The 72,089-nt window shown below is 42.4% G+C and overlaps 4 protein-coding genes across 4 annotated transcripts; 2 read left to right on the plus strand and 2 right to left on the minus strand.

Moving 5' to 3' along the window:
* Nucleotides 1–28,386: 28,386 nt before the first annotated feature.
* LOC122051820 (probable protein phosphatase 2C 2) lies at nucleotides 28,387–31,320 on the plus strand. The gene is made up of 4 exons (XM_042613119.1): nucleotides 28,387–28,841; nucleotides 29,922–30,107; nucleotides 30,185–30,420; nucleotides 30,517–31,320. Exons 1-4 carry the CDS (start codon nucleotides 28,623–28,625, stop codon nucleotides 31,100–31,102), a joined length of 1,227 nt encoding a protein of 408 aa, XP_042469053.1. The 5' UTR covers nucleotides 28,387–28,622; the 3' UTR covers nucleotides 31,103–31,320.
* A 5,653-nt stretch (nucleotides 31,321–36,973) lies between these two features.
* LOC122051822 (ubiquitin-40S ribosomal protein S27a-like) lies at nucleotides 36,974–37,764 on the minus strand. The gene has a single exon (XM_042613122.1). It carries the CDS (start codon nucleotides 37,577–37,579, stop codon nucleotides 37,106–37,108), a length of 474 nt encoding a protein of 157 aa, XP_042469056.1. The 5' UTR covers nucleotides 37,580–37,764; the 3' UTR covers nucleotides 36,974–37,105.
* A 252-nt stretch (nucleotides 37,765–38,016) lies between these two features.
* On the minus strand, nucleotides 38,017–40,165 carry LOC122051821 (putative L-cysteine desulfhydrase 1). Its single transcript, XM_042613120.1, has 2 exons — nucleotides 38,443–40,165; nucleotides 38,017–38,181 (listed from the first exon to the last, which is right to left on the minus strand). Exons 1-2 carry the CDS (start codon nucleotides 39,834–39,836, stop codon nucleotides 38,172–38,174), a joined length of 1,404 nt encoding a protein of 467 aa, XP_042469054.1. The 5' UTR covers nucleotides 39,837–40,165; the 3' UTR covers nucleotides 38,017–38,171.
* Nucleotides 40,166–67,550: 27,385 nt separating this feature from the next.
* LOC122051823 (putative pentatricopeptide repeat-containing protein At5g52630) lies at nucleotides 67,551–70,141 on the plus strand. Its single transcript, XM_042613123.1, has one exon. The coding sequence runs from the start codon at nucleotides 67,564–67,566 to the stop codon at nucleotides 69,685–69,687; it is 2,124 nt and encodes a 707-aa protein (XP_042469057.1). The 5' UTR covers nucleotides 67,551–67,563; the 3' UTR covers nucleotides 69,688–70,141.
* Nucleotides 70,142–72,089: the final 1,948 nt, after the last annotated feature.

Genomic DNA, 72,089 nt, shown 5'->3' on the forward strand with positions numbered 1-72,089 from the left:
CTGGTGAGGAGCCAAGCAATTGGAAAGTCCAAGTGTGATCTTAGCAAACGTTGTAAGTCCAAGCATGTGGTCTTGGCAAGGTAAGTCCTAGTGTGACTTGGCAAGGAGAACTTGACAACTAGGATGAGGCCGAATGAAGCTCTTGAATGCAAGGCGTGAAGGATGGAGAGATATCCGAGGGACGTAAGGCTGATGGAGGATGCTAGAAGGCTAGTTCGAGGTTGGTCGGGTGTGGCCAAATGCTCGGCATGGAGACCCAATAAGTCACGGTTGACCAGGAGTTGGGTTGGAGATTTTGGACTTGAGTTTGAGTCAAGTTCAGGCTGGTCAATCGATCAGGCGATCGATTGAACAGGGTCCAATCGATCGGTCGATCGATTGGACTGTGCTGCGAGTGTGGGATGGCCCCAATCGATCGGTCGATCGATTGAGAGCATTATTTGCAAGCATAGAGGCCTTCCCAATCGATCGGGTGATCGATTGGGAGCTGCCAGTCGATCGGTCGATCGATTGGGCAGCAGAAGCTCTCGTGCGGACGCGAGAGCACAGAAAGCTCTAAAGCGATCGGTCGATCGATTCAGGCAGTCCCAATCGATCGGTCGATCGATTAGGAAGTGACCATTGCGCAGATTGTAGGCGATGGATGGCTGGGATTGCTGAGTGCTGACGTGGCAATTAATTGGGGATGGATTGGATCGATTGGGAGCACTGTTTAAAGCCTTGGTAGAGTGTTTTCTCCGCAGTTCTTTGCGAGCTTTCTCCTGCGATTTGTGTGCTATTCACCGGCAATTTTCTTTGAGTTTCTCTGCCAGTTCTTGAAGACTCTTGGGGTACATTCCCAAGGTTCAAGAGGCAACAACAAGCAACAAGTAAGCAAGAAGAGAGTGTTTCTATTTGTATTTGTATTTCTTCTTCTTATGTGAGTTGTTTGTGTGTGTGTGAGTTTGTACAAGGCTTTTCCGCCTTCGGCTGTGACCGAGAAGGAGGGTTTTCATAGTGGAGATAGCGTCGAGTGTGGATCCTTGGATTAGTCATCTCTTCTTGAGATGGATACCAAGTAAATTCATGTGTTAGCGTTGTGTGTGTGTTTGTATTTTACTTTCCGCTGCATATCAAGACGAAGCAAGCATAAGCGCACGACAAGATGCTATTCACCCCCCCTTTAGCGGGCACAACGTTCCCAACAATTGGTATCAGAGTGAGGTCGCTGTTCTACGGACTAACCGCCAAGAGAGCAAGAAGTTAGAGGAAGAAGAAGATGGAGAGTGAAGGACCTCTCGGATGGGACATCCGGATTCCACCTCGATACGACAAAGAGGACTTCAATTTTTGGAGGAACCGATTGGATACTTGGTTCCAAATGGATTGGAACCAATGGGTGGTCTTGAAGGACCCATTTGAAGCTCCAATGGACAAGAAGGGGAAGCGCCTCTGACCTCGACGTTAGACCGAGGAACAATGGGAACAAGCGGAGGCCGATAAGGAGGTAACTAAAATTTTACTAAATTTATTACCTTCTAATATCATTGTGAGTGTAGGTGAATACACAAGTGCAAGAGATCTTTGGGAAAAGATCATTGCTTATCATGAGACCCCTACACAACTCCAAGGAGTGGAGGAGCCCAAGGAGAAGGACTCATTGATCCAAGAAGAGAAGGACCAATCGGATGTTGACACGAGTGCAACATTCGAGGAAGAAAAAGAAGAGGAGAAGAAGGAAGATGAGGAGAGATCATCCACATCTTCAAGAGAGGAAGAGGTGGAAGCTTCCACATCCTCACGAATTGAAGAGGTGGAAGCACTCACACCCTCAAGAGGAGAAGAAGATGATGATGATGCTACCTCCACAATTCAAGCTACATCAAATGGAGAATCGAGCATCATCCCTACAAGCAAAGGTATAGAAACTTCAATTGCAAATAACAAAAATCATATCATTTGCTTTGAGTGTAGGGAGCATGGGCACTACAAGAGCAAGTGTCCCAAGTTGGCTAAGAAGAAGGGTCAAATGACACTAAAGGCTAAGGAGAAGCCTAAGGTGGTTGATCCCATGGAACGCAAAAGCAAGGAGCACATTGTGTGCTTCCTATGCAATCAAAGAGGACATTATAGAAGTCAATGTCCTAAAGGGAAGAAGACAACCAAAGTCAAAGGAGGAAGTACAAGTCAAGAGGAAGCTTTTAAGAGCAAACCCAAGGTAACCTTTAATAGTGCAATTCCTTTTAGTCATGATAAAACACATGTTACAAATAATTCTTATCATTTTAATGCAAATTATCATGAAAATAGAAAGTATGATAGTATTAAGGGAAAATACATTTCTCCTCATGCTAGAACTACCACACCTAAGGTTAGGAAGGTAGATAACAAGTTAGGCAATAACTCTAAGGACTATAGATATATGCCTAGATATAGAAATGCTCATAGGGGTCAAGAAAAATCCAAATATATGGATTTAATAACGGAGAATCAAGTCTTGAGGTCAAAACTTGATAATTTAGAAAGAACCCTAGCAAGAATGGAAAACATGCTTAGGGGTCAAAATGAGTATAACCTAGGAAAAACTAAACAAGAGCCATCCAATGGCTATAGAGGTTTGGGATACAAACCTAAAGTCAAGAAGGATGTGACTTCCTATCATAGGATTTCATATAGCTATGAAACCAAACCTAGGTCTAGTAGGCAGGCTAAAAATACTAGGGAAGTCATCCCTATGAGTACTTTTGTGAAGACCAAGGTGACTAAGGATCCAAAAAGGCCAAATAAAGTCACAAAGAATGTTACAAGGGAAGTTATCCCTAGGAGTGACCTAGTAGAAGTGACTAAGGTTTCTAGGAAGCCAAGAAAGGTCCTTAGGAAAGTATCTAGGGAAGTCATCCCTAGTGAGTACCTAGAGCATCAAGGAGCACCAATAGGTTTTGGGTTCCTAGGAGCATATTCTCTACACCCTAGATGGGTTTAGAGGATGTCAACTCAAATTGGAAGGGTAGTTAACCCAACTTTGATGAAGTTGACACTCAAAGAGCATTTTCAAGGTTATTATTAAACTTTGAAAATGAAGTGAATTACCATTTACTCTTAGAAAAAGTAACATGTGTCAAAACCTAAGAAAATTGGATTTAATTTAACTTGGCACAATTGGGAAAACATAAGAAATACCAAATTGGGGTTTGGTATTTTCTTAGGGTAATTAAAGGAAAATCTAGGTCCTAATGTAAGATGTTTACTCTTTGGAAGAGTAAAATGTGTCAAACTTTGAGGATTTGAATCTAATTTAAATTGACACATTTAGAAAAAGATAAGAAATGTCAAGTTGGGGTTTTGGCAATTTCTTAGAAGGTTAAAGATGAATCTAAGCCTTAATTTGATTTCATTTACTCCTTGGAAGAGTAAGTTGTGCCAAAATTTGAGGAATCACACTTAATGTAAGTTAGTACACTTGGAAAAGGGATACGAAATGGCTAGTTGAGATTTTAGTATGCTCTTAAGGAACTAAGAGAAAATATAAATCTTAAGTCTCAACGTTTAATCCTTAAGAGAAGTAATTTGTGTCAAACAAAAAAAAAATTTGAGGATTGAATTCTTAATCTTAATTGGCACAAATAGAAAAAGGTAAAAGAAATGTCAAGTTGGATTTTGGCATTTTTTTTTCAAGAGATAAGCAATCTAGGCTTAATTTTAAGGGTTTAGCTAAGGTTTAAGGATACTTAGATAGATTATCTAGGTATATTTTATTTATACTAAAATGCCATGATTTTTTGTTCATTATATGTCATGACATCATGTGTTGCATTCATCTTTATTATGAAAAATATAAAAATACTATGTCATGTCATATATACATCATATAGTTATAGGAAATTTTCTTTTGAAACTTATTTCTTTTTGATGTATGTCATTGATCATCATGCATTATGTCAGTTTTCTTGTAATTAAAGACAAAAGGCATTTATCATAAATGGTAAATATCCCAATTAGTGGGATTATACCAAATGACATTAGGTGAATGGTCATAAGTCTTATAATACCTAGATAGATATGCATGATCTCTTAGTTTAGGGTAAAACTAAATATACATCTCATAAAGAACTATAAGGTGACTTGTATGTGTTTTAATACACGTTAGATACAAGTGAGATGTTAGGATGATGAACAAAACTCAAGATGTTGATTTAGTGCATCTTGTTGAGTTTTAGGTTCATCAAAACACATAGTTATGTGTCTTCTAATCATTGGGAAAGCTAATATACAAGTCATGTGCATTGAGCCCAAAGAACATGGCTAGATATTGGTTTTAAAAATGATTTTAAAATGCTTTTTGAAAACCTTGGTAAAGACTATCTTGTGATAGTAATTATCATTGAAAAGTTAGACACAAACTAGGAGAAAATATTGAAGTTTTCAAGGGTTTTCAAAGTTGTGTCAATCTTTGAAAATAGGAAGTATTTTCATAGAAAACTATTTTTCCTTGATAAAGTATACCCTAAATAATGACAACATGAGTTTTCATGATTTCTAAATTTTTGTAGAATTTTTGGGGAGTTTCTGAATTTCGCTGAAATTGGATTTCAGAGAAATCAGAAACCCAATCTAGCAGTCGATCGATTGGATTGGATTCAATCGATCAGCCGATCAATTGGGAAGCCAATTCCTGCGAACAGAAGGGTATTGAATTGATCAGCCGATCAATTGACCCAGTCTGGATCGATCAGTCGATCGATCCAGAGGGAATTTCTGCGAGCAGTAGCTTGTGGAATCGATCAATGGATCGATTGAAATGATTTCAATCGATTGAGTCCCAACTTAAATCGATTGGGAAGTCTGGTTTTGGCTGGAAAAGCCTGATTTCAGCACTTCAAGTCACTTCAAGTTCCGTTAACCACTCCAAACCCCTTAGAATACATTTGTATACATTTAGGAGAAGTTTTTCATGATGAAAACAAGCATGGTTTGGTTAATATAGACTTAGGTGAAATTTAGGTTGAGGTTTAGTTTTATTATTGAATTTTGAACCTCAAAACTTTGAATTTTGATTTTTCTACTTATTTAGGAACCCCAAGTCATTGTTGGTGCAATGATAGAAGTTTGACTATGTTTTTAGGGGGAGTTACTCTTTGAAAACATAAAAATCTTTTCAAAGACCTTGGAAGGGGGTTAAACCTTCGTGATGAAGTAATACTCAGGGTCGAGTATTGGGGAACAATGGAAGATTGGTTATCTTCATTGCTAGGATGATAAATGCTCTCAGATGAGCATTGTGGAGTAGATTACTGCTCAAAGGGGAGCATTGGGTTAATGAAGGGGATCGGACCTTCATTGGTAAAGTGAAAAATGCTCTTTGATGAGCATTGTGGAGTAGATTACTGCTCAAGGGGGAGCATTGGATTAATGAAGGGGATCGGACCTTCATTGGTAAAGTGAAAAATGCTCTTGGATGAGCATTGAGAAGAAGATTACTGCTCAAGGGGGAGCATTGAATCCAATGAATAGGAGTTTCATTGGGAAGTTGATGCATGCTCTAGGATGAGTATTGTGAAGTGAAGTAGAGCTCAAGGGGGAGGTTTGGAGACAATGGAGGCTATGAGATCTTCATTGTGGGATTGTTAACAACATATGAGGTTGTAAACAACGTAGAGGTAACTCTTATGGAGAAGAGATTGTTTTCAGTTTTTGATGTGTGACAAAGGGGGAGAATGGAAGGTTAAGTTAGGCCTTCATCCCAAGAAGGGGGAGTTTGTCCTCTAGGAAAGGGAGAGAATGAAGGAAACCTTCATTCATGCTTTGTCATGAAAGGGTTAAGGCTATGGGATTTAGCCTTGGTATAAAGAAAATGTTAAGACTATGGGATTTAGCCTTAGAGTAAAGAAGAGGTTAAGGCTATGGGATTTAGCCTTGGTGTAAAGAAAAGGTAAGGCTATGAGATTTAGCCTTGTGATAAAGAAGAGGTTAAGGCTATGGGATTTAGCCTTAGTGTAAAGAAGAAGTTAAGGTTATGAGATTTAGCTTAACTTAGTGGTATTATCAAATATCAAAAAGGGAGAGATTATTGGGGCAATTTCCTTAGGTCATGTTTGACCAGTTTGACTAAACTTGAGTTGAGTCAAGCTTGAGTCGGGATTTGAGTTTTGATGTTTGACAATATAAGGAGATTAACAATGTATGGAGATTTCTAAGGCAATCATCCAGTTGTGGAGATGGTCAAAGGGTTGACCAGGTTGATAAGAAGACAAGTCAAATAGGTCAGGGATGACAGGAGACTTGACTAGGTAAGTCCTAACTGGAGGTTAGGCGTCTGGAAGTCCTAACTGGAAGTTAGGTAGTGGTGAAGTCCTAACTGGAGTTTAGGCAGTGATGGAAAGTCCTAACTGGATGTTAGGCATATGGAAAGTCCAAGTGTGATCTTGGCAAAGGAGGAAGTCCTGGTGAGGAGTCAGGCAATAGGAAAGTCCAAGTGTGATCTTGGCAAAGGAGAAAGTCCTGGTGATGAGCCAGACATTTGGAAAGTCCAAGTGTGATCTTGGCAAACGTTGTAAGTCCAAACATGTGGTCTTGGCAAGGTAAGTCCTAGTGTGACTTGGCAAGGAGAAGTTAACAACTAGGATGAGGTCGAAAGAAGCTCTTGAAGGCAAGGCGTGAAGGATGGGGAGATATCCGAGGGACGCAAGGCTGATGGAGGATGCTAGAAGGCTAGTTCGAGGTTGGTCAGGTGTGGCTAAATGCTAGACATGGAGACCCAACAGGTCACGGTTGACCAGGAGTTGGGTTGGATATTTTGGACTTGAATTTGAGTCAAGTCCAGGTTGGTCAATCGATCGGGCGATCGATTGAACAGGGTCCAATCGATCGGTCGATCGTTTGGACTGTACTACGAGTGTGGGATGACCCCAATCGATCGGCCGATCAATTGGGAGCATTATTCGCGAGCACAGAGGCCTTCCCAATCGATCAGGTGATCGATTGGGAGCAGCCAATCGATCGGTCGATCGATTGGGCAACAAAAGCTCTCGCGCGGACGCGAGAGCACAAAAAGGCTCTGAATCGATCGGTCGATCGATTCAGGCAGTCCCAATCGATCAGTCGATCGATTAGGAAGTGACCGTTGCGCAGGTTGTAGGCGATAGATGGTTGGGATTGCTGGGTGCTGACATGGCAATCGATTGGGGATGGATTGGATCGATTAGGAGCACTGTTTAAAGACTTGGCGGAGCGTTTTCTCCGCAGTTCTTTGTGGGCTTTCTCCTGCGATTTGTGTGTGATTCACCGGCGATTTTCTCCAAGCTTCTCTGCCAGTTCTTGAAGGCTCTTGGGGTACATTCCCAAGGTTCAAGAGGCAACAACAAGCAATAAGTAAGCAAGAAGAGAGTGTTTCTATTTGTATTTGTATTTGTATTTGTATTTCTTCTTCTTGTGTGAGTTGTTTGTGTGTGTGAGAGTTTGTACAAGGCTTCTCCGCCTTCGGCTATGATCGAGAAGGAGGGTTTTCATAGTGGAGATTGTTGGGATCTTGTGCCCGCTAGAGGGGGTGAATAGCGTTTCGTCGCGCTTGCTCATTCTTGCTTCGTCTTGATAATGTGCAGGGGAATACAAAGACAAAACACTCACAATGTTAACACCTAGGGTTTACTTGGTATCCACCTCAAGATGAGGTGACTAATCCAAAGATCCACACGACACACCTATCTCCACTATGAAAACCTCCTTCTCGGTCGCAGCCGGAGGCGGAGAAGCCTCGTACAACACTTACACACAACACAACACAAATACAACAAGAAGAAACAAAAATACAACTCAATACACTCTTCTTCTTGTTTACTTGTTGCTTGTCGTGGCCTCTTGAACCTTGGGGATGCACCCCAAGAGCCTTCAAGCACAGCGGAGAATCTCGGAGAAGATCGCAGTAAGCTCGCGCAAGAAAGTTCACAAAGAAATGCAGAGAAAATGCTCTGCAACGGCTATATACAGTGCCTCCAATCGATCCAAAACAGCTCTAAACGATTGCCACGTCAGCTCCACACAATCCCAGTCGTCCATCGCCTGTAACCTGTGCAACGGTCGAATTCCCAATCGATCGACAGATCGATTGGGACCATCTGAATCGATCGGCAGATCGATTCAGACCCATTCTGTGCTCTCTGGAAATGGCTGGATCGATCGACCAATCGATCCAGCTGTTCTCGTGACTCCTCGCACCAGAACTCCAGGTCCCAATCGATCCACCGATCGATTGGTAGCTCCAATCGATCCACCGATCGATTGGAATGGCTTCTGTGCTCGCGAGTAATGCTCCCAATCGATCGGTCGATCGATTGGGGTCATCCCACACTCGCAGCACAGTCCAATCGATCGACCGATCGATTGGACACTAGTTCAATCGATCGACCGATCGATTGGACACTGGTTCAAATGATCGACCGATCAATTAAACACCCTGAACTTGCCTCAACCTCAAGTTCAAAGTCCCAAACCCAACTCTCGGTCAACCATGACCTATTTGGTATCCATGCCTAGCATTTGGCCAACACTCGACAAACCTCAAACTAGCCTTCTAGCCTCCTCCATCAGCCTTACACCCCTCAAATATTTCCCCATCCTTCACACCTTGCCTTCTGGAGCTTCCATCGGCCTCATCCTAGTTGTCGGGTTCTCCTCGCCAAGTCACACTAGGACTTACCTTGCCAAGACCATATGCTTGGACTTACAACCTGTGCCAAGATCACACTTGGACTTCTTAATTGCCTGGCTCCTCACCAAGACTTTCTCCCTTGCCAAGATCACACTTGGACTTTCCAAATGCCTGGCTCCTCACCAGGTCTTTCTCCCTTGCCAAGATCACACTTGGACTTCCAGTTGCCTGACTCCTCACCAGGACTTTCCGTTTGCCTAACTATACTAGGGCTTTCCAATTGCATGATCTCACTTATCAGGACTTTCACCACTAAGTCTGGTCAACACTTACCTATTTGGATTTTCACTCTTGCCAACCTTCCTATTGGACTTACCTTTGCCTGATCTCCAATTAGGACTTTCCCAGTCAAGTCTCCTGTCAACCTTGACCTACTTGACTTCTCTCTTGTCTAACCTCCAATTAGGACTTTCCCATTGCCTAAACTCCAATTAGGACTTACCCAGTCAAGTCTCCGGTCAACACTGACCCACTTGACTTGTCTTTTCATCAACCTGGTCAATCCCTTGATCATCTCCACACTCGGACGATTGCTTCAGCAATCTCCATACATTGTCAAATATTAAAACTTAATTCCCGACTCAAGCTTGGCTCAACTCAAGCTTAGTCAAACTGGTCAAACATGACCTAGGGAAATTACCCCAATAATCTTCCCCTTTTTGATGTTTGACAATTCCTTTAAGTTAGGTTAAATCTCATAGCCTTAATCTCTTCTTTATACCAAAACTAAATCTCATAGCCTTAATCTCTCATGACAAAGTATGAATGAAGGTTTCCTTCATTCTCTCCCTTTCCTAGAGGGTAAACTCCCTCTACTTGGGGTGAAGGCCTAACTTAACCTTCCATTCTCCCCCTTTGTCACACATCAAATTAGAAAACAAACTCTTCTCCATAAGAGTTAACTCTTCATGGTTTACAACCTCATATGCTGTTAACAACCCCACAATGAAGATCTCATATTCTTTATTGTCTCCAAAGCTCCCCTTTAAGCTCTACTTCACTTCACAATGCTCATCCTAGAGCATACATCAACTTCCCAATGAACCTCTCATTCATTGTATTCAATGCTCCTCCTTGAGCAGTAATCTCCTTTTCAATGCTCATCCATGAGCATGTTTCACTTTACCAATGAAGGTCTGATCCTCTTCAATGAACCCAATGCTCCCCCTTGAGCAAACATCTACTCCAAAATGCTCATCCAAGAGCATTTAACATCCTAGCAATGAAGATAACCAACATTCCATTGTTCTCCAATACTCAACCCTGAGTATTAATTCATCACGAAGGTTTAACCTACCTTCCAAGGTCTTTGAAAATATTTTTATGTTTTCAAAGAGTAACTCCCCCTAAAAACATGGTCAAACTTCTATCATTGCACCAACAATGACTTGGGGTTCCTAAATAATTAGGAAACTAAAATTCGAAGTTTTGAGGTTCAAAATTCAATAATGAAACTAATCTCAACCTAAACTTCACCTAAGTCGACATTAACCAAATCATGCTTGTTTTCATCATGAAAACTCCCCCTAAGTATATACAAATGTATTCCAAAGGGTTAGGAATGGTTAATGACCTTTGAAAATCAAAACTTAAAGTTTTAAGGTTCCAAAATTCAAAATTAAACCTAAACCTTATCCTAAATTCACTTTGGTATTTTTTAACCAATCCATACCTGTTTTCACATGAAAACTCCCCCTAAATGTATACAAATATATTCCAAGGGGTTTGAAATAGTTATTGGGATTCGAAGTGACTTGAAGTGCTGAAATCAGGCTTTTCAGGCAAAATCAGACTCCCCAATCGATTGAAGTTGGGACTCAATCGATTGAACTCACTCCAATCTATCCATTGATCAATTCCACGCACTTCTGTGCGCAGAAATTCCCTTTGAATCGATCGACTAATCGATCCAATCATGGGTCAATCGATCGCCTGATTGATTCAACACCCTTCTGTTCACGGGAATTAGCTTCCCAATCGATCGATTGAATCCAATCCAATCGATCAGCTGATCGATTGAATCCAATCCAATCGATCAGCTGATCGATTGGGTTTCTGATTTCTTGAAATTCAATTTCAGCGAACTTCAGAAACTCCCTAAAAATTCTATAAAAATCTAAAAATCATGAAAATTCATGTAGACACTACTTAGGGTATATACTATCAAGGAAAAATAGTTTTCTACTAAAATACTTTTTATTTTCAAAGATTGACACAAATTTGAAAACTTGTAAAAACTTTAGTGTTTTCTTCAAGTTTGTGTCTAGCTATTCAATGATGATCACTATCAAAAGATAGTCTTCACCAAGGTTTTCCAAAAGAATTTTAAAAGATTTTCAAAACTAATATCCAACCATATTCTTTGGGCTCAATACACATGACTTGTACATCAGCTTTCCCAATGATTGGAAGACACATAACTATGTGTTTTTATGAACCTAAAACTCAACAAGATGCACTAAATCAATATCTTGAGTTTTGTTCACCATCCTAACATCTCACTTGTATCTAATGTGTACTAAAACACATACAAGTCACCTTATGATTTTTTGTGAGATGTATATTTGGTTTTGCCCTAAACTAAGGGATCATGCATATCTATCTAGGCATTAAGAGACTTATAATCATCCACCTAGGATGTCATTTGGTATAATCTCACTAATTGAGATATTTACCATTCATGATAAATGCCTTTTGTCCTTAATCACAAGGAAATTGACATAATGCATGATGATCAATGGCATATATCAAAATAAACAATTCTCAAAAGAAAAGCATGCTATAGCTACATGATGTATGTATGACATGACATGGTATTTTTGTTTTATGTTTTTTTATAATAGAAATGAATGCAAAAATAAATATGATGTCATGACATATAATAAGCAATCAATCATGGAATTTTAACATAAATAAAATATACCTAGATAATCTATCTAAGTATCCTTAAACCTTAGCTAAAATCTTAAAATTAAGCCTAGATTGCTTATCTCTTGAAGAAATGTCAAAACCCAACTTGGCATTTCTTTTACCCCCCCCCCCCCCCCTTTTATTTATGCCAATTGAAATTAAGAATTCAATCTTCAAATATTTGTTTGGCACATATTACTCTCTTTAAGGATCAAACATTTAGATTGAGACTTAATTTTGCTCTTAATCCCTTAAGAACATACTAATATCTCAGCTAGACATTTCGTATCCTTCCTCCAAGTGTGCCAACTTACCTTTGATGTGATTCCTCAAGGTTTAGCATACCTTACTCTTCCAAAAAGTAATTAGTTTGATTAAGGTTTAAATTTTCCCTTAACCCCTCAATAGAATACCAAATTCCCAACTTGGTATTTCTTTTTGCAGTTGTGCCAATTTAAATTTAAGTCCGATTCCTCAAGACTTGGCACATTTTAGTCCTCCAAAGAGTAAATGCAATCAAACATTAAAACTTAGATTCTCCTTTAATTACCTTAAGAAAATACCAAAACTCCAATTTGGTATTTCTTATATTTTTCCAATTGTACCAAGTTAAACTAAATCCAATTTTCTTAGGTTTTGGTACATGTTACTCTTTCCAAGGGTAACAATTTGGATTAAGGTTTACATTTCCCTTAATTCCATAAGAAAATGCCGAATTCCCAATTTGGCATTTCTTTTGCTTCTCTCAAGTGTATCAATTTAAAATTAGATTCAGCTCCTCAAATTGTGACACATTTTACTCTTTCAAAGAGTAACACTATGATCTTTTTCATTTTCAAAGGTTAACAATAACCTTGAAAATGCTCTCAAGTGTCAACTTTAACAAGGTTGGGTTAACTACCCTTCTAATTAGAGTTGACACTCTCTAAACTCATCTAGGGTATAGAGAATATGCTCCTAGGAACCCAAAACCTATTGGTGCTCCTTGGATGCTCTAGGTACTCACTAGAGATAACTTCCCTAGATACCTTCCTAAGGACCTTTCTAGGCTTCTTAGAAGCCTTGGTCACTTCTACTAGGTCATTCCTAGGGCTAACTTCCCGTGTAACCTTCTTTGTGACTTTATTTGGCCTTTTTGAGTCTTAGTCACCTTGGTCTTGACAAAAGTACTCTTAGGGATGACTTCCCTAGTATTTTTGACTTGACCCCTAGACCTAGGTTTGGTTTCATAGCTATATGAAACCCTATGATAGGAAGTCACATCCTTCTTGACTTTAGGTTTGTATCCCAAACCTCTATAGCCATTGGATGGCTCTTGTCTAACTTTTCCTAGGTTATGCTCATTTTGACCCCTAAGCATGTTTTCCATTCTAGCTAGGGTTCTTTCTAAGTTATCAAGTCTTGACCTCAAGACTTGATTTTCCATCATTAAATTCATAGACTTAGATTTTTCTTGACTCCTATGAGCATTTCTATTCTTAGGGTTGTATTTAAAATTTCTAGAGTTATATTCTAAATGATTTTCTACCTTCCTAACCTTAGGTGTGGTAGATCTAGCATGAGGAGGTATATATTTTGCATTAATTCTATCATGCTTCCTATTGTCATAACAATTAGCATTAAAAAGATGAGAGTTATTTCTAACATGCATTTTATCATAACTAGGAGGAATTGCACTCTTAAAGGTTACCTTGGGTTTGCTCTTCAAAACTCCCCCTAGACTTGTGCTTCCTCCTTTAACTTTGGTTGGCTTCTTCCCGTTAGGACATTGAATTTGGTAATGTCCTTTTTGATTGCATGAAAAGCATACAATATGCTCCTTGCTCTTGTGTTCTGTGGGACCAACCACTTTAGGCTTCTCCTTAGCCTTGATTGCCAGTTGGCCCTTCTTCTTGGTCAATTTTGGACACTTGCTCTTATAGTGTCCATGTTCCCTACATTCAAAGCAAATGATATGATTTTTATTATTCACTATTGAATTCTTTATACCTTTGCTTGTAGGGTTGATGCTTGATTCTCCATTTGATGTAGCTTGAGTTGTGGAGGTAGCATCATCTTCTAATTCTTCTTCTCTACTTGAAGGTGTGGGTGCTTCCACCTCTTCAACTCTTGAGGTCGTGGATGCTTCCACCTCTTCCTCTCTTGAAGATGTAGAGGATCTCTCATCTTCTTGCTTCTCCTCCTCTTCTTTCTCTTCCTCGAATGTTGCACTTGTGTCAACATTCAATTTGTCTTCCTCTTCTTGGACCAATAAGCCCATATTCTTGGGCTCCTCCACTTCTTAGAGTTGTGTAGGGTTCTCATGATGGGCAATGATCTTTTTCCAAATATCACTTGCACTTGTATATTCACCTACACTCACAATGACATTAGAGGGTAATAAATTTAACAATATATTTGTTACCTTCTTATTCGCCTCCGCTTGCTCCCGTTGTTCCTCGGCCAATGTCGAGGTCGGAGGTGCTTCCCCTTTTTGTCTAGACCACCCATTGGTTCCAATTCATTTGGAACCAAGCCTCTAACCTTGTCCTCCAAAAATTAAAGTCCTCTTTGTCGTATGGAGGTGGAATTCGGATATCCCATCCGAGTGGTCCGTCAAGCTCCATCTTCTTCTTCCTCTAGCTTCTTGCTCTCTTGCGATTAGTCCGTAGAAGAGCGGCCTCGCTCTGATACCAATTGTTGGGACCTTGTACCCGCTATAGGGGGGATGAATAGCATTTCGTCGCGCTTGCTCGTTCTTGCTTCGTCTTGATAATGTGCAGCGGAATACAAAGACAAAATAAAACAAAACACTCACAACGCTAACACCTAGGGTTTACTTGTTATCCACCTCAAGATGAGGTGACTAATCCAAGGATCCACATGACACGCCTATCTCCACTATGAAAACCTCCTTCTCGGTCACAGCCGAAGGCGAAGAAGCCTCGTACAATACTCACACACAACATAACACAAATACAACAAGAAGAAACAAAAATACAACTCAATACATTTTTCTTCTTGCTTACTTGTTGCTTGTTGTGGCCTCTTGAACCTTGGGGATGCACCCCAAGAGCCTTCAAGAACTGGCGGAGAAGATCGCTGCAGTAAGCTCACGCAAGAAAGTTCGCAAAGAACTGCAGAGAAAATGCTCCGCAATGGCTATATACAGTGCCTCCAATCGATCCAAAACAGCTCCAATCGATTTCCACGTCAGCTCCCCGCACAATCCCAGCCGTCCATCGCCTGCAACCTGTGCAAAGGTCGAATTCCCAATCGATCGACCGATCGATTGGGACTATCTGAATTGATCGGCCGATCGATTCAGACCCATTCTGTGCTCTCTGGAAATGGCTGGATCGATCGACCGATCAATCCAGTTGTTCTCGTGACTCCTCGCACGAGAACTCTAGGTCCCAATCGATCTACCGATCGATTGGTAGCTCCAATCGATCCACCGATCGATTGGAATGACTTCTGTGCTCGCGAGTAATGCTCCCAATCGATCAGCCGATCGATTGGGGCCATCCCACACTCGCAGCACAATCTAATCGATCGACCGATTGATTGGACACTGGTTCAATCGATCGACCGATCGATTGGACACTGGTTCAATCGATCGACCGATCGATTGGACACTGGTTCAATTGATCGACCGATCAATTGAGCACCCTGAACTTTCCTCAACCTCAAGTTCAAAGTCTCAAACCCAACTCCCGGTCAACCATGACCTGTTGGGTATCCATGCCTAGCATTTGGCCAACACTCGACCAACCTCTAACTAGCCTTCTAGCCTCCTCCATCAGCCTTACGTCCCTCGGATATTTCCCCATCCTTCACACCTTGTCTTCTGGAGCTTCCATCGGCCTCATCCTAGTTGTCGGGTTCTCCTCGCCAAGTCACACTATGACTTACCTTGCCAAGACCATATGCTTGGACTTATAACCTGTGACAAGATCACACTTGGATTTCTCAATTGCCTGGCTCCTCACCAGGACTTTCTCCCTTGCCAAGATCACACTTGGACTTTCTAAATGCATGGCTCCTCACCAGGTCTTTCTCCCTTGCCAATATCACACTTAGACTTCCAGTTGCCTGGCTCCTCACCAGGACTTTCCCTTTGCCTAGCTATACTAGGACTTTCCAATTGCCTGATCTCACTTATCAGGACTTTCACCACCAAGTCTGGTCAACACTGACCTACTTGGATTTTCACTCTTGCCAACCTTTCTGTTGGATTTACCTTTGTCTGATCTCCAATTAAGACTTTCCCAGTCAAGTCTCCTGTCAACCTTGACCTACTTGACTTTTCTCTTGCCTAACCTCCAGTTAGGACTTTCCCATTGCCTAAATTCTAGTTAGGACTTACCCAGTCAAGTCTCCGGTCAACACTGACCCACTTGACTTGTCTTTTCATCAACCTGGTCAATCCCTTGACCATCTCCACACTCTGACAATTGCTCCAGCAATCTCCATACATTGTCAAACATCAAAACTTAATTCCCGACTCAAGCTTGGCTCAACTCAAGCTTAGTCAAACTGATCAAACATGACCTAGGGAAATTGCCCCAACAGAGATAGCGTCAAGTGTGGATCCTTGGATTAGTCACCTCTTCTTGAGGTGGATACCAAGTAAATCCGTGTGTTAGCGTTGTGTGTGTTTGTATTTTACTTTCCGCTGCATATCAAGATGAAGCAAGCACAAGCGCGCGACGAGACGCTATTCACCCCCTCCCCCCTTTAGTGGGCATAACGGTCCCAACAATTTTAAGAAATGTTCTATTTTTAGAAAATTCTCTAATTTGTTAGATAATACCAAATATAGAAATATTCTGAATTTTTTTTAAACAAATCAGATTTGAGATATTCTAAATTAAATTATAGAATTAATATTTTTTAGAATTTTCATATTTAATAAAATATTCCATTTTTGAAAATTTCCTAAATTGTTAAGAAATATCAAATTTGGACTGATTTAAAAAATATAAAAAATATAGATTTTAGGTATTCTAAATTAAATAATAAAATTAATATTTTCTATAATTTTCAGATTTATTAAAATATTTTATGTTTAGAAAGTTTCCTAAATTGTGAGGAAATACTAAATTTGGAAAGATTTAAAAAATCACAAAAAAATACAGATTTAAATTATTCTATAATAAATTAAGAAATATTAATTATTTATTTCTTAAATAGTTAGGAAATTAATTTAACATATTTTAATTTCCAAAATAGAATCATAACATATGTAAATTTATGCCTTGAACATATCATATTGTATGTCATGTAGATGCATTAATTATGACATGATTAATTTTTGTCATTAGTGTGATGTGAATCTTACCATATGTATGATGTGTCATGCTATGTCATTCGTGTGATGTGTCATGTTATCATTTATGTCATAAGTACGACATGTCATGTCATCATTTATGTCATGCGTGTAATGTCATGTAAATAGAATTTTACATGATGTAGATGAGACATAAATCCCTTACTCAATATTAAAACCTACACCTTCCGTTAATATGATAAGAACCAAAGTTTAAATTCTTATTTGAGTTGTTTCCCAAAGTCGAGCTCAACTTGAAATTAAACATGTTCAAACCATATAGATACAATCTCATGATTAATAGATTAGTTTTAAATTTGAAGCGTTGATTTCTTGTGTCAAAGACATGATCAATGTGGATAGAGGTGAAGTTGGGTGATGTGCATTTGATGTATACTTGTTAATATGTTAACAACCCAATGTTTATGCGAAGATCAATTAGTTGCTAGCATAATGTGATAGTTGCATGTAAGTGATATGCAATTGGTAAATATGTTATCTACCGCTATAGCTAAGAATGACTTGTTAGCCAAAGTCAAGGTTATTCTTATTTATGGTGGATATCAACCCACTTGGAGAAAATCTATCATCTCCCGAATTCAAAATAAGGATATTTAAATTTGATAAATAAGCGAGCTTTTATGTAAATTTTTTACAAAAATAAAATCATGTCTTTTATACATTCTCATTTTTGTATTTCTAGATTAATTATTTAATTATAACTTCTGTTAATCTGCGTTCAATTTTGGACTCGAACAAACTGACTGGGCCGAACTTCTTGGACTAGTTTTGAAATTTGAGAATTATTCTCAAAACTGAGAAGCTAGCTTTTGTCCTTGATCAGCCTCTTCCCACCAGTCTTGATGCCATGCAATTGTGGACCAACTGTTGGCCCTTTAGAAATATAAGGATGATTCTGTACTTGCTAGTTGCATCATGCTTGTCACTATGACTCCTGAATTACAGAAACAACATGAGCATTTGGATGCTTATGATATTGTCTATCATCTTCGTGAGCTATTTGATGAGCAAACTAGATCCGAAAGGTTCGAGGTCTCCAAACTTCTCTGTTGCTCAAAAATATAGGAGGGTTCGTCTACAGTATAATATGTATTAAAGATGAATGACTACATAGAGTGTTTAGCATCACTCGATTTTACGATGGATCATAAGTTAAGCATTGACTTAATTCTACAGAGTTTATCGAAAAGTCATTCACAATTTATGATGAACTATCGGATGAACAATTTGTAATTGGCCATCCCCGAGATGATAAATATGCTCAAGACTGTGGAGCCTTCTGTTAAGGGTGAATAGAAAACTGTGATGTTAATAGACTCCTCCAAAAAAGGTTCTAAGAGGAAGCCAAAACATCAGGTTAAAGGGAAGAGCAAAAAGTCTAAGATAGTAAAACTAGTACAAAAGGGTCTATGTCATCATTGTGGCAAGATGGGACACTGGCGAAGAAACTACAAAATGTATCTTGAGTCCATGAAGAAGAATAAGGCATCCAATACCCCATCCTCTTCAAGTATTTTCGTTATTGATTATCATGTTATTTTCTCAAACACTTGGATATTGGATAAGTTATAAGCAAGAACTCATTACGAGCGGATTCTAACATCAATGGCTTATAAATGTCTGGCCTATTTATTTCACTCGGCATTACGTTCTCGCCCAACTTATCATTCAGTCCGAAAATTTATTGTGAAAACTACCTATATGTCTGGCATTCTTATTTCGCTTGGCATTATGTTCTCGCTCAGCTTATCATTCAGTCCAAGAACTCATTGTGAAAGCTGCTTATATGTTCAACCTGTTTATTTCACTTAGCATTATGTTCTCGCTCAGCTTATCATTCAATCTGAGAATTGATTATGAAAACTGCTTATAAATGTCTGGCTTATTTATTTCGCTTAGCATTATGTTTTCACTCAGTTTATCATTCAGTCTGGGAACTCATTGTGAAAGCTGCTTATATGTTTGGCCTGTTTATTTCGTTTGACATTATCCTCTCACCTAGCTTATCATTCAGGTCGGGAATTCATTATAAAAATTTCTTATAAATGTCCAATCTATTTATTCACTCAACCTTATATTCTCCCCCAGCTTATCATTTAATTCGGGAATTCTTTATGAAAATTACTTATAAAAGTCCAGTTAGTTTATTTTGATCGGCACTATGTGTTTAACTGTCTCATTATTCCGTCTGAGAATTCATTATGAGGACTACTTGATGATATATGGAAGCTAGGTTATTCTACTTGGTGTTATCACCTCGCCTGGCATTTTATGTAGATTAATGTATACTGCGTAAGGAACGCACACAGGATCTAATCTTATTAGTAATATTGGTGGTTCTGAAGATACACAAAGAGAACAAGTGTCACCCAATACCACTTCATACATAGCTCAGTATTTAAGTGTAATTTTTTTTCAATAATTACATATAGTTACATGTCCCCGCATGAAAAACTTCAATTGAACTTGCTCAAGAGATTCCCTGGGAGCTCTCTAAGGAGTCCGTGTTGGTCTATAAATTGGTGAGAAGGTTCTGAAGATAGATGACCGCTCTCCCGTAGTTGTTGAATCACTCCCCCCATGACATGATCGAGTGCCCCAGAAAATCTCTTAGCTAATTTTCTTTTAAAATCAATGGAGTCTAGATAAGCTCTCCTCCCTACATCTATGCATTCATCCTCTCCAGCTTTATAAGTGGATAATTCTACCAAAGTGGTGTGCGTTTCAATCTTTTCAGCGTCCAACTAGGCTTGTAAAAATTCAATTTGGGCTTCTCGTGCATCTAACTCTATTTGTTGTTGTAGCAGCATGAAATTCTTAGTAGATAGCACCTGAGTCAGCTCAGGAGATTGGGGCGCATGTCTAAGCCTCAGCTCTTCTAGAAAAGTAGTCTTGTGAGCTAGATCTGAAAGGGTTTTCTCTTTCATTGCTCTCTCCACTTGGAGCTTGGACTCATTGCTTGGTAACTGAAGCTTTAAATTCTACTTGTCTGTTGCTTGAGACTTCAATAATCGCTGGCAGTCTTGTAAAGTCTTTTCCATACCAGAAATAAGCTCAGCATGCACTCCTATTTTTCTCTGCAAGAGGATCTTCTTGTTATCGGGAACGGTGGAAGTAGCCTATAGTTCTGCCACACAATCCTTCAAAACTTTGTTGGCCCTCTCCAAATCCACAACTAGTTGGCTCAAGTGCAATCCAGAGGTGTATAGCTGAATAGAATAATGATAGAGCTATAGTTCATAAAAGTAACTTAAGAAAACTTAGTTATAAACTTACCACAATAGCATTTTGGTTGTGTTCTTCAGCATACTTGGAGATCATAGTTCCTTGCACTTATTTGTGTGATTGCACCCATGATTCAGCTAATGAGCCCTTCAACTTGAGTATCCTATAAGGTAAGGGTAAAGTGGCCTCCATTCCCTGTTGGGATGGTAACTCAACGGACTATTTGAAGAGACATGGGGGACTAATTGAAGAAGTGTGCTATGAGGGAAGAGCAAGAGGGATCTCAGGCAATCGTGAATGAACGGGAGCTGGTTAGATAGGTAAAGATGTTGATATTGGTCCAGCTGGCCTGGGACCTTGAGTAGGTACTAATCCTTCATATACATAGCTAGTCAATCTCTTAGTGAACGAATGCTTAGAGCGGGGAGTAATTGAAGTAGCGCCTAAAACTAGTGGGGGAATTAGCTGAGTAGTGATAGAAGTTGATGTTGTCTCGGGAGCTCAGATAACTAGGGGAATTGCATGAGACATAGGTATGAGAAGGCCTGGCCTCATCATAACAATTGTTAAACAAGAACAACTATGTTTTTGGGACTCAGACTCTTTACCTTGATCAAAAGAGATTTAGGCCAAAGCGAGGCCAGACCTTTTGGGGAGGGGCTGCTCACGTATATCTGGGCCTGAAGCTTTTGTTTGGGGGTTTTTGGAGCTTGATGACCAGAGGAATATCCGACTCCAAGGAGTTAGAAGGGGACTCGTGAGTATGTTCAGCTAGGGGGATTAGACCCTCAGAGGTGGAGACTTGTTCAAATTGACGCTCCTTTAATAAATCCTCTCTCATCTTGTTTAAGGTTGCTCTTATTAACGGGTGTTTTATACAAGAAAGTTGGGAGAATGACATCAGCTATAAAAATGAGTAAAAGTTAAAAACTTATATCACAAAGGATCGATAAATAACAAATAAGTAAGTACGAAGAATATAGGGATTTTTACTTACTGAAGGTGGCACTTAGTTCCAAATTGACTGGGGTCAACCCAAAAACAAATAATAAACCTTCTATGGTCAGCGTCGGTAGGCTAAATTTAGCGCCTGTTAGTTTCTCTAAAGCTTCTCGAAGGATAGGATCGGTGGAAATGTTACTTAAGTCAGGGATAGGGGAAGATTTTGTTGCCAGGTTGTGACAAAAGGTGCAGGGGTTGGAAGATGAATGAAAAAATATGTATCCCTCCATTCCTCCTGAGCAGATACCCTGTTAAATAAAATCACTTTAGGATGAGTTTGAAACTTGAATATCCTATTTACTACTTGTCGGGGAATAAAATGTCGTGCAATAGACGAGGAGATAGAGGGATGTTTAACAAATGGAAAATGATGACAACACCACTTAAGATGTAGAAGGATTAAGGGATAAACTAGTGGAGTAGAATACCAAAATATTGACTAACATTGACAAAGAATAGATGAAGGGGAAAATGAAGTCGGATTCTATCTGCTCCCTAAAGATGGCTACACTTTCTAGTGGAGGAATGTGAGGGTGATTTTCTTCAATAGGAATAACTATGAAGGTAGGGAGACCGTAGTTAATGGTGAGGTGGTAGGCCTCGTCGATTGTAAAACTAGAAGAACATTATATATACCATTCGCCACTTACATCCATTTGCGAAAGAAAAGGTTATAGAAACAAACAGAGGAAAAGAAGGGCCAAGGGTCAAGGGTCAAGGGAGAAGTAGCAACAAAACATAGAAAGAAGTTAAAGTTTTAGGATTTTATCTCTTTCTCATAAAGATTTTATAAGGGTTCCTCAAAAATGCCTCTTGACTTAAACCATTGGATTATAATATTGAAAAGGCGAGCTCGGTTGTGAACTGTCAGATAGTTGAAAAAAGTAAAAGATAAGTAAAAGGTGGTACACCTATGATGATGTATACACACATGTCATCAATAAAAAATTCACAACGATAATTGATTCGACGGGTATTTAACTGGAAGAGTCATTGTTTTTATCGAAGCAAGCACGATTTTTTTATGTAATTCCTTAAGAGGAGAGTATGACTAATCCTTACTAGTCTTAAAAGCTCGAACGAGTTTTCAAAACTTGTCTGGGAAATACTAGGTGAACGTGCTAGATTAGATCATGTTGGCCTAGGACATACTATGTAGTGTTATACCGAACATGTTTAATTTCGACCAATCACAGATTCCTTTACTTGAGTAAATAATGAGTATTATAGCTAGTTCTTTTTTAGTGCTTATGTTCGAACGAGTATGAACTTAAATGAATCTCAAGTTCGATCGACCATAAGAATTGACGTCCTTGGCCAGAGGGACGTCGCATGCGATAGTTTGTTTAGCCTCGGCGAGTGATCTTGAGAGGTATTGTCTCATTTTACTCAGGTTTTTGCCCAAACATAGCCAAATTATCTCTACTATAGCACTCATATATCGAAAACAGTGGTGGTTACATAGCAAAATTTTGTACAAAAAATGATAAAAATAAAAATACGGTCAATAAGTTTAGCTAAAGATTTAAACATGCAATAAAAGGTACTGGGGCCACAGGTGCCGCTGGTGTCGGGTACACGGTAGGTCCAGGTGGCGGTGGTGTCTGGTACACCGTAGGCTCGACCAGAGTAGGTGCGGGGTATGCCGATAGTACCCCTGGTGGTACCGTAAATACGATAGGGGTGGGTACAGCGGGTGCAACCGTGGTAGGTACCTCTAAAGGAGCCATCGAGGTTTGAGAGCCCGACGCACCCGCAGTATCTTGAGTCCGTCCCTGATCGACAGGCTCAACCCCAGTAGGGATCTCCTGCGAGTCTGTTGCCAGAGATTCCAAAGTCCTCTTATGTGGTCGTCCAGCACCACGTCTCGCAGCTACTCGTGTAGATCTCCTCATATCTGTTAAGTTACATCACAGATATTACTACAAGTATAAAAATTTATAAAATTACCTTTTTGCTGTCTGGAGATGCTCTGTCGCTGTCCAGTCCCCATTTTTTATAACCTCAGAATTTTTGAAACGAGAAAATTGATGAAAACACGTACAAATCCGAAAATAAATACCCAAGTTAACTAGCAAACTTGGGCTAACCCTAAAAATCTAGAACACCAAAAGCAGGTATCGTAACCCACTCTGATACCAAATAAATTGGTATCAAATAAATCTTGAAAATTTAACACACGGAAATCAAACAAGTATCGCCAACTTTGCTCTGATACCAAATAAATTGGTATCAGATTAACACGTAAAACCAAAATACAAAACCAAGTATCCAAAACCTAGCTCTGATACCAAATAATTGTCACGCCCTGGGGGAGTCTCTGCCAGAAGAAATTTCGACAACATCTCCCCTATACGGATGACAATCTGAAACTTATACATTGCCCTCAGGGCCACATATACCTCGGCCCACACGGTCGGAACAATAACAATAAATAATAATCAGCAATCATCCACACAGTTAATAGAAAAACTAAACTAAAGCAATAATACAGAAAATCATCTCAAAATCTCCTACTCAACTACACTCATAAAGCTCAAAACTGATTCTCTACTCAACTACACTAGTAAAACACAAATCACAACGATAAAATCAACTCACCTCTTCTGTCGTCTAGGCATGCATATAGTAGAACAAATCCAATAAAATCCATCAACAATAAATTAAACCATACAACATCCATAGAACCAAACTAGTACAATAAGAAAACCAAAAAGACTAAATGAAAATCCTTGCAATCTACAGGAGACTAGCGACTGGAACTCCTCCGGACAGCCTCAACCTGAGAATAGTAAATATCCACGGGGTGAGTCAACTCCTCAGCGGGTAATATTGACATGTATAGTAAGAAAATAACAACTAGCACTAATCATGCGTACAGTCTCTTGATATAAGAATGATAAATGCAACTGAAATAAACATGAGCAACCTGTACTAACCGGGACCTGGTAGGGATCACAAGGTCATCAGACCGAGAGTATCATAAATCCTGTATGCATGTCAATCATATGCATCCATCCAAATGCAGTAAACACAAACAATAAATGAATCAATGCGTATGATGCCAATGACATGTCCTGGTCACCCCTGACACCAGTCAGCCATCTCACACATGATGGTGAGACCGTGCACTCTGTCGTCACTGTTCCTGATGAGTGACCGAGTGGACGTGATGCTGTCGGAGTACACCTATCCTCCTACCCCAAATCATAAATGGGGGAGCTCAATGCTCTCATCTCCCTGAGCAAGTCCAAAGGAGGGATCCCTACCGGCTACCACGCTACGTCACACTACCCATGAGCGGACCAACGGAGCCAAACAGAGTAAACTATCTTCCGGCTACCACACTGCGTCACCGGACCAGCGGAGCCTAACAGAGCAGAACTGTCTGCCGGCTACCACGCTGAGTCACCGGACCAGCGGAGCCTAACAGCAGAACTGTCACACACCTGTCTGACATACCACTAACCCATGAGTGGTGGTGTGTGCAGATCTATGTAACTGGCGATGCACTCAACAATAATGGAGCCGACTATCACACAGCATGCAATCATGCGAGATGGTGCATGCCACTAAGCATGGAAATATCTTGATCCTGACCATATCTACCTCCATAAAATATGTACCAAAAATATATATGGATCAAATTAGAAGATCTAGGTACACTGGTCAGATATGGTATCAAATAAGTCCGGTATATCCTATGGCATGGTATGTCATTACCTTTATGATCATAAATAATCTAAAGGTATAAACATGAATGCAAACAGGAAACAACCAAAGCATGCACAGGTAATGGATGACATACCGATGTAGATATAAAACATAATCATTACTATTTGTTAAAAACTGCTATGCACATCAAATGACAAATCTAAAAGATAAGTCAAGGTAACCGCCTCCAATAAGAGGATCGTATCTAAAATAAATCCCTCGTCGAGACACCATCTCGTGTCAAAGTCCTGTGATATTAAACAGATAATGTATTTAGCTAAATAAAAATCTCCAAACCTAAAATAAATCCAACAGTTGATTAGGATTATTTCCTTTAACCCTAATCATCCCCTTAGATTAATCTAAACAAATAAATGTTAGCACAATCAACTACTAAATGATCAAATTACACCATGATCTACCACAAAGATCCATTATCCACAACATGTAACTAAATCCCTACACCTTACCTCGATTCACAGCCGATAAGGTTGCTGGTTGGAGTGTCTACCGGATCTAAGAACAACCCCACAACAAGTCTTACTTCACCTTACGACGACAATTCCAACAACACACAAGTCTTGTTGTCTTCCAAATCAAACGCCCTAAATCTAGGTTCACCGAACATCCCCTCCTCACTCACTGAAATCCTACACTTCAAGATCACCATGACCAGAGAGGAACAAGCAGAATTAACGATTGTGCTAGGGCGCAGTGAACGGCTCGGGTGTGAGATCGGCAGAAGCTAGTGTCGCCCGATCTGGGGGTCGATAGTGGCGCAGAAGCCGATCTAGGGCGCGGTGTCACTGGTGGTAGTGGGGATGAAGCTAGGCGGCTGTGGAAACTAGGGCACGGTGCGACGCTACTTCGTGCGATGACGGCGATTCAGAGAGAGCACGACTGGTGGAACTCCATATGAGGGGATTGGAGGCTCAGCGAGTTGGGAGAGGAGTGCCCTGCTACGGCAAATCAAGTGCTAGGGCACCGCTGGAATGAGGGTTCGCGTGCCGGCGGAGGTGGATCAGCCGAGAGGAGTCGGCGTCTGCGTCGACAAGAGGAGAGGAGAGGAGAGGCGGCTCTCGTCGCCAGCGGCAGAGTGGGTGAGGGTGTGCGCACGAGGGAGATGAGGAGAGGATCGGGTTTGGGAGAAGATAAGGAGATCGGGAGAGAAGTAATAGGAGGAGGACAGTTTTGGGGAGAAGGAAACCGTAGGGTGAGGGTTCGGCACGAGGAAACGAAGGAGAGAAAAGAAAAATAAAGAAAAGAAAAGGAAATATTAAAAAAAAATAAACATTTCCTCGCTTAAATGGAGTAGCCTAAACAGGCTTTCCCAGGGCCCAAATTTTATCCCCGTAAATTCGTCATACGGGCTCCGAAAAATTCTTGAAATTTTTTTAAAAATTTCGAAAAATTCTCTTATTGTGATTTGCCCATTTTCGGTATTTTACACATCTGAATGTACAAAAAAAATTCTTCGGAAGTTCTTTGAGGAACAACGTAATAAACTCTGATGCATGAAATCGCCTCATGATCACAGAGATTGTGAGAAGTGGTATAAAAAGGAGTCCTTTCCGTTGGCAAGGTATGTAATTTTTATATCTACGACATTCATTCGCACATCTTCTACTATTCTTCTTCACTTATAAGGAAACTATATTGACTTAAATGTCGAAAAGCTTTATCAAGAATCTCTTCCCTAATTTTTGGTCAGTAACATTTTGTTAGATCAGTTAATTATATACAGTATCATTAAAGAACTTCATTGTAAATCGAAAAGTCAACTATTTATCAATAAACTATCCATTTAAGCTAGCACATCATTTCCTTGACCTTTAAACAGGAAATATAGCCTCGTATATGGTAGACCCCCTTGGCTTGCCCTCCTCTGATGTCTTGCTGATACCCTGTGACAACACCCAAAACCTGAACGCAGAAATCCGTGTCCAGACTCAACCCACAGTCTTCCCTTTCTTTCTTATTAAAAACGTTTTGTTGGCACACTGCCAGTGCTGAGTGCCGGTGCTGGTGCATTCCAGCGCCACCGCCCGACAGACCAGCGCTAGCGCTGCCCTCCAGACTCCAGTGGCGTCGTTGCCTAATCCACCGTAAAGCTGCGTTTTCAAAATGGAACCGGTAGGTAGGCAATTCGGTAGGAAGTACAATTTTTTTTTAAAAAAAAAATAATTTTAAAATTATTAGATCGATTAAATTTCTAAGAAAGTAAATTATATAAGTTATTTTAAAATAAATCGATTTAGAATTTGATTTGTTCGGGTGATCAGCCAGAGTTGTAATTTCTGCGCATTCTAATCTTATGACCTACTTTATCATATTGCATTGTGACGAGGCAATTACAACTTCCTCAATTTTTAATTTTTTTTTTGTTAATGGGTAATAATAAGTGCAAAAATAAAAAGACATCCCTTATTTTTGAAATCATTAAATACTATTCTCATTATATATCTTACTTATATATATATTTTTTGTCTAAATTATGAATTAAGACACGTTATAACAGTTACAAATTCATAATTATTATAATAATTATAATTTTATAGTTACTATAATTAAATTGTCATACAGTTATATTAATTACAATCTCATAATTGTTACAACCTGAATTGTAAATAAATTTTCATAAGTTATAACATGACTTAAGTTGGTAAAGTTGACTTGGATTGAATAACGGAATGTACCATATATCAAATTAATATTCTTTTAATATTTATATTTGTTTCTAGATGTAACACATAGTGGCCTAATCTTAAGTTCAGATAATGTCATTTAAAATATTTTCAAAGGCTCCAAATTTTTTTAATCCTTTTTATTGATTCTTTATTCATTAACATGTATGAAATTATAATTATTATAATTATTATAGTTATAAAAATTATAAATTTATAGTTACTATAACATATGTAATAATTATAATTTTATATGTAGAATAATTATATTTTTATATGAGATGGAAAATCCTTTTAATAAAAAATTAAAATGAAACGTCTCCTCGACAATTTTGTAAAAAGAGCGACGAATTTTTCCTAAAATGGAGCGTCTCCTCGACAAATTAGTAAAAAAAACGAGCGCCATCTTAATTCTTCCCTAATAATTTTGCCTAGTAATTTTGCTTATCTACAGCCTGGCGAATTGATTCCTTAAACAAGAAGAAATATGTGAAAGGATTCGGGGAAAAAGAATTGGAATCCTGTCCGCGTGTGGACGCGTATATCCAATCTAGATGCTTCTTCTCACCGCCGTTATAATTTAACACCCTTTCCCAATCCAACGGCGAGGATTCGTAGCTGATTTGTTCTTCGCCTACGATCCAGCGGCCGCCCCTTCTCCGCGGTGTTGCTGACCGAGGGGCGACTTGGCAGCGTCGTCGCCACCCAAAATTAAATCGCCCGACCGGCTGGCTCATGGCTACGTGTCCATTACGGTAAAAGGAGACGTCCCAAAACACGCACGTGCCCGTAACTGTTCCAGCGCCCACCGGTTCTCGCAGGTAGCCTTCGACTTCCTTAAATGGCTCGCGGATGGCGGCTGTCCCGCATTAATTGCGCGAGAGGATACCAAGAATAGCGATCGGATCGCCAGACGCCCAAATTGACAAGGAAGCCGGAAACCCTAGGGGGAAGAATTCTTGAGCGAGATCTGTGCAAGATCAGATTTTGAGGAGGGATTTCGTGATTCTTTACGTGCGGATTCTGTTGGTGCCGGTTAATTAGACAAAGGGAGTTTCTTTTGGGGTTCAAGATGGTGGCCGGAACAGCGGATTGTTTACATCAGGGCATCCCCGTCATCGACGTGTCCTACCGGTGCATCGCTAAGGAGATCGAGGAGATCGTCGATAAAACGGCGGCGGCTTCGGCAGTGGTCGCTGCAGCGCCTTCGTCGCCGGTGCTTCGTCAGCCGGAGCAGGGATCGGAGGTTGTTGCGGTAGCTGTTGACATCGCCGTTTCTGAGATGATCGGGGTAGGGTTTTGATCTTTCTAACTCTTGCTTTATTTGGCGTTTTCATTAATGTCGTTCTCTCGAACAGATTCCTCCCTTTATTTTCTTGTGTTAGGGCTTCTTTTTTTTTGTGCTAAAAGTTATCTATAGCTCTTCGATTGCGATTTATTATTCTTCAAATAATTCGCTATCGAGTTTTTGGCGTGGCATCATGAATGTTGATTTATGATTGTATTTCTCTTTCTTTGTTTAATATAGATATTATCCAGGCTCTATTTATTTCGTTTCCTTAATTAGTTCTTGTTCTTGATCGTTAAGTACATATTATCCAGGCTCTATTTATGTCGTTTCCTTTAAGTTCTTGTTTTTTATCGCTTGAATTAGATGGTATCCAGGATCTATATATATTGTTTTCTTTTGATTCGTTCTTGTTCTTGATCGTTTGATGTAGATGTTATCCAGGCTCTGTTAATGTTGTTTCCTTTTAATTATCTCTTGTTCTTGATCGCTTGATGTAGATGTTATACAGGCTTTCTTTAACTAGTTCTTGTTCTTGGTCGTTTGATGTAGATGGTATCCAGGCACTATTTAGATTATTTTCTTTCAATTAATATTTCTTGCTCAGGTTCGCAGTAGAAAAAGTAACTTGTTAAATTATTCTAACTTCCTTGGCATGAAATTGCTGGTAACGTATCTCTTTGGGCAACTTTTACGCGTTGTTTAAATTGACAGTGATATATGCTATGTAAAGATATAGTCTGGGGCTTGATGTTCAATTTGTAAAGTGCATGCTACTGAAGCAAGATGAGTTAATATCTAGCTCTGTCTTAAGACATCTGCAAGTCCTAACTATTTAGTTTGCCAGTTTGAGGCAAACCAAGTATTTGACAAGTTAAATGCATTCATGCTGTATTGGCAAATCTGCTTGGTAGTCTATGTTGCTTGGTACATCGCCTTTCCTAATTTAATTGTTTGTCAACTGATCCAGAGTATGCTTTTTTTCTATAGTCGTGTGATTTCAGTACATTGACCCTTTCTTTCTTCTCCGTGTTCATATGTATACACTCATATTTATTTTTTCCACGTTGTCTATGCATGCAGAATTCGGGAGCATCTCATGACATTTCGTCTGTAGAACCACTTCAATTTATCCCTAACATTCGGTCTGGGAGCTTTGCTGACATTGGGCCCCGAAAGTTCATGGAAGATGAACATATTTGTATTGATGATCTTTCAACACACCTAGGCTCGCTGTTTAGGTGTCCCACCCCTAGTGCCTTCTATGGTGTAAGTATTTGGTCCGTATTTGATTGAATGGTTATGCAAGTTCATTCCAAGTGATGCAAATTCCCACCTCTCTGCAGGTGTTTGATGGCCATGGAGGTCCTGATGCTGCTGCCTACATTAAGCAGCGTGCAATTAGGTTGTTGTTCGAGGATGCTAACTTTCCTCAGGCAACAGAAGCTGATGAGATATTTGTGGAATCTGTGGAGAACTCTGTTAGAGAATCATTTCTTAACGCGGACCTTGCATTGGCTGATGACAGCACGATTAGCAGCTCATCAGGGACTACAGCTCTAGCAGCTTTGGTGTTTGGAAGGTATGTTTTGCTTCTTTTTTTATATTAAAATTTTGAAATATCTTGAACTAGAACAAATTATCATTTCATTACTGATTTTTGGTTTATTTACTACAGGTATCTTGTGGTAGCCAATGCCGGTGATTGCCGAGCGGTATTGTGCAGGAAAGGACAAGCAATTGACATGTCCCAAGATCATAGACCCAACTATGATGCTGAGCGTAGACGGGTTGAGCAATCAGGTGGTTTTATCGACGATGGGTACCTCAATGGCGCCCTCTCTGTCACCCGTGCACTCGGTGATTGGTACTTGAAAATGCCACGAGGTCTCCCCTCTCCACTCGTTGCAGAACCAGAATTCAGGCAGGCCATCCTGACTGAGGATGACGAGTTCCTTATCATTGGCTGCGACGGGATCTGGGACGTCATGTCAAGCCAGATTGCGGTGGGTATTGTGCGCAGGGGCCTTAGACGACACAAGGACCCTGAACGGTGTGCAAGGGAACTTGTCATGGAGGCATTGCGTCTCAACACTTGCGACAATCTCACAGTAATTGTGATTTGCTTCTCCGATGAATCACGGTACTTGCCTGCCTCATCCCCCGGACAATCACGATGGCCGCAGAGGTTGAAGTGTTGCAGTTTGTCAGCTGAGGCCATTATGAAAATCAAGAACTCGTTGAATAACAGTCATAACAACTAAACTGTTCGGTTGCTACACATAGCTGCTTGGTGTAAATAATGATGATGAAAACTAGCAATAAAACTTTGGTCATATGAATTTAGGTAGGGTAAAAAGAGCAGTTAGAAAGGTTTTGTTCAAGTTCTCATTGTTCGACGGCAGGAAGCCGAATAAGGCATTGTAAATAACATTCTGGTAGGTGGAAGTTGAGTTAATATACGAGTTCATTGTTTAGAGGAGCTTTTACATAGTTTGGAAACACTAACAAATTATACTCACTTTTTTAATATATTTTTTCTTCTATTGAACTGATTGTTAGATTGCTTAGCTTGATGAGAGCGAGGTTGTTGGATGATTAAGAGAGAAAAAGAACTTTATTTTAGTTTACGGTTGATTTGGTGATTCTCAATGGCAGAGATACTTAAGAAAAAAACTAAATGTGAACACACAGACGAACAATGCGAAGGTCAATTTATACATTAAAATCAAGTTTTGTCTTATACATTAAATAAATAGGAAGAATATTAAAAAAAAGGATGGTAACGTGATGGCCTCCATCAAACCTCTCGGTTGCTTGAAAGATGTCCAGGACTCTGTTGTAGTAATTAGACCTTTAATTATGATCCGAGATTTTTTTTTTTTTTTTTTTGATATGGGTAATGAATTTATAAAGTGGGCAGACCACCGTAAACACCTTTTCATTTAATGATGGTCGATGAAAAATTATGTCAGAACATCAATAATAACTTTATTTGCAACGATGATGATATAGACAGGGGCTTGCCGTTGATAATTTAGATGAGGATAGACGAGCTTACACACGGTCATGTCATCGACCAAGAACTCCTCCGAGCAACAATAATTAGGTTGCAAATGAATAATATTCATAAATAAATTTGATGTTCAATTTCTTCATTCCATAGGTATAAACAAAATTTAATAATTAATTAAATTAACCATCCCTAACACACATATATATAATTCCTTAATTTCATAAATAAAAATCATAAATTATTTTGAATAATATTTATGAATAAAATTTATGGGGTCAAGAGGAGGGAGCTTTCTTCCAAGGGAGGAAAGGAGTGTTTCTATGTTCACCGAGCTGCTGTTTCAATTTTTTTTTATTAAAATGTCTTTTTGAGTTTTTCTTTAAAAAAATATGTGGAATCAAAATAGTTGTTGATTTTTTTTTTATAGTGAAGAGATATGTAAAAAATTTTACGTGACACTAATATAATATAGAAGGAGCTCTGGAGAACTCCAAGACTCTGGATGTTTTAATAACCAATCAAAAAATATAAACATTTTAAATAATGAAATCAGCTTTGAACTAAGAGCTTAACACCATCTAAACAAACTAAACACAACCTAAATTTGAACCGAGCTCAAATTCAAAAATATATATATATTAGATTCAGACATAAACAAATAAATAACTAAATAAATTTAATTACCATAAACAATTAGTTTGATTCAGTTATATTATTATATAAATTTAAATATGATGCCATTTACACCATATAAATAATATATATCTGAACCAAAAGTTAGAAAAAGATACGATTTAAGCATGTATTTTTTTCATGTCTTGGCCACTATATCAATAGCTAATAGTCATCTACAAATTATCTTCTCCTTATTAATTTAATTCAAGGACTGATTGACAGATATACTGGGATGAATGAATCATATTTTTTGCCGTATTGAAAAAGATGCAGTGCAATAATAGAAGGAAAAATTTGCATGCAACCCCTATTGACAAATAAAACTTTGCATGTAATTCTCATTGATAAAAAATTTTATTTTCACTCCCTAATCAAACATATTTACCTAATTGCCCCTGATATTTTTAGGTATAAAAAGTCCAAATTGAGTATAATTTATCTTAAATTAACTACATTAAACTAGAATCTAGTATATTTTCTATAAAATTGAGCACAATTCTTTTTCCACCTCAATTGGATATAAAATATATTAGATTTTCTTTAAATGATCCTCAATTAGTTAGAAAATATATTAGATTTTCTTTAAATGATACTGAATTTAGGAGGAATTATATTAAGTAGGAAAAAATCATGTTTAATAGAAAATATACTTGATTTTAATTTAAAGTGCTAAATTTAATAGGAATTATACTCGTTTTTAGACTATTTATACGTAAAAAATATGAAGAGCAATTTTGACTAGTATAAAGTACTGAATTTAAAAGAAATTATACCCATTTTAATATATTTTCTATCAAATTAAGAATAATTTTTTTCCACCTCAATTGAATAGAAAATATACTAGATTTTCTTGAAATGGTACTCAATTGATGGAAAATATATTATATTTGCTTTAAATGATATGAATTTAAGAGAAATTATATTAAGCAGAAAAAAAGTCATGTTTAATTTAATAGAAAATATACTTGATTATAGTGTAAAGTGTTGAATTTAACAGAAATTATACTTGTTTTTAGACTTTTACCTAAAAAATATGAGAGATAATTTTGAAAGAAAATATATCCGATTCTAATATAAAATGCTAACTTTAAAAAAAATTACTCATTTTTGAACTTTTTGTATCTAAAAAATCTTAAGGGCAATTAGATAAATAATATTTGCATGAGAAAATTGAAGTAAATAAAATTTTATATGAATGAAAATAAAATTTTTTGTGATTAAAGATGATATACAAAGTTAAAGTTGTGATTGTAGATTTTTTTGTCTAATTTACCGATAATAAAACATCATTGTAAAAGAATTGAAATTTAAATCCTAAAGAAGATAAATATTTTCAAAGTTAATTTTTGAATTAAAACAATCAGAGAATAACGAGGCTAGTCCATGATATTACCCCGAGGGTCAAGTTGACATTAGCATTAAAGATATAATAACAATCTCTCATCCGTACACCAGAGTGATGCATTTCGCAAGATTTTTATTGAACTTTGTAAAACGAAAAAACTGAACAAAAGCTGGAGATTTTTATTTTTAAAATAATAAAATGAAAAGATAATAAATAAAAATATAATTTGATAATGTAGGACCATAAAAAAAATCATTTAAAACTCTAATGACAGGACGGAAGATGCCCCGATCCTATGACCCTGATTTAAAACTGAGGCGTTCATATTACAATTAACAAAGGTTTGATAATTTTATAAATCTCAACTTTTAAATTAAATATATTTTTAAAAATAATTAAAGATGAATTCTACCCTTCAAATAGTTATAATAAAAATAAAATTAAAAAGAGTTACCTTAAAAAACATGTATTGAAGTATTTATTTTTTTCACCCTAATAAAATTAACTTTGATAACATACTTAAATTTATTTGTCCCGGCCTCCCGGTTATCGCAGTTGGTATTCCTTATTTTTAATAAGTCTTGAAATTAATTTTAATGGATACAAAATAATTAGATGGATATCTAATCTTCCATATGTAAAAAATTGTTGGGTTAGAGTAAATGAGTAGACCCTATGGTCTATAATTTTTAATTTTCTCCTGGTTCCTTTCGTCATTTGCATGTCGGATCACGACCTAGGCTACAAGCAATGGACAGGCCGTCCACTTGTCGACACCATACAGTCCGCTCAACAGCTCGTCTAACTCGACTTAAACTATAACATAGATGAAAAGATAAATCTAAGAGAGATCGTAACTAATTTTGAACGAACTGTAATTTAACATACAATTGACGTAAGAGATCAGAAGAAACTCAGAAATTACGAATTAAATAATCTGAACTCCTCTCCAGGTAGAGAATGTGCCCCTTTGTTCCAATATATACATATTTATTTTAAATTTTAGTTATTTTAATTTTCAACTTAAACCAGACCTAGTATCTACTTAATATTTGAAATGACAATTGAATATTCTAAAATCTTTAGAATGCCATTTGATTATCAAAAGATGGTTAAGAATTAAGATATATAAAATGCAAAGTGAAAAAGAGAAACAGAGAAAAAATGTCTTTTTTTTCATCAAAAAAACTTCTTACTCGAGGAAGCAAAAATTTCTTCATGTCTCCGACTCCAATCTATAAACTCATACTTTGGGCGAACGGTGGAAGAGTAGCTGGAGAAGGGAGGAAAGCGAGGAAGCTGTTTGCGCAGGCAAAAAGCTACTCCAACCAGGCAGTGCCCATCGGCTGGAAGAAAATGGCGATGGTGCTTTGTCAGAGCTAGCCGACTTTGATTTTTGGGGGTCAGACGAAAAGAGAAAAGTGATCTCTATTAAAAAAAAAAAATTACTAATATAAATTTAGATATAGTTTAATAGAAAATTTTAAAAATTAATATATTTCATTTAAAATATGATAAACTTCATAAAAAATTTATTTTTCAAAAAATACAACACCATATAAAATATATTTCCTAAGTTTCTCCAAAAAAATGTAATACCTACAAATAAAAAAAATAAGTATGAAATAATCATTGAAAAAAATCTATATTTTCTAGTATTTTGAGAAGTAAAATCATCAATAAAGTCTTCAAAATTTTTCTAATACCTCATTTTCGATACATAAAATTGTCAAATAATTTACATTCAAATCATTATCATCATTTTCTCTCAATTCTTCCTGCTCATTTCGTTGCATGATTATGATCATTATTTTCTCTCAATTCTTCTCGCTTGTTGATTACATGATTATTTAATTATTCTTAATTACTCGATTGCTCATTTATTACATGATCATTTAGTTCTTCTTAATTTTCTTCTTGCAATTCATCAACTAAATTTTCGATTGAAGAGTTAGTTTTAAAAAACTTACGAAGAACATCTTTGTGAGTTTTAATAATCTATTTCACTATTTTTCTTTTGTTTATTTTCTAACTCCAAGATTGATATTTTTTTAGAAACATGTTTGTATTACAAATTTTAAGTGTAAAAATAAAACACACAAAATCATCAACAAAGCTAACAATGAAACAAATATAGGCAGTGAAAATAATAGTCAAAGAATAATAAAGCTTGATTTGTGCTTGAAGCAATCGATATAACTTATTTTATGATGATTAAAATTGGAATGATTTATTTAAACTCTTTCAAATTTGTAAGAAAAATCATAAAATATTGACTTCAATATAATATTAAAAATCAATATTGAATATTGACAATAAGAACAAATATAGATGAGTGGGTAACTTACGTTGTAAGTTTATATATTGATGAATAATGATTTTGATGCAAACTAAAATTAATAAACTTTTCTAATTTAATTAGAAGAGATTCAAAGGAGAAGAAAGGTGAAAATTAATATTCAAGATTCATACCTTACTCTTTAGAGTCTTATGTCTTCTGTAAATAAATTAACACTTTTCTAATTTAATTAGAAGAGATTCAAAAGAGAAGAAAGGTGAAAATTAATATTCAAGATTCATACCTTACTCTTTAGAGTCTTATGTCTTCTGTAAATAAATTAACGAAAAAAAGAATTGTACAAAAAAATAAAATCTTAGAAAGAGAAAAAAGAATTGTCTACTTTCTTTTTTTTTAGATTTTTTTTCTTTAATTTTAATAGAAAATATATATATATATATATATTTTTGGACCTTTATTAAAATAATTTAACAATATATATATTTTTGACCTTCATTAAAATAATTCAATCAAATATATTTTTTAAATTTTTATTAAAATAATCTAAATATATATAATATATATTATATATGTATTTCAAATTTAGGGTCCTTAAAAATTGATGGCCCTTGACCATCGTCCTGTGACATGCTCAGGCCGGTTCTATGCTTTGTTGAAACACGACATTCCATGACGATGAACAGAGGTGGGTCAAAGACCTGACAGTAATATCGTTGGAGAAAACAGGGCAGAGAAGTGCAAATCCAACACACAATCATGTAATCCACATTTGAAAGAAAGAAGAATTCAAATCACCAATCCAATCTCTTTAACACGAACAAAACCAGATTTTAAGAAAAAATTCAGGTATCAAACTTTCAATATAGTTCAGCTAACTGCGTCGAGCTAAATCAATTTTTTTTTTTAAAAAAAAATCTAACTTTACGAGAGATTTACTCACCCTGCACCTTCTGGTAGACGTAGGTGAGGCCGCACTTGCCGCAGTAGTGGCGGTCGAAGTGGTTTGCCATAAAGGTGCCAGCGCCGCACTCGGCATTGGGGCACTCCTTGCGCAGGCGGATGACTTTGCCGGTGGCATCATCGACCTTGTAGAACTGGAGCACCGCGAGCTTGACCTTCTTCTTCTTGTGCTTGATCTTCTTCGGCTTGGTGTAGGTCTTCTTCTTTCGCTTCGGTGCGCCGCCGCGGAGGCGGAGGACGAGGTGGAGGGTGGACTCCTTTTGGATGTTGTAGTCGGCAAGGGTGCGGCCGTCCTCGAGCTGCTTCCCGGCAAAAATAAGGCGCTGCTGTTCCGGCGGGATGCCCTCCTTGTCCTGGATCTTGGCCTTCACGTTGTCAATCGTATCCGACGACTCCACCTCGAGGGTAATCGTCTTACCGGTCAGCGTCTTGACAAAGATCTGCATCTTTGCGGATCTGCAACCGCCGGCTGTCTCGGCCCCGGCCGCTAGGCTTAGTGTTCGAATGCTTTAGACAAGAGGGGCGCGGCCACGTAGGATGATCTGGCGCCTTTTAGGATTTTTGTTATTTATAGTGGGGCCATCGTTATGTTGTATAGCAGGAACAACATAATCTTCGTTAGGGATTTAGATCGGCCATGTTTATTGGTGATGGGAGTTTATTGGTGATGGGAGATTGAATGATAAGTCGTACTGTACATCATACGTTCAAGAAACTGTTTTTTTTTTTTGTTTTTTTGCCATTGGACGGACTGTGAGAGCGCCTTTGATTAAAAAAATAAAAACTTTGTTTTGTGTAAAGAAAGCAATGGAAAAAAAAAATCTGTATCTTTATTCTGATTCTTATCAATCCAAAAAAGCAGAAGGAACTAAAATAAAACCTCTTTTACTTTATATCCATATTAAAAATTTTATTCTGTATCTGACATTCTGATACAATTCGCTATTTCCATTGAATTAATGCGCACTTAAACCAAACAAACTCTTGCGTCAACAGCCATTGGAATGAAGCAGACAGCCTCAACTCCCTAAACCGACTTCAATTTTCCCTAGCAGCAGCGAAACAAGGATGAAATATATCAAAAGCTTTGAAACAGACTGGTAAAGACCATTAATTATTGAACTTGATCATTCAAACAATAATACCTCTCCTGAAAATTGATTCTGTCGATTTTAAGACTTTCAGATTCAACGTTAGACCTGTTTTTATCTTTCCAGATTTCCAGTTTATATATCAATGTTTTTGGAAGAATTTTCAGATTGGAGTGGACGATAACAGAGCAGATTTAGAAATGTAAAATCGAAGCTACCTCTGTTCTTTGGATGGAAGCAAGGTGCAGTTGAATCCATCGCGCACGAGCTTGTTAATGGCGTCTCGGAGCCTATAGTAATCCTCCGCCACGTTGTACACCTGATGTGAGATCCTGGCGTAGCCGGTGACGGCTGCGGCGCCGATCTTGTCCTCGCCGTCTTCGTCCGGCGACTGCTTGTTGTAGTAAATGGGCACCTCGACCTTGAACTCCTCCCTCAGCAGTGCCCTCAGCCCCATGGCGTCCTTCTCGCTCGCGATCCCTAACCCGGATGGCAACCCCACCATAATCATGCTACAGCTCATCTCCGGCGGGCACCCCAGTTGTGTCCCCCACGCCGCCGCCAGCATCCTCCCCATCTCCACCACCCTCTCGTGGTTCCTCCGCCGGATCCCCTCCAAGCCGCCTTCGAACCGCTCTGCGAACTCCAGCGCGGTCGGCACCACCAACTGCGGCGTGTAGTCCCTGTTCCCGATCCACCCACTCTCGAGTGGGAGCCCGTTGCCGTACTCGTGCGAGACCACGGGGTGGTGGAGCCGCCGCCCGGCCGCCGACGAATGCCGCGTGTGGAGGAAGGCCACTGAGGGCGGGCAGAAGAGCCACTTGTGGAGGTTGCTGGCGTAGAAATCGGCCCCGATGTCCTGCATGTCGACCTCCACGTTCCCGATCGAGTGCGCCCCGTCGACGAACACCTGGTCAACGCCCTCCTCGCGGCAGATCCGCGTCAGCTCCTTCACCGGGATCACCACGCTCGGCATGGAGGTCACGTGATCGATCACTGCCAGCCGAACCCTCCGTCCGTCGGCTCGGCAGAGTTCGAGGGCGCGGCGGAATTCGGCAACGACCTCGTCCGGAGAGGAGAGCGGGAAGGGGAGGGCGACCTCCACCACGTGGCCGCCGGCGCGGCCCACGTACGCTTTGATGGACCGCTTGACGGCGCCGTAGGCGTAGTGGAGCATGACGACGGCGTCCCCGCGGTCGAAGACGCCCTCCATGAAGGACCAAGCCACGTTCTGGAAGACGATGGCGGCAGCAGTGGTGGCGTTGTCGACGAGGGAAACATCATCGAGGTGGGGCGCGTTGATGAGCTGTCGGACGAGAGCGCGGGACCGGTCGATGGAGGGATGAAGGTGGCGGAAGTAGAACTCGTCGGGCTGACGCAGGAAGAGCCGCTGCCACCGGATCTGGGCGGAGACGACGGAGGCAGGGCAGCAGCCGAAGCTGCCGTTGTTGACGCGAGCCACTTGGGGGTCGTGGTGGGAGAACTCCTCCGCGATCTCGGCAGCAGAAAGGGACGCAAGGAGAGGCCTCGGCCGCTTCGGAAGAGGACCCTCTCTCTCTTCCTGGCTGCGGCCGTTGGCGTCGACGCGGTGGTCGTCGTGCTGTCCGTCCATTTCCGACGGTGCCCCGGCGTGGACTTTTGTTGGATTAAATATATCACGAAGCGGTACGAATTACCCCAAACGCACAACGCCCTTAAAAGTAATCCAGCGCTTGAGAGCGTTCAGATACGACACAGGTTGCTACAAGACGATGACGATGAACGCAAGAAATGGTGGTTTACAAGTAAGGCACCACGTTGAAAAGAGCTGGGTGGTTTCCAAGTAAGGCGCCATAAGTAATCCATCACATCTTAGATCATCTACAAACAAATGACGCCTGATGGCATGGGCGGTTTATCAAACCGTTGAATTTTGTTATAGTTTGGTATTTTAAAGTTAATAGCGTCAGTTTTTTTTTTTCACTATATTTAAAATTTAAAATAAATAACTCATTTTATTAAATTTAAATAATTACTTTTCATTATATCATCTATCTAAGGCGATAAATAAATATTAAGGCGATAAATAAACAGAGCCTAAAATTTCTATCACTATTTTTTTATTATTTTTTTCTTTTTCTTCTATTCATTTTTTTTCTTCTATTTTTATTATTATATTTATAAAATAAATAGAAAGAGAGAGATTGAAAAATAAATGGAAGGAGAGAAATTTAAAAAATAGTATTTTATTTTTAAGATAAAAATTTCATTCTTTAAATTTAAAGAATTAGTATTCATCAAATTTAAATTTAGATAATGAATAAGACAATCAATGTAAAATTTTTTTTAATTATTTATTTAACATTTAAAATAAAATTTTTAAATAGAATAATTGATATGAATAGCTGATGTGAATGCTTTTAATCTATACATTTCTTTTTATGATATTTTTTTCTCATCCTTTACCCGGTCCATCTCTAAATTATATGAATAGTGGTAAATCGTGTGTCATCTTATCTGGGTCGTCTGCTCGTAATCGTGTGGTAACGATCGTTTGTCTACAGGTCGGGGAAAGCCTGAGCTATAGTCGCTGAATTTATCCACTCCAAGCGGGCCCATTTCTTCTCCCAGACTCAAACCCTCGTTCCCTATCGATCCCTTCCACGGGAATGGGAAGGGGAAGGGGAAGAGGGAGGCATACAACTTGGGAAGACGGGATGCCGCCGGCCGAAGAAGCGGAGCAGGTGGGCGTCGTCTTCAAGGACGACGATGAGGACGATTCTGGCATGAGCGACGACAGTGACGACGATGACCAGATGGAGCTTCTGACACATCTCCAACCGGAACTACCTTTGGTGGCCTCTTTCGATCTGTACACTTCTGCCCCCTCCAACGATGCCGCAATCCCTAACCCTAATTTCGTCCGCAAACTCAACCCAATCCAATCAGATTTTGTTGTTGGTCAATCCCAGAATGGCGTGATCCTTGTCCAAATCCTTCTTGTCGTTTCTCCTTCTAATGCCCCTTTCTTCACCCCCGTCCATATGCCCCTCATCGTCGCCTCGGTCTCTGATGAGCGAAGGTCCCTACTGATAGTTGCAATGGATGATTCTCACCGACTCTTTCTGTCACGCCCCAGAGGAGTCTCTGTCCGAAGAAATTTCGGCAGCATCTCCCCTGTACGGCGACAATCTGAAACTTTTCTACAAGCACTATATACCTCAGCCACATGCGGCTGGAATAATAACAATAAAAGAAAACAAACACCACGTAGTTAATATCAAATTCAGCCTCTGGCTGACACAACCACGCAATTAAAAATAAAGCAGCCCACTCGGCTGTACCAAAACCAAAACACAAAACTGCTAGCCGGCTAGGCTTACACAACCAATAACAAATACAAAACACCACATAACAACATCAACCCTCCAAAAATAAAACCAGAGTACAGAGCTAAACAAACTGATACATAAAACAAGCAAAACATGCGTGAAACCGATAAGTCTTCTGATGTGACGTGGGGACCAGCAGACAGGATGCTCCAAGGGACACCATAAATAACCTGGTACCTGAAAAAAATAGTGTCAACGGGGGTGAGTTCAACAACTCAGCGAATACCAATGGACATGAGTAGTAAGATATATCTAACAGCAAAAAACATGGAATACAGCTTCCTAATCATATATAGAATATGCAAAACCGAAAGGTAACCGAGGAACAGTACTCACCAGAACCTCCGTATAAAGAGTCGTCAAAACCAAAGTGTCAATAATCCGTATGCAGTCAAAAGTATGCATCCAACCAAAATACAGCAAATAAAATGCAAGAAACACAATCATATAAATATAAATGCAATGCATATGATGCTAATGACATGTCCTGGTCACCCCCGACGCTACTACCATCTCACACACAAATGGTGAGACCGAGTGGGTAGGGCTGTGACAACCGTGCACTCTGTCGTCACTGCTCCTGATGAGTGACCGAGTGGACGGGATGTTGTCGGAGTACTCCTGTCCTGTGACCCCAAATCATAAATGAGGGAGCTCAATGCTCTCAACTCCCGGTACATGATGACGGGGAGGTATCTCTGCCGGCTACCACGCTGAGTCACCTGACCAACGGAGCCAAACAGAGTCCACCGTCTGCCGGCTACTACGCTGCTACACTAAATGCCAGTGGAGCCAAACAGAGCGGAACTGTCTGCCGGCTACCACGCTGAGTCCTCAGACCGAGCCCAACAGCAGAACCGCCACACACCTGCCTGATATACCACTAAACCATGAGTGGGGGTGTGTGCAGTACATGTAACTGGCGATGGGCTCAACCATAGTGGAGCCGACAATCGCACAGCATGCAATCATGATGCATGTCACTACGCATAACAAAAACTGATCAACATAACCATATCCATATATACAAAATGGGTACTGTAAAAGCGATGGTCACATACCAAAAATCTAGAGTACACAGGTCAGATAGAATATCAAAAAAAAACCTATGTCCTGAACATAATAAGTATGGAATATCCTGATCAGCATAGAAAAATCCATATATACATAATATGGGTACCACAGTATCAGTAGGTCAATCCACGGATCTAGGGCATACAGGTCCTCTATGGTATAACAACCTAGATCCTAAACATATCTCCTTCCATAACATATGTACCAACAATATGCATATATCAAGAATCAAGGTCTAGGTACACGAATCATATATGATATACAAATAGAGGTACACAAGCCAGTCATGGCATAAAACCTAAGTATCAGATAATCTCGATACACATGACTGAAACCAAAAGTCCAGAACCTAGTCCTAACCTCAGTAAAACATGGTATGCCACTTATTCTAGAATCTAAGATACTTATGGTAATACAGTACTCATGGCAATAAATCACATGATATAAGCACGGATACGTCACAGGCGATAAACCTAACATGCTATGGATATCAAACAGTGACATACCAAAGACAAACATGTTCATTGCTTGTAGTTATAAAATACTATGCATATCCAAAGACAATATCATAAAAGATAAGTCAAGAGGTACCCGCCTTCATACGCAGGTCGTATCAACCGTCCTTAACAAGTCCAAGAGATCGCATCCAACTCAAATCCTACAAATACAGGGTATTCAACAAAACTAAGGATCTATGATCAACATATCAACTATTAATCCCTCCAATCTGATCCAACCCTTTCCTTCACATCAATTTAATCCAAGAATACATAAACTAATGATCCACTTATCCAATCAAATTCACTACCATCAACTACTAAGCATCATGAATCAACCTCAAAACTTACCCGAATTCAAGTGGTTTGCTGATAGCTCACCATCAAAGGATGACTTAAGATCGGAAGGTTGGCCGAAGCCAAGGATCGTCCACGAACAACACAGCTAGAGCTGTAATGGCTAATAACACCTACAAAGATTCCAAAACAAGTCACTCCTTGAAATCCTTATTCCACATCAATTGACATCAAAGCTGAATACCAACAATAACCTGTTCTCACCTCCTCTTCTTCTTCAACAGCTAGGAAGCCATGGATCGGGGCAGAGTCAACAACAAGCTGCCAACACAATGGTAGCCGGAACCAACCGAATACCCTTGCCCAGTCGACGATCCACTGGAGTAAAGGTAATCCGGCGCTAGGGCACTCCTCAGAGGGTATCCAGTGACAGTGCTAGGGCATGAAGATCGGCCGTGATGGTCGGCTCTGGCAGCACAGAGGGAAAGGAGAGCGTCGGCGGTGATGTTGCTCGGCTAAGGAACGGGATACTAGCCGGAGACCGGTGCTCGGGAGAAGAAGAGAAGGAGAGACCGACGGTAGACTCCTGTAGCCGGCGGTGTCTCGCGAAGAAGGGGAAAGATGTCGCTAGGCACGCGAAGGAAGGGGAAGAAGGAACCGCCCCGGCGCTGGAGGAACTGCCCCGGCGCTGGAGGAACCGCCCCGGCGCTGGAGGAACCGCCCCGGCGCCGGTTAGGGCAGATGGATGTCGGGCGCGGTGAGGAGAAGAGAAGGCACGGCGTCGGGGAAAAACTTGGGCATACGGGTGAGAATAAGAAAAGAATAGAAAAAGGAAAAGTAAAGGAAAAAGGAAAAAGGAAATAAAACTTTTCCTCATTAAAACAGGGTAACCTAAACAGGCTTTTCCGAACCCCATTTTTGTCCCCGTTAACTCGTCCATACGAGCTCCGAAAAATTTCCGAAAAATTTCTAAAAATTCCGAAAAATTCCCTTATTATTATTCACCATTTTTTCGATATTTTACATTCTCCCCCACTAATAAAATTTTGGTCCCTAAATTTCGTTATCTACCATAAGCAAATACTAACAACATGTAAGGAGTATAAATGCTGAACCGTAAATTAAATCACATACCTCAAGTGAAAAATGGGGTATCGAGATCGGATAGTATCCTCGAGCTCCCAAGTAACCTCCTCGTCCAAATGATACTGTCATCCGACTTTAACTAGTCGGATAGTCTTGTTCCGCAACTGACGCTCTTCCCGATCTAGAATCCGTACCGAAACCTCCTCATAGGTGACGTCAGGCTGAATAGGAACTGAGATATCTGTCAACAAATCTGTCGAGTCGGATATATACCTACTCAGCATAGACACATGGAATACGTCGTGAACACCTGACAGGAACGATGGTAGTGTCAGACGATAAGCTACCGCTCCAATCCTCTCCAAGATCTGGAAAGGTCCAATGTATCGCGGAGCTAGCTTACCTCGGGGCCAAATCTCTTCACTCCTTTCGTGGGTGAAACTCGCAGAAATACATGGTCGCCAATAGAGAACGCTAGGGGTCTACGTCTCCGATCAACATAACACTTCTGGCGATCCTGCGCCTCTAACATTCTCCGTCTGATAATACGGACCAACTCCTCGTTTTGCTGAGCTCTATGAGGTCCCAACAACTGGGCCTCCCCAACCTCATCCCAAAGGGCGGGTGTACGATAAGACCTACCATACAACGCTTCAAACGGTGCCATCTGACAGGCGAATATAAGCTGTTGTTATAGGCGAACTCTACCAATGGCAGATGGTCCTTCCAACTACCTCCAAAATCCAATACACACAATCTCAGCAAGTCCTCTAGAGTCTGAAAGGTCCGCTCTGACTGTCCATCTGTTTGCGGATGGAAACTGTACTAAATCAGAGCTGAGTGCCCAAGGCATGTCGCAGACTCTGCCAGAAACGAGACGTGAACCGAGGATCTCTATCCGGAATAATACTAAATGGAACACCACGTGATCGGATGATCTCCCAGCAAAACAGATATACCAACCGATCCAGGAAATCAGTCTTCCGGATCGCCAACGAGTGCGCGGATTGGGTTAATCGATCAATGATTACCCAAATCGCGTCATGACCTCGTCGTGTTCTAGGCAGACTCACCACACAGTCCATGGTAATATGTTCTCATTTCCACTCAGGAACAGGATTCCTCTGTAGAAATAATCTGGCAGGTATCTGGTGCTCAGCCCTCACCTGCTGATAGACAAGACATCTAGCTACAATATCCGCGATGTCTTTCTTCATACTGTTCCACCAATAGGAACACCTCAAATCTCGATACATGCGGGTCTTGCCTAGATGGATCACAAATCGAGAACGATGAGCCTCCTGAAACAGCTCCGACAAAACTGGGTAAGACTGAGGTACGCATAATCTGCCTCGGAAGTATATAATACCCTCCTCGTCTCGTGTGAACTCGGTTTGCTGCCCGGAAGCTATCTGGCTGCCTATAAGTTGCAAATGTTGTTCAGCAGCCTATACCTCTCGGATCCTCGTCCTGATCGACGACTGAACATCCATAGTAACAAGAATACCTTTCTCTGTCCATTCTTACTCCTCAAGGCCTAACCCGGAGAAACCTTGAATCAAGTCTGTGACCACAACTCGGTGGCAAGCTAGAGTCCCTCCGGACTTCCTGCTAAATGCAACGGCAACAACATCAGCTCTCCTCGGGTGATAGCTAATGATACAACCATAATCCTTCAGGAATTCCATCCATCTCCTCTGTCGGAGATTAAGTTCCTGCTGAGTGAACACACATTTGAGATTCTTATGGACAGTGAGAATCTCAATTGTAACACTGCACCGATAATGCTGCCAAATCTTCAAGTCAAACATACTGGCGTTCAGTCACAAGTCATGTACTGGGTAGTTCTCATCATACACCCTCAACTACCGAGAAGTAGGAGACTACCCTGCCGTGCTGCATCAAAACAGCGCTCAACCCTGTAGAGATGCGTCGGTATAGAGCACGAATCCGTCCCCTCCAGAAGGTAAAACCAAAAATCGAAGCCGACACTAGTCTCCGCTTCAGCTCCTGGAAGCTGGTCTTGAAATCCTCAGTCCAAGTAAACTTCACGCCCTTTCTGGTCAGGCGTGTCAGTGACATAGCTATCCAAGAGAAACCTTCAACGTATCTCCGGAATTATCGAGCCAAACAAAGGAAGTTGCGAGCCTCTTCTATAGACTCCGTCTACTCCCAACGGTACAACCTCGATCTCCTGTGGAACCACGGTATACTCCTACTAATGACCGTGTGTCTCAAACATCTCACAGAAGACAACCAAATCAGCACTACTGATAATCACATATACATGTTCTCGTCGAAACATCTTTAGAGCTATGCAAAGGTAGTGTACGTGGCTCACCTCAGATCCGTAATAAATCACAACATCGACAACAAAGACAATGGAAACCGATCCAAACATTCTAGGGATACCCAAATCATCGAGTCCATGATAACATCTAGGGCACTGCAAGAACTAATGGTAAAACCAAGACACATAATGTCCGTATCACAGACATTCCTAACCATAAGATCCTCAACAATAAACAGATCTAATCACCAACGATATATAATCACCAAAGAATAGAACCTCCAGTGTGAGAGCAATGCTCTATCACACGAAATACACATATGTGGGAGCAACGCTCTACCACAAACAATCCGTAATATGTGGGAGCAACGCTCCACCACAAACAAACAATATTATGTGGGAGTTACACTCCACCACAAACGATCCATAACCTGTGGGAGCAACGCTCCATCATAAACAATTCATAAGTGTCCAAGGCACCTAACTATCCAGCTAGAGATTGAACGAGATCTCTCTACCACCAATCACTGTGGGTAGCCTAGGGTATAACAACCCAGTAAACAAATCAAATCTATAGTCAACTCTATCAATATCGTAGTGGGTCACCCGCTGATAAGAAAATGGGTTGACAAGGTAGTCCAACAAATGACATAATGCAGACACTCCACATCCTGCATTCAATATAAGTAGAATCCTCATGATACTACCAACAATACACCTAGCACACGTGGACACAAAACATATGTATGATCGATATAATCCTCCTTTTAGTACACACCAAACATACTCATAACAAAGGTATAAACCATCGTGATACCTCCAACAATGCATACCGAACCCGTGTGCACATATCAATATAGGTATAATCGACAATACACCTCAAACAACATTCACTTGACATATATACACCTATGCCAAGAGTATAATCAACATATACTTCCAGTAAAGCATACTAAACTCAGGTGCACTCACAAATCAAACCTAATCAACAAGATACTTCCAATAAGACACTCACACCCATGTGCACATACCACGACATAGATTTAAAACGATAAGATTCCTCCAGTAAAATAATCAGACACTGGTAAAATCTACTAGAACCCCACAACAATCAGACTGGAAAAGTATACCCACAATAATCATCATCTGGACAAATATACACCCACTACATGCAATTAAAACCATCCATCATAACACTCCTACAACACATAATAATCATATGTACACCACATAGATATGCAGAATCAGTATATTTAATCCAATCAACTTGATATTCCATATGCTACCTTCTATGTTATCCAACTAGGTGCATACAATCTAAAATAAAAGTCCACATGGAATAGGATACATCGATCCTCTATAGACTGACCAAACCGATAATGGTATACGGCTAATTCAGTCTTTTCCACATCAGTACAAGTCATGTACCCAAATGTACTCTAGATATCTAACTAAGCACAAATAATCAAAAGATTCGAACCTCTAAAAATAGAGTATGACTGTCCCCTACTGATCAAACCAACAAAACTAAATCAGTCATCTACTAACTAATCAAGAATACCTTAATCCTCCACAAGCAACTAAGGTATATCAATACACGACTACCCAAATCAACAAGTGTAAATCAGACTTCTACTGACCAATCTAACAAGAGTAAACCAATATTTACTGATGAAATTAACTGAGGTAATATGGTATTCTACTAGCTAAGTCAGCATGAATATATAGATACTATTCACTATCCAGCTAATAATAGCAGAGGCTGGTATGTGCCTCGATCTTCTAATCAACTAATAATAACAGAAGCTAAAAACTACTGGTGTATGATATGATAAATCACCAGAAACTGTAACCCTTAACCTCTATCAAGGTCGATCATCATCAGTGGTTTACCTAATGCATAAAATGTATGATATATCAACAAGACAGGTACTAGTAAAGAATGCTAATACATGTCATAAACTGTAATACTCAACAGTGCATATACTAACAGAAAGGTAGGATAACAGTATATACTAACATACCTCCTATAGCTTGGAGATGTCCTGCTGCTGCCAGGTCCCAAAACCCGAAAAAAATCACATCGAGAAGACCAAAACACGAAATCCGAAACACCGGAAATAAGACTCGTAAGTCGATCTCTGATACCAAATAAATTGATATCAGATAAATCTTGAAAATCCAGAACACATAGCAAGTATCGTATACCTGCTCTGATACCACTAAATTGTCACGCCCCAAAGGAGTCTCTGTCCGAAGAAATTTCGGCAGCATCTCCCCCGTACGGCAGACAATCTGAAACTTTTCTACAAGCACTATATACCTCAGCCACATGCGGCTGGAATAATAACAATAAAAGAAAACAAACACCACGCAGTTAATATCAAATTCAGCCTCTGGCTGACACAACCACGCAATTAAAAATAAAGCAGCCCACTCGGCTGTACCAAAACCAAAACACAAAACTGCTAGCCGGCTAGGCTTACACAACCAATAACAAATACAAAACACCACATAACAACATCAACCCTCCAAAAATAAAACCAGAGTACAGAGCTAAACAAACTGATACATAAAACAAGCAAAACATGCGTGAAACCGATAAGTCTTCTGATGTGACGTGGGGACCAGCAGACAGGATGCTCCAAGCGACACCATAAATAACCTGGTACCTGAAAAAATAGTGTCAACGGGGGTGAGTTCAACAACTCAGCGAATACCAATGGACATGAGTAGTAAGATATATCTAACAGCAACAAACATGGAATACAGCTTCCTAATCATATATAGGGAATATGCAAAACTGAAAGGTAACTGAGGAAGCTGTACTCACCAGGAACTCCTATCCAGACAAAAGGGTCGTCAAACAGAAAGTGTCAATAATCCTGTATGCAGGTCAAAAGTATGCATCCAACCAAAATGCAGCAACCAAATGCAGCAAACACAATCATATGAATATAAATGCATCAATGCATATGATGCTAATGATGCGTCCTGGTCACCCCTGACGCCAGTCAGTCATCTCACACACAAATGGTGAGACCGAGTGGGTAGGGCTGTGACAACCGTGCACTCTGTCGTCACTGCTCCTGATGAGTGACCGAGTGGACGGGATGCTGTCGGAGTACTCCTGTCCTGTGACCCCAAATCATAAATGAGGGAGCTCAATGCTCTCAACTCCCGGCACACGATGACGGGGAGGTATCTCTGCCGGCTACCACGCTGAGTCACCTGACCAACGGAGCCAAACAGAGTCCACCGTCTACCGGCTACTACGCTGCTACACTAAATGCCAGCGGAGCCAAACAGAGCGGAACTGTCTGCCGGCTACCACGCTGAGTCCTCAGACCAACTGAGCCAAACAGCAGAACCGCCACACACCTACCTGATATACCACTAAACCATGAGTGGAGGTGTGTGCAGTACATGTAACTGGCGATGGGCTCAACCATAGTGGAGCCGACAATCGCACAGCATGCAATCATGATGCATGTCACTACGCATAACAAAAACTGATCAACATAACCATATCCATATATACAAAATGGGTACTGTAAAAGCGATGGTCACATACCAAAAATCTAGAGTACACAGGTCAGATAGAATATAAAAAAAAAACCTATGTCCTGAACATAATAAGTATGGAATATCCTGATCAGCATAGAAAAATCTATATATACATAATATGGGTACCACAGTATCAGTAGGTCAATCCACGGATCTAGGGCATACAGGTCCTCTATGGTATAACAACCTAGATCCTAAACATATCTCCTTCCATAACATATGTACCAACAATATGCATATATCAAGAATCAAGGTCTAGGTACACGAATCATATATGATATATAAATAGAGGTACACAAGCCAGTCATGACATAAAACCTAAGTATCAGATAATCTCGATACACATGACTGAAACCAAAAGTCCAGAACCTAGTCCTAACCTCAGTAAAATATGGTATGTCACTTATTCTAGAATCTAAGATACTTATGGTAATACAGTACTCATGGCAATAAATCACATGATATAAGCACGGATACGTCACAGGCGATAAACCTAACATGCTATGGATATCAAACAGTGACATACCAAAGACAAACATGTTCATTGCTTGTAGTTATAAAATACTATGCATATCCAAAGACAATATCATAAAAGATAAGTCAAGAGGTACCCGCCTTCATACGCAGGTCGTATCAACCGTCCTTAACAAGTCCAAGAGATCGCATCCAACTCAAATCCTACAAATACAGGGTATTCAACAAAACTAAGGATCTATGATCAACATATCAACTATTAATCCCTCCAATCTGATCCAACCCTTTCCTTCACATCAATTTAATCCAAGAATACATAAACTAATGATCCACTTATCCAATCAAATTCACTACCATCAACTACTAAGCATCATGAATCAACCTCAAAACTTACCCGAATTCAAGTGGTTTGCTGATAGCTCACCATCAAAGGATGACTTAAGATCGGAAGGTTGGCCGAAGCCAAGGATCGTCCACGAACAGCACAGCTAGAGCTGTAATGGCTAATAACACCTACAAAGATTCCAAAACAAGTCACTCCTTGAAATCCTTATTCCACATCAATTGACATCAAAGCTGAATACCAACAATAACCTGTTCTCACCTCCTCTTCTTCTTCAACAGCTAGGAAGCCATGGATTGGGGCAGAGTCAACAACAAGCTGCCAACACAATGGTAGCCGGAACCAACCGAATACCCTTGCCCGGTCGACGATCCACTGGAGTAAAGGTAATCCGGCGCTAGGGCACTCCTCAGAGGGTATCCAGTGACAGTGCTAGGGCATGAAGATCGGTCGTGATGGTCGGCTCTGGCAGCACAGAGGGAAAGGAGAGCGTCGGCGGTGATGTTGCTCGGCTAAGGCACGGGATACTAGCCGGAGACCGGTGCTCGGGAGAAGAAGAGAAGGAGAGACCGACGGTAGACTCCTGTAGCCGGCGGTGTCTCGCGAAGAAGGGGAAAGATGTCGCTAGGCACGCGAAGGAAGGGGAAGAAGGAACCGCCCCGGCGCTGGAGGAACAGCCCCGGCGCTGGAGGAACTGCCCCGGCGCTGGAGGAACCGCCCCGGCGCTGGAGGAACCGCCCCGGCGCCGGTTAGGGCAGATGGATGTCGGGCGCGGTGAGGAGAAGAGAAGGCACGGCGTCGGGGAAAAACTCGGGCATACGGGTGAGAATAAGAAAAGAAAAGAAAAAGGAAAAGTAAAGGAAAAAGGAAAAAGGAAATAAAACTTTTCCTCATTAAAACAGGGTAACCTAAACAGGCTTTTCCGAACCCCATTTTTGTCCCCGTTAACTCGTCCATACGAGCTCCGAAAAATTCCCGAAAAATTTCTAAAAATTCCGGAAAATTCCCTTATTATTATTCACCATTTTTTTCGGTATTTTACACTTTCAGAGACTTTGGACGGACGAAGAGGAAATTAAAATCCTGCATGGTTTCTTCAAGTTTACCTCTAGTCGCGGCACCACCTTTGCCTCTCACCAGTACGACACTGACCCTTTCTTCGAGGAGATCAAGAAGAAGCTTTATTTTGAGTTCCTTATGAACCAACTGATCGAGAATATCCGCCGCATGAAGAAGAAGTATCGGAACTGTGTCGGTCGGATGCAAGCCGCAGGAAAAGGCTTCTCTTTGAAGACCGCACATGAGTGAGCTATATACGACATCGCTCGCAAGATTTGGAGCTCAAACACCAAGAGGGCTCATGATAGCGATGATGAGGATCTTAACACCCCAAATGTTATCTGCAACGAGATTATTACTGATCCTGTCTTAAAGTTGAGGAAGTGGATGCTGGGGACGTGGCACTCCTGCCGACCTCCGATGGACTTTGCTCATGCCTACAACACAAGTTGCATCAGTGCTGAGCCAGGGAAGGAATCCCCAGTAATGACCCTCCGACGTTCAAGTCAGTCTCCGGTGAAGCAAGAAGGAAGGGAAACTATAGCGCAACTGTAGAGATCGCGAGAGAAGCATACCTCCATCGATGCCTGGACCCCCTTTATATAGGGCTCCTGTAGCATGTATGCATGTTTCTTAAACTAGGTGCAATGCCCCAAACCTTCCGTGAATAGTCATGTCAGTAAAGTGTCCTTGACACAATACCCTAACGGGCCGAGCATATCTCTGAAATGACAGTGGAAACTTCCGTCGTACAATCTTATGCATGACCATGCTGCCCGTCAGTGGCACTAACTCCCAAAAGGATATTGAAGGATATCCCTTGGTGTTTGTTGCTCAATCGAACGAGATGGTCACTCGGCTAAAAGTTCCCTATCCTAGTGTCGTTCGTTGCGGGGCCGAGCGGGGTGGCCGCTCGGCTTGAATCTCCGATGTCTGGCTAATGAATCTACTACTTGGCTGAGCGGGAGAGCTGCTCGACCGATACCTCCACTGTCTGGTTGCGTCGCACGTGTCTAGACCGAATGGGATAGCCGCTCGGCTATAGTAGTGTTGTCCTTGTATGGTTCACTCGACCATGACTCTACTCTGTTGATCTGGTCCTTGATATAGGGCCGAGCGGAGTAGCCACTCTGCCTGCTTTTGTAGACACTTGATGTTCTTTCCTATCTTGAGCATCTTAGCTCAGCTGGTGGTCGAGCTAGTGATGATGCCAGATCGGGCCTTTCATATCTCAGTCGGGTGAACCACTCGCCCGCCCGACCTGTGATAGGAGGCGTTGACCACCTTGACTTTGACCTCCATTGTGGCGAAGACCTTTCCTAAGGTGGGCCCCTCCTTATCACCGCATCACATGCCTTCCCTTCAAGTCTAGTCGAAGGAGGTCGTGGTCCGACTGACTGGACTATTGCGTGATCAGGTTCTATCCCGACCGACCTTCCTTTCTGTATGGACTGACTAGGCCGGACCTGACCCTAGCCAATCGACCTTTTGAAGGTGGTCGCTCAGTCATAAGCATGCTCCTTTGATCCGATCGGACGAACAAAGGCTTACACTTGTAGACTTTTTCCTCTATCTGTCCCGGGCAAACGCAAGTTGGTCGGACGCCATTCTGATGTCTCAAGAAGCGTGCAAATCTCCTTCCATTAAGACAGAGCAAGTTCCCATGCCAGCCTTAATTATCGGCCTGTGGTACCATGCCACGTGTCACGCCCGCAGCCGTCGCATGCCTGACGTGACATGTATTGATGGCGATATTTGGTGGTTTAAATTCAACGGCTGGATCTTCGCATAGGTTTTCATGACCTAAATCGGATGGCTTCGGTCGGCCAAGTACAACGCTTATAAACCCGCAGCGTCGGCTTCTCGCCCGCACTTGCGTCTTCATGTTTCTGGCAACCATTGCTCCTCTGCCCACTTCGCTCTGATGACTACCTGTGTTTCTCTCCCGACGATCTCTTCCTTTATCAGTAAGCTCTCTCCTTTGCCTCTGTTTTGCTTTGTTCCGGTGGCCTTTCAGTGGTCTTTTCGCTCTTTCGGTTGCCCTTCTTCCACTGTTTTTGTTTTCTATCGCAATGACGTGCTCTTCGCAATCGTCGGCCGTCATTCCCAAACTCTGGTAAACCACCATGGAGTCCCAGTTCGATGCGGACGACGCGGAGGCTCTGAGAAAAACCTTTGAACTCCCTCCCGAGCACGAGATTATTTTGCCTTCTCCATCCGATCACCCCAATGCTCTGTCGACCGGATGCATTTGTCTGTTCAGAGACCAGTTTCTTGCCGATTTGCGATTTCTATCCATCCTTTTATTGTCACCGTGTGTAAATACTTCCACATCTCCCTTCCTCAACTCATGTTGAACACCTTCCGTCTGCTGTGCGACGTCATCATCCTGTTCTGGCTACACGATATTCCTCTCCTTCCATGAGTCTTTCACTACTTTTATTACCCCAAGCAATCCGAGTCGGAGACCTTCCTTTTTCAGTCTCAGGTCGACCTAATTTCTTCAATAAAATGTCGACCTCTAATAAACACTGGAAAGAATATTTTTTTTTCTGCGTCTTCCCGAGCAGCCAGAATTCGCGACCCGTTGGCAACTTGAAGTGGCACCTCAACCTGACCTGAAGCGATATAAGAGCCGATCGGATTATCTTCATGCGGCTTCCATGTTGGACAATCAGAAATACCACATCCATAAGCTGCTGTTGGAGGGTGTATTGTACATTTTTTGCCTGAGTCCGATCCGCACCGGGCTACCGGACAACCTAGGTATGAGAGCCACTTTACTTGTTCTCTTTGATTCTAACTTATTTTTTTTACTTTTTTACAACCGAAGTCATGTTGTGAGCCCGTCCGTTCGGCCCGACCAAGCTCAAGGATGCCAAAATCAACGCAACGGCCGCTGAGGAACTAGCGAGCTGTGGCCTCCAGTCGGTCAGCTCTCAAGAAGACCCACGGGATGCGGATACAGCAACTCTTGCGGTGGTGATCGGGGCCACCGCTAGTCGAACGCCCAACCTTGAAGTGGTTGGCGGAGCGCTTCCTCCGTCAGAGCAGCTACCCCCTGCCCAGGATGAAGGGTTCGGCTAGTCTGGCGAGCCTCTCGTAAGGCGCAAGAGGCGTCGGGTGGAGACTCCCTCTCGCTCCGCTACTTCTGCCGTGGGGGCCGCCGAGAGGGTCGAGACATCAACCCCCCCCTATTCCGGAAATCAAGGAGGCGGCCTCATCCGATCGGATGCCTTCCTTCGTCGAGTCGCCGCAGGGCGCGGTCGTCGCGTCGCCTGTGGCCTTCTTGTCGCCACCCTCACAACCACTGAGGGTTCTAAGCCCGGGCATTCACCCAACGACCGTATCTCGTGCCTCCGATCGGGCGGCTTCGGCTCACTCTGCCCCGAGCGACAAACGGTCCATTACATCAGCCCTTCATATGCTCACGGAGGATTACAGTGAGCCGAGCGCTCAGTTGAGGACCCCCGAACATCATATCATCATCCAGGGTCCGCTCACCCAGGTCTGGGAGGAGGCGAAAGCTCGGGCAGCGGTGATGCCTCTGGGTGCGCTAGCCAATAGTCACACTAAGATGGGCACCGAGGTGAGTATTTTAATCATAAATTCTTGGTTTACCTCCGCTCGACGCTGACCTGTCTCCGCTTGTCCTTAGTACTGGGTGGAGTGCCTGGCCATGTGCCACAGACTCATATTTTTAGAAGATGAATTCAAGAAACTTCGAGTCTCGAGCGGCCCATCCTCGTCCCAGGGGCCATCTACCACCGAGGTTAATAAGCTAAAGGCCGACCTGGAGAAGACCACCAAGCTTCTTGAGGCAGAATGAGCGAAAACTGCTAGCCAGGAGGTGCTGTTGGACCGACTTAACAGGCAGGTCAGTAGCTTCGATAAGAAGATCGAGTTGGCTACTGTGAGGAAGAACCGAGTCATCACCGACTTAGAACTGAAGAACTAGGAGGCTCGGGCTCTCTTCTAGAAGCTGAAGAAGGCCGAAGATTTTCTGGTGACCGAGTGAGACAGCCGCTCAGTAGAAGAAGCCTCTCTCCAAGGAAAACTAAAAGCTACTGAGGATGAATTGACAGCTTCTCGAGCGGCTCTGACGACATACCAAGAGGCTGAGCCAAGCAAATTTGAAGCACTGAAGCAAGCCTACCTCCGCTCGGACGCTTTTAATGACAAGGTCACCAACCGGCTTCTTCGACTTTTCGAACTGGCTATCGACAGGACGCTCACTCAACTCCGAGAAGGCGGCCACATCCCCGCCACTCTGAAGGACAATGTCATCAGCCGCAACAAATTAAACGATTCGATGCTTGATGACGTTTTGGATTATCTCGAGTGAGGTTGAGCGCTTATTCTGTAATCATCCAATGTAAGCCCCTTTTAAGTTTTAATGAATGCCTGCCGCTCGGAGAGGCTTTTCTCTAGCAATACTTTTGTGCAAATGTCCGCCCGTTCGGTGAATTGTTTATCCTTGTAGATTTGACTTTCCCTTGTTTATGCCTATCGACTTCTCCGTTCGGCAGAGGTGGATACGTCTGCCTGGTTCATCTGACTTCCCCAATTACACAAGCACTGTGATACTTACCCCCCGATCGGGCTTACAGGCTGGGATATGGTGGTTTTAGGGCAACCCATATTCGCATCACCATTCGGTGTTTTCCTTGCTCGGGTTTAACATCGTTGTTCGACGGTTCGTCGGGGCCCACGTTTAAGTTCGCCGTTCGACGATTTGGTGAAGACTCATGTTTAAGGTTGACGCTCGATCATTGTGGAGACTCGCGTTTACGTCGCCGCTCGATGATTTGGTGAACACTCAGGTTTAAGGTCGCCGCTCGACCGTTGTGGAGACTCGCGTTTAATGTCACCGCTTGACAATTTGGCGAAGACTCAGGTTTATGATCGCTGCTCGACTATCGATGAAGATGAGAGTTTAAGGTTGCCGCTTGACCGTTGATGGAGATGAGGTTTTAACGTCGCCACTCGACGATTTGTTTATAATTGCACCCGGGTTTAAGGTTGCCGCTCGGTAGTCGATGGAGACGAGGGTTTAAGGTCGCCGCTCGATCGTTGATGAAGATGAGGTTTTAACATCGTCACTCGACGATTTGTTTATACTCGCACCCGAGTTTAAGGTCGTCGCTCGACCGTCGATGGAGACGAGGGTTTAAAGTCGCCGCTCGATCGTTGATGGAGACGAGGTTTTCACGTCGCTGCTCGACGATTTGTTTGTACTTGCACCCGGGTTTAAGGTCGCCGCTCGATCGTTAGTGGAGGCACACTTAAAAGAGGTCTTTTCTTTTTTATTCAAACTTTTCCCCGCACTCGGCAAACATACAATAGCTATAAAATATAGGATTCACTTGCGCACCTCTCATCCAACCCTGTAGGGTTGCAGATGGTTCGCTCTCCAAGGTCTCTCAAGCTACCTCCCCTCTTTATCCTCCAAATAATAGGCACCCGAACGGAGCTTCTGCATGACCTTGAATGGTCCCGCCCATGGTGCCTCGAGCTTGGCGACATTACCGACCGACTTTACTTTCTTCCAGACGAGGTCGCCAACCTGGAAAGATCTCGGGATCACCCGTCGATTATAATTCTGCCTCATATGTTGTCGGTAGGTTGTTAGCCGAACGACAGCTTTTGCCCATGCTTCATCCACCAAGTCAAGCTCCATTTGCCTCCGTTCGGTGTTCCCTTCATCGTAGTGTTGCACCCGATCAGATTCTACTCCCACCTCCATTGGGACGACTGCTTCACCGTTGTACACCAACTGAAATGGGGTTACGCCGGTCGCCTCTTTCGGAGTTGTGTGGAGAGCCCATAGCACGCTAGGGAGTTCGTTGACCCAGTTGCCTCCCATGTGGTCGAGCTGAGCACGCGAGACTCCGAGGATTTCCCAATTGATGACTTTTGCTTGCCCGTTGCTCTGAGGATAGGCCACGGAAGTGAAGGCCTGCTGGATACCATATCCTTCGCACCACTCCCTGAGCCTCTAACCGACGAATTGTTCTGAACTAGCATATGATGTTCTGCCATACGAATTTCATGACCATCTACTCAGTTATTTTGGCTAGGGGCTCGGCTTCAATCCATTTGGAGAAGTAGTCCACCGCAACGACCAGAAACTTCTGCCAACCGGTTGTCATAGGGAAATGCCCCATGATATCCATGCTTTATTGGTCAAATAGGCACGATATCGTGGACGCTTTCATTTCCTTAGTCGATAAGTGCGACATGCTGTGTTACTTCTGGCAAGATAAGCAAGTGGCTACCATCTTAGCGGCGTCCTCCTGGAGGGTCGGCCAAAAGTATCCAACCAAAAGTATTTCCTGAGCCAACGCGCGGCCGCCCGGGTGACCCCGCAAGCGCCTTGGTGTACCTCCTTCAGAATGTAATCGACGTCTTCTAGTCCAACGTATTTGAGTAGGGGTCAAGCGAATGCCTTCTTATAGAGCTGGTCGCCGATCAAGATGAACTGACCGACTCTCTTCTTTATCATGCGAGCATCCTCTGGATCGGTAGGCACAATCCTGAAATGCAAGAATTTTATTAGGCCCATCCTCCAATCATTTGGAAAGGTGATTCCCTCCATATAGTCAATGTGGGCCACCAGCGATACTTGCTCGATCGACTGACCTATGACGATCGGCTTTGCTAGCTCATCCGTCGCTTGGTTCTCCGATCGGGGGATCTTCTGGATAATCACCTCTTGAAAGTTGGCCTTCATCTTTTTGAAAGCTTCTGCATAGAGCCTTAACCGCGAGCTACTTATTTCAAAGGTCTCGGATAATTACTGAACGGCGAGCTAGGAGCTCGAGTGGATGCAGACCCTATCCGATCCCTCGTGCCGAGCTGCTTGTAGGGTAGCTATGAGTGCATCGTATTCTGCTTCGTTGTTGGTAGCTCGGTAATCAAGTCGGACGGATAGCTGCATTCGATCTTCCCGAGGTGAAATGAGGATTAAGTTAATCCCGCTGCCCTGTCGAGTGGACAAGCCATCCACATATATCTTCCATGTTGCTGGTGGTTCGTTACTCTGGACTTCTATGATAAAATCCGCCAAGGCCTGCGCCTTGATCGCTGCTTAAGGTTGATATTGGATGTCGAACTCGCTAAGCTCGGTCGTCCGCTTGATTAGCAGTCCGAACACTTTTGGATTGAGGAGGACTTTCCGTAGTGCACTGTTAGTCAGCAGTATTATTGAGTGTGCTAGGAAGTACGGGTGAAGCCTCCGCGTGATGAGTACTAGTGCATAGGCCAATTTTTTGACACTGGTAGCGAGATTCAGCGTCCTTCAATATGACTCAGAAAATATACAAGTTGCTAATCCTGGCCGCTCTGCCTGACTAAAGTCGATCCAACGACATGTTTGTTGGATGACAAATATATCCAGAGTGGCTCACCCGCGACTGGCTTGGTTAAAATAGACAGTGAGCTAAGATATGCCTTTAGCTCCTCCAGTGCTCGATCGCATTTAGCGTCCCATTGGAATTTTGTGGCTCGACGTAGTATCTTGAAAAATGGCAAGCTCCGATCCAATGACTTAGATATGAACCGGGACAATGTCGTGATTCGATTGGTCAGCCTCTGAGCTTCCTTGAAGTTTCGAGGCGGAGACATATTCTGCAAAGCGTAGACCTTACTGGGGTTGGCTTCGATGCCCCGCTCATTGACAATGTAGCCTAGGAAGAGAGCACTCTTTGCGCCGAACAGACACTTGCTCGGGTTCAGCTTTATCCCGTATGTTCTTAACGTCAATTAGGTTTCATCGATATCTGCGTATAGATTAGTCATTCGGAGGGATTTGATGAGTATGCCATCGACATATACCTCCATGTTACGGTCGATCTGCCGTTGGAACACTTTGTTCATTAGCTTTTGGTAGGTGGCTCTAGCATTCTTCAGTCCGAACGACATGACATTGTAGCAGTATATCCCGTCGGTCGTGATGAAGCTGATCTTTTCTTGGTCTTCTCGAGCGAGCGACACTTGATGATATCCCTGATATGCGTCAAGCATGCAGATCAGCTTGCAGCCCACCGTCGAGTCCACCAGTTGATCTATCCTGGGCAGCGGATAGAAATCCTTCGGGCATGCCTTGTTTAAGTCACGGAAGTCGATGCAGATCCGCCATATGTTGCTCGGCTTGGAGACTAGCACCACATTGGCAAGCCATCTTGGGAATTGGACTTCCCTGATGTGGCCGACCTCCAATAATTTTTTTATCTCCGCCCGGATGATTACATTCTGCTCGGTGTTGAAATCTCTTTTCCTTTGCTTGACAAGTCGAGCGTCCGGTCGGACGTGCAACTCGTACTGGGCCATGCTCAGGGAGATGCCGAGCAGCTCATGTGTTGACCATGCGAACACATCATAATTTCTCTTGAGGTAGAGGATAAATTCCACCTTCTGCTTCTCCTCCAGCTCGGCAGCCACGAAAGTCATGGCTTCCGACCGACTTGGGTGGATCTGTACCTCCTCCTTTTCTTCATATATCAAGGTAGGAGGTTTCTTGATAATAGCATTTACCTCTAGCCGTGGAGCTTTCCATGTTGCTTTGGCCTCGGCTTTGACCATCTCCATGTAGCATCGCCGAGCGACCAGTTGGTCGCCCTTGACCTCGCCCACTAAGTCATCTACTGGAAATTTTATCTTCTGGCAGTACGTGGATATTACGCTTGGAATTCGTTGAGAGTCGGTCGACCCAAAATGACGTAGGCCGATTGTGCGTCAACAACTATGAAGTTGGTGGTCCGGGTCCTCCTCAACGACTCTTCCCCCAGTGAGATGGCTAATCTTGATTGGCTAATCGACAAGACTTCATTGCCCGTGAACCCATAGAGCAGGGTCACCATGGGCAGTAGTTTGCTGCGATCAATCCACAACTGATCAAATGCCTTCTTGAAAATGATATTTACCGAACTCCCCGTGTCGACGAAGGTTCGATGGATGGTGTAGTTGGCGATCACCGCTCGGATGATTAAAGCATTGTCGTGAGGAATTTTGACCCCTTCCAGATCGTTCGGGCCAAAGCTGATATGAGTAGGGGTGGCAATTTTTGACCCGACGCGAAAACACGACCCGAACCGAACACGAAAAAATCAGGTTAGGGTTGGGTAGTTTCGGGTTCGGGTCGAAATCGGGTCGACCCATTTGACCCAATTAATAAACAGGTCGGGTTCGGGTCAACCTGAAATGACCCGATTACAACCCGCGAACCCGTTTATAAATAATTATAAATTTAAACTAAAATTATAAATTTAAAAAGTTAAAAACCCTAAACATAGAGATATGTTATGCTATTGATTGCAATGTTGCTATGACTTATCATTTATGATATGAATTTTCAATTTGTGTAGATAAATGTTATTTTTAATTTTTAATTAAATATATAAATTTTATTTAATGAATTCAGGTCATATTCTGGTCAAACGGGTCAAACAGGTTAAACGGGTCAAACGGGTCGAACGCGTTAAACGGGTTAAACGGGTCAAGCGGGTTAAACGGGTCGGGTTCGGGTCGGGTTCGGGTCAAGTGCAAATAAACAGATCAGGTTCAGGTTGAATATTTTGACCCGAAATAATAATCAGGTCGGGTTCAGGTTGTCATTTGCCAACCCGCCAACCTGCCAACCCGAACCTGTCAACCCGAACCCGAACCGAATTGCCACCCCTAGATATGAGGCCCTTCAATCTTCTCCTTGTTGCACCCGACGACGTGGATCTCCAACCGCCGAGCGTATGATTTTCGGGCCCGGTTGGAATCTCCGTCGGTCGGTCCTCCGACAATCATGCCTATCTCGTCCCGGGAGGCGTTATTTTAGTTCTCCTCTTCCCGAGTGGACAACCTATTCCGCTCAGACGGAGTTCTGGAGGGATCGATTTCCTCGCTCCTATGATGGTGGTGGCGCTCGAGCTCCCTTCTCTTTTCTCGCAGCTCGGTTGAACAACGACGGTCCCGTCGATTGGGAGATGGAGAGCGACGATGATACCCCCTAGGAGCCGGTCGGCTGACGATCGACGTCAGACCTCGGCAGTCCCGTGTGTTGTGCATCGCCGATTGGTGGAACGAACAAAACATATGCATCTATACTTTGCCCTTTGACGCCTTGGGTCGGCCGGATGCCACATGCTGTACGGTGTACACTCGGGCCTCTTGGTGTGGCCGTGCTCCTTCAGTTCTCGACCCCTTGGGTGGCAGATGGCTGTTGGGTCGACGCTCGGTCGATGTCGAATGCTCGATTGACGCCTATTTCTTCTGGTCATCTGGGCTTCTTCCACATTGATGTATTCGTTGGCCTTTTTCAGCATGTTGTTGAAGTCCCGGGGCGACTTCTTGATGAGTGACCGGAAGAAGTCCCCCTTCGCCGAGCCTCTGAGTGAAGACATTCATTATGGTCTCAGATAAGACCGAGGAGATATCCATGCCCACCTGGTTGAAACGTTGGATGTACATTGGGAGCGCTTCCTTGGACCCTTGTTTTAGGGCGAAGAGGCCGACACTTGTCTTCTGGCAGCGCCGACTGCTGGCGAACTGGTGCTGGAAGGTGGCTCGGAAATCTTTGAAACTTCATATCGAGCGTCCGTTAGCCTTCTGAACCACCGCTGTGTTGATCCGAAGAGAGTTATGAGAAAGGCTTTGCACTTTACTCTGTTAGTGTTCTGGTGCAGCGTAGCCTCATTGTCGAACCGATCCAGATGATCATCTGGGTCGGTCATCCCGTTGTATGCCCCGATTGCCAATGGGGTGTAGTGTCAAGGCACAGGGTCTTGTAAGATCTCCTCTGAGAACTGTCTGTTGATCCGTTCAGGGGATGCGGCGCTTCGGGGCACTTTTCCTTTTCGCGCGTCCCGAACGGGCGCCTCGTTAGAAGATGCTCCCTGCTTCCGAATGGGCTATCTCCGAGGGGGTTTGGAATAGAGCCCGGTGGAAGGGGATTGGCCCAGGCAGCGTTTCCCCTTGGGTGTTGGTCGACCTTCTGTTCTGCCCCCATACGAAGAGTTGCTCCGCTCCGTCTTCTTGCCCCACTCGCCGATCGACCGCTGAGGTCGTCGGTTGCGGTACTAGTCGATCGGCTATCGCTTGTTATTGCTGCTGCTACATCATTTTTGTTGCTCGTGCTTGTATGAGCATCTCCAACTCCTCTTGTGTGAGCGTCACGATGGTTAGCCATCCAACGTCTTCCATTTTCTCGGCTCGGATTCAGGTGACGTTCCCATAGACGACGCCAAATATGAACCCTAGAAGTCGAGCGGTGACTATAAACTCTAGAAGTCGAGCGATGACTATAAACCCTAGAAGTTGAGCGACGACTATAAACCTTGAGTCAGAGACTCCCGAGCCAATCGGCCGAGTTTAAGTTATATTAGAGCTACGGGCTCTAGAAGTCGAGCAGCGACTATAAACCCTTGAGTCAGAGACTCCCGAGCCGATCGATCGGGTTTGAGTTATATTAGAGCTACGAGCTCTAGAAGTCGAGCGACAACTATAAACCCTTGTTTCCATCGACGGTCAAGAGGCGACTTTAAACCCGTATCTCTCCCGTTTGGGGTCAAGCGGTCTCCACTAGTCACGGACCAGCATATCAGATCTCCTATTTCCCCCGTTCGGGGTCGAGCGATCGTCACTGGTCTCAGACTAGCATATCGAAGTCCTTATCTCCCTAGTTCGGGGCCGAGCAGTGTTCACTGGTCATGGACCAGCATATTAGATCTCCTATCTCCCCCGTTCGGGGTCAGGCGATTGTCACTAGTCTCGGACCAGCATATTAGATCTCCTATCTCCCCGTTCAGGGTTGAGTAATCGTCACTGGTCTCGGACCAGCATATCAGATCTCCTATCTCCCCCGTTCGGGGTCGAGCAGTCTCTACTAGTCACGGACCAGCATATCAGATCTCCTATCTCCCCCGTTCGGGGGCGAGTGATCGTCATTGGTCTTGGACCAGCATATCAGATCTCCTATCTCCCCCGTTCGGGGGTCAAGCGATCGTCACTAATCTCGAGCCAGCATATCGGATTCCTTATCTCCCCCGTTCGGGGTCGAGCGATCGTCAATGGTCTTGGACTAGCATAACGGATTTCTTATCTCCCCCATTCAGGGTCGAACGGTCTTCACTGGTCACGAACCAGCATATCAAATCTCCTATCTCCCCCGTTCGGGGTCGAGCGATCATCACTGGTCTCGGACCAACATATCAGATCTCCTATCTCCCCCGTTCGGAGTCGAGCGATCGTCATTGGTCTCGGACCAGCATACTAGATTCCTTATCTTCCCCGTTCGGGGTCGAGCGATTGTCATTGGTCTCAGACCAGCATATCGATTCCTTTTCTCTCCCATTCGGGGTCGAGAGATCTTCACTGATCACGAACCAGCATATCATATTCCTTATCTCCCCCGTTCGGGATCGAGCGGTCTTCACTGGTCACAGAACATATCAGAGCAGCTTATCTGCCCCATTCAGGGTCGGGCTATCTCCAATTGTCACGGACAAGAGTATCTCCACTAGTTTCGGACCAGAATATCTCATAGGCTCTGTGTCCGCTCAGTTCACGACTTTCGTTTCCGTGCGCATGCGATTTCACGGGCTATGCTTCCACTCATTTTTTGGGCTCCACTCCTGTTCGACACTGCCTTATCACTCGTTCGGTATTCTCTCGGGCACTATTTCTCGTTGCTCGATCGACACGTTTTTCTCGCCACTCTGCCAAGCACGCATCGTTCTGCCAACACTTGCGTCGCTTGTTGCTTCGTCATTCGCTCAACATCGCTATCATTTCTCATGCGGCATCATTACGATAGCGGCCACTCGCGTGCCATTATACAATGGGTTCAACGATTTGACTTTGATATTGAGAGCGATTTAACATTTGTGACAGACTATCTAGTCAGTTGGACTTGCACCTCCTTCGACTAGACTTGAAGGGGAGACTTGTGATACAGTGAAGAGATGAGAGGTGGAAGGACATTTTGGTCATTTGATATTAGTAGGGTTTTTGGCTTTAAGGAGATGCTGTTCATTACAAGAGAAAAAAGGGGGGGGGGGGGTCATCTTCCGCTGCCACCAAGGCACACAAGAGGGAGCCTTCTCCTTCTCCACGCCGACCCCACCCTTGACACTGCTCCTCCTCATCGCCTCTTGCCCGACCATCCCTGGTCAGCGAGATCACCTTCTCCACTCTCCCTCTCCTCTCGTCGCCACGCGCCGCGCGTCGCAGCTCCCCCTCCCCTCTTGTGCACGAGCTGCCAACGTTTTGAGCAGTCACGGTTAGATCCCATTACTGCCAACGTTGCCACTGTGCACCCCCTGTGGGTCAGATCCCGTTGCTGTTGCAAGCCTCCGACCCGTTGTCGCGTGCACCCACTGCGGGTCAGATCCCGTCGATGCCGCAAGCCTCCGGGCCGCTGTCGCCGTACACTCTCTGCGGGTCAGATCTCGTCGCTGCCGCAAGCCTCCGGGTTGCTGCCGCGGACGCTCTTTGGTTGTCGTCTCCCGCAGCACTTGGCCAATCCACGACCTTTGCCGGCTTCATAGCGCCATCGTCGTTGCCCTCTTCCTGTCTCCACTGTCTGCCCTCTCCGACGCCCCTACAGCAACCTTTGATGTCTCTACAGCTGACTCGGACATCCCTACAGGCAACTCTGGCGACTTTACAGCCACTGTCTCCACCATTTTCGGCGCAGATCCCGACCATTGCTGTGTGTCCACCATCGAGCCGCTGTGTGACGACCATCGAGCCACCGTGTTTTGCTTTTCACACCATTAGTATGATTGTGGGTTATTGATATTATCCGGCCTACGTGTCGTGTTCCGGCCTACGAGCCGTTGTGGTATTTCAACCTAGATGTCATTGTCATATTTCGGCTTACGTGTCGCCTTTTGGGCCCATGTTGCACCTGATTTCAAGTCGTCGTCCCCAGATCCGGCTCCTTAGCTGACTCACATTCATCTACCCTTCCGGATCACGATGACTCGATCAACATCGCGACCAGCTCACCGATCTATCTTAGGGCGCCCCCTGGGGTCAGGGTATATCACTGTACTCATCCTATATTTATTTCATTGTTCTATTATTATTTGACTGCTTATATATTCGAGGGATCCGCCTCGAGTATCGGGGTACCAAGGGCCGGGATAACCCAGCCGCTGGTTGCAGGTAGCGTTGACCGGAGGTCTTCCGACGACTTGGTCAATATGGGAGACAGCCTACCCTCCGGGTCATGGAGATGCGGTCAACATTCTAGCTACGTCACGCCGACAACTCTGTTTTTTTAGATTCCCGACAGGATGAATTACCATTCCGATCAACGATGGTTCCGCGACTTCTGAGAGCTAGGAGGAACCCTAGATAAGACACCGCATGAAAAGGAGAATGGTGGAAGAGGCTGCTGCTGGTGTACCTGATGCTACACCTTTAACTTCTTCAGCTGGGGGTTCCAACCCACCAATGCAAACACCTTAGCTTCCTCAGTTGGGATACCGGACATCATCGAAGAGGCGGTAAAGAATTGCTTCTCACCACTGTTCATAGAGCTCATCAATTCTGCTGTAGAGGAGCCATTTGCTTCAGGACTCGGCAGGGGAACACTACTGAACTCTCTGCCGCTGAGCCATGGGTGTGGTTCTTTGGTGGCTCCTCGAATGCCTGTCGATCAAAAATGGAGAACACAGTATATTCTGGAACTTGAGGTTTAGCTGAAGAGGTTAGAGCTCGTGAAGGATCGCATAACGTCGACATTGGAGGAGCTCAAGTCTGCAAGAAGCTGATCGGAGCTTCTGCTAGAATGCTTGTCATTGTAGTGCTCGATTTGTGCTTTGGCTTGTGAATTTTGTTTCCCTGAATAGGTCTAGCCCAAGAAGACTTTTTTTTAGCCAGCAATTGGACACATTTAAATTTGCTGAATCTTTGAAAGTCATATTTAATTTTTAAATATCTTAAAGGTGGATTTGTTTTGCCTTTTCCTAAGCATTTTTTTTTAAATTTTAAATTATTGTGGTGTTAATTTTTTCAATCACACTTCTTTGTCTGCAAAAATAAAGTGATGTTTATTTTCAAGTTGATTTTAGGGTTTATGCAAAAAGTAAGATTAATTTTTGAAATGTAATATCACAGTGATGTTTATTTTTGAAATGCAACATTGATTGACGGGAGTATGTGTTTCATTAGCTTTTAATTATTATTATTTTTTCCAGATATTTGGTGCTTTTACATTAGTTTTTGCATCTAGTTAAAAGGGCTCCGTCTCGTGCTTAACGCCCAGTGCAAGTTGAACCATTATGAGAGCATACTCGACGTCCATTGGCATTCACCGCTGCAGCAGCAGATCATACGGCTCGTTTCTCACCATCGACCATCTCACTAACCTCCTCGCCGCTTGCAACCTCACCCGACCCTCGAATCCATACCATGCCCACCAGATCCACTCCCTCCTCCTCACGTCCAACCTCCTCCCCTCTCCACTCCTCCACGCCCAGCTCATCGACCTTTACGCCAACTCCGGACAGCTCCACCGCGCCCTCCTCATCTTCGCCGACGTCCGCCGCCATTCCAGCGTCGTCGCCTGGACGTCCGTCATCGCCCACATCTCCCGCTCCCGCCGGCCCCTCGACGCCCTCTCCCTCTTCGCCCAGCTCCACGCCTCCGTCGCCCCCGCCCCCAACTCCCACACCTTCTCCGCCGTCCTTCCCGCCTGCGCCGCCGCCGGCGCAGACCGCTTCGGCCGCCAGGTCCACGCCCTCGCGCTCCGGTACGGCGCCGCGGCAGCCGTCTACGTCGCCAGCGCCTTGACCGACATGTACGCGAAGTGCGGCCGCGTCGAGGATTTCCGAAAGGTGTTTGATGAAATGGCTGTCAGGAACCTCGTCTCTTGGAACGCGTTGATTGTGGGGTTCGTCCGCAACAAGCTGTACTGCGACGCGATGGAGGCTTTTCGCTCGTTGTTGAACGATGATGGGTCCTTGACCCCAAATCAGGTGAGCTTCTCCAGCGTGCTGAACGCGTGCTCAAATGCGTTCAGCATCGGCTTCGGGAGAGCGGTGCATGGCCTGGCAGTTAAGCTTACGGTGGAGTCATCTTTGGCCTATGTGAGGAACTCGCTCATTGACATGTACAGCAAATGTGGGTGTTTGGAAGAAGCTGCGAAGGTGTTCGACAGATGCTCCAACAGAGATGTTGTGACTTGGAATGTTATGATGATGGGTTGGATTGAAAGTGATTGCCCCGAAGGTGCTTGTGGTTGTTTCCTACATATGGTGCAAGAGGGAGTTTTCCCAGATGAAACCTCCTTTTCTACCTTACTCCAAGCTTTGGCCATGCTAGCTTCATGGGGTCAGGGTGCTGCAGTCCATTCCTTGATAGTGAAAACCGGGTGCACCCAAAACCAATGTGTTGGGAGTTCCTTAATCACCATGTATGCAAAATGTGGTAGCTTGGAAGATGCATATCGGACCTTTGATGAGGCAAAGGACCAGTTAAATGTGGTCACTTGGACATCCATGATAACAGCTTTCCAACAATATGGGCATGGATACAAAGTGATCAAACTATTTGATGAAATGATGGATTTGGGGATCGAGCCAGACTACATCACATTCGTTAGTGTTCTTTCAGCTTGCAGCCACAATGGGCTTGTCGACCAGGGATTCAAGTACTTCTACTCCATGTCTCAGGTCCATAAAATGGCACCCGGAAGCGAGCACTATGCTTGCATGGTAGACTTGCTTGGACGAGCTGGCCGTTTGGATGAAGCAACACAATTCATTGATGCAATGCCAATACAGCCTGATTCATCTGTGTGGGGTGCTTTGCTTGCAGCTTGTAGGAAGTTTAGGAACTTGGAACTCGGTAGCAAAGTGGCACAAAAGCTCTTTAGGATTGAACCTCATAACTCTGGCAACTATGTATTGCTTTCGAACATGTATGCATCCAATGGAATGTTGGAAGAAGCTAAAGATATCAGGAGACTAATGCAATCCAATGGGGTGAGGAAGGAGACTGGATGCAGCTGGATAGATGTATCAAACAAGACGTTTGTTTTCACAGCGCATGACCAATCACACCAGGCTACAGAGCAGATATACGAGATGTTAGAGAGGTTGAAGGAGCTGGTGAAGGCCAAAGGGTATGTGCCTGATACCCAATTTGCTGTTAATAATGTGGGGGAGCAGAACAAAGAGCAGAATATGTGGTATCATAGTGAGAGGCTAGCACTTTCATTTGGGCTAATATGCTTACCCCTGAACGCCCCCATTCGAATTAAGAAGAATCTGAGAACCTGTGGGGATTGCCACACAGTAATGAAGCTTGTTTCAGAGATTTTCAGACGAAAGATCATCCTGAGAGATATAAATCGATTCCACGAGTTTGCCGGTGGTGTGTGTTCTTGCAGGGATTACTGGTAAAGGTTTGGAATCATGGGAAGTACAACTGTAAATACTTCAGCGGTCATTATCTGCTGACCAGTGCACAAGAAAAGAAGAGTTCATGTTATTTCAAGCATTATTATAACATAGTTTAGGATGGGAGTGCACCATGAACCATGTTGGATTAGATACTTTTGTGTTCATATAACATTCAAGGATTTTGAGATTTTGGTTGAGTTCGACGCTTTTGCTTAGCATGTTGATTGTCGTGCGACGGGCATTGAGGGTTGGTTCTCCAAGGTAGCCTCCAAGGTTGTCAAATCTAATTCACTTAAAACAACTATTGATATCGGATTAATTCACAACGAACTATTGATAAATTGTGCACTTGTTAATTTAGATGTTACTGAAGTATTTTGTTTGTTTGTTTTTATGTTATTCACGATGTAATTTGGAACAATGTAAGAAGGATATTTTGTATGTTTTCAACCCCACCGAGATAATTCTTTTATTCGTCAAAGTGTTTCTTTTTTCTATCAGCACATTTTCATTAAATAATTCTTTATTTTAGAGAAAAGAAACACACGTGTGGTTCTCTATAATTTGATTAGTAATTTTACAGTTTGTTATCGTGCTCAATTCAATTACTTTGGAAATTACCAAATCAGGTATGGAATATCAATTTTACCTTCGACCTTTTCTCTCGTGGCTATCATGTGTATCCGAACTAAAAGAGAAATCTAAAACATATTTGATTTTCCTCCGTTACATGTGTCTCAACCAACACTCACGGCCAGCAAAGATACAACTTCTTCATCAAAATGGCGAACAAGAAAAACTAAATACCATGTCATTTTCAATACCGACGTGTTTTCAACAGCCTGTAGCACTACACATCAACTCAACGAAGTCAAACGATCCTCCCCTCCCGACCACCGAATCCTAACAAGTGAAACACAACCTTCCTCTTGGCCAACTTTGGTTGCAACAATCGGGTGAAACTCAGGTCTGTTCTTTTTTGAGGTCAGTACTCAAATTTTTCTGTAGGGCAAAACATCCTTAAAATTGAAGTTTTACGATTTGGTTTGATGTACATCACTATTTCGGTAGCTCCAAAACACCCGATATTTTTTTGGCAATTGCAAGCATTCTAAAAAACTCCAAAGCACCGGCAGCATCTAAAATTCTACCAAGAATAAAGATTTTCACTATGATTAATCGAGAATGTAGTTTTCTTCTGCCAATTTTTAGTTGTCTTTTTTCCTTTTTATAGATTTATCAATTTGTAGGAAGTTTTTAGATGTCTTTATTTAACTCTTTAAATCAAAATCTTAATTTTGTTTTTATCTAAAAGATAATTGTTTATAAAGGATAAATCCTAAAAGGTTTATAGTATAATTTTAGCAATATATTTCCTCTACTTGGCTGTTGTTGTAACGCCCGAAAAATTCTCAAAATTATTTTAGAAATATTTTTACGCGGAAATTGAACCCCGAGACTTATTGGGTCCTATGACTTATGGTGAACCATGGTAACCAAGTGAACCCAGCAGGGCCGTGCTGAAAGGAAAGGGAAACAATTAAATTTATATTCAAGTTGGGCCGAGATTACCACTTAATATAAATAGGGAGGAATTAAGTGAAGAGTTATTTTCTTTTTACGTGACTCTTCTCCTCCTCACCCTAACCTCACGCCGCCCCTCCCTCTCCTCTTCTTCTCTCGGCGCCAACCACAAGCACACCTAGGGATTTCGTCCCTAGGGCCATAGGAGGACTTTCTAGCGACATCTTGGATACGAGGACGCTCCCCTCCGCGAGAAGAACGCATAGACGCAAGAAGATCGTCGAAAGGATCGTCTTCTCCAGAAATCTAGCGATTAGAATCGTAAGAAACTTCGAGCAGGAGGTAAGAAACCCCTCACCTGCAGTATAAGTAGCTTTCGTGTGAATTCCATGTTTTAGTTTAGTAGTATGCAGACCTTCGACACAAAGGATGTGAATTAACGCATACCAAGTGTTCGATTAAATTGTTTAGCACAGTAAAATGTAACTTAGGCATTTTAGTAGCTTAGATAAATGCAATAGAAGCATTTTTATAGCTTATTTAGTCTTGCTTCAGCTTTTACAGGACTAGATGTCCAAAGGGGTGGGCTCCCACAGTCGCCTCTAGGTTTAGATAACCTAGTTCTGGGTTTAGACAACCTAGTGAAAGCAAGACAAGAATTTATTAGCTTATGTTCAGTATTTTACTTTCTCAGTGGCACTGTACTGGATTAGATATCCATTGGGTTGGGCTCCCACAGTCATCCCTAGGTTCAGATAACCTAGTAACCCTACTAAATTCGGGACTTGCAAACCCGGGTCTAGTTAGGAATGCGCGCATAGCACATACAGATGCCGGGTCCATCAGCAGCATGATTAGTATTTTCACCTATTTTATAT

Source organism: Zingiber officinale, chromosome 3A (assembly GCF_018446385.1).
Source record: "Zingiber officinale cultivar Zhangliang chromosome 3A, Zo_v1.1, whole genome shotgun sequence".
Taxonomy (NCBI): Eukaryota; Viridiplantae; Streptophyta; class Magnoliopsida; order Zingiberales; family Zingiberaceae; genus Zingiber; species Zingiber officinale.

Bases quoted from the DNA above. Each gene is read 5' to 3' on its own strand.
- LOC122051822 (XM_042613122.1), bottom strand. From the start codon at position 37,579: ATGCAGATCTTTGTCAAGACGCTGACCGGTAAGACGATTACCCTCGAG.
- LOC122051821 (XM_042613120.1), bottom strand. From the start codon at position 39,836: ATGGACGGACAGCACGACGACCACCGCGTCGACGCCAACGGCCGCAGC.
- LOC122051820 (XM_042613119.1), top strand. From the start codon at position 28,623: ATGGTGGCCGGAACAGCGGATTGTTTACATCAGGGCATCCCCGTCATC. The intron at 30,108-30,184 runs GTAAGTATTTGG...ACCTCTCTGCAG, and splicing joins CCCCTAGTGCCTTCTATGGT to GTGTTTGATGGCCATGGAGG. The intron at 30,421-30,516 runs GTATGTTTTGCT...TATTTACTACAG, and splicing joins GCAGCTTTGGTGTTTGGAAG to GTATCTTGTGGTAGCCAATG.
- LOC122051823 (XM_042613123.1), top strand. From the start codon at position 67,564: ATGAGAGCATACTCGACGTCCATTGGCATTCACCGCTGCAGCAGCAGA.